Here is a 71,756-nt window from a genome sequence, read left to right on the forward strand (position 1 = left end):
GAGCTATGCAGTTTTCATGAGCACTGACTTTAACAGACAGGACAGCAGACAGTCACACTTCAGCCTAGGGTGTGTCGTGGAGATTTCCTCAACTATGAAAGGCACGCCTGTCATCCTCAGGGAAACAAGTGGCAGTATTGATTGCCAATGACAAAATGTTGACTTTCAAAGTACAATACAAATAAATTGGACTAGGGCTGGAGAGATGGCTCAGTGGGTAAGAGCGCTTGTTGCTCTTCCTGAGAACCTGGGTTTGATTTCCAGCACACAAAAGGAGGCTCACGTTGATCTGTAAATACAACCCTAGGAGAACCAGCGCCCTCTTCAGTCCCCAGGCGTGCAGTTGGTGTGCAAACATGCACGCAGGTAAGATTACCCATACATGATATAGTTATCTCAGAATGCTAGTGGTCGTCTTTGTCAACTTGGCCAATATTTTTAAATTAAATTTTTAATTAATTTAATTAATTTTCTAAATAAAAGGCTACCTACAAAGCAGGGAATTAAGTAAAGGGTTCCTTCCTGGTGATTTATGCATGCATGCCTACATGCCTTGTCCTTCCCCTTTGTTCTTCTTGCTCCTTTTGCTCCTTCCTTCCCTACTCACACAATCCCTCTCCTTCTCTCTCTTTAGAATGAGTTTTGTTGGGAATCCCAAGAACTGGGTTTTGTTTCTTGTTAGTCTGGGTGTTCTGTAAGGGAAGGTGTCTACGAGCCTCAGAGAATATTTGTCAAATCATAAAAATTCGGTGCTATGCAATCATGTCTGAAAAAAATGTCCCTTTGAAGTTTAAGATAGACTAAGTGAATTTAGTGTAATACGTGCCAATAAAATATATTGTTATGGTGTAATACAGACCAACCAGATTTTACTGAACCAGTCAATGAATTGACATAAACTAGGATCCTATTTTGAAACAATGTTTAAGATGCTGCTGTTTGCCAAATTTTGGTGCAATATGAAGCTAAACATTAATTATTGTATGAAAAAACTGTTATACTTCTGTGCCTTTTCTAACTACATGTTGTGCTTGGCTTGGCTGTGGTATGTATATGAGCCAGAACAGGTCAACACAAGAGTGTGTTTCCCAGCAGGCAGAGATCCCAGCTGTCCCTTATTACACTTCCCATTAGAGAGCTTTGTCAAAGGGGGGAGCTGAAGTCTTCTCCCAATCTGTAGCTATTACTGCTTTGAAAAACAAAACTTTTATAATATTATATTATTTGTATCAGCGTGTAATTGGCTTATGATCATTTAAGCAGAATATATTTACAGTCTTTGTTTTAATAGGGCAAGTACATTCCCATAGGAGCACAGTTTGCAAGCTGCATAAACATGCTTATCCAATAACTATTAAAATATAAATGTGTGTTGAGGCAAAAAATAAGAATAAAAACTTGACGGCCTGACATAAAAAAAAAAAGAAAAGAGAAAACCAAGCGACTGGCCTTAACAGCTTGCTCACTAGTATTGCTTTAAAATGTCTACAGGTGTTCCTTTGACCTGTCTCCCTGCCAGAGGATGTATGTCTTAAGTTCTGCCCCGGTGGCTTCCAGCCAAGAGCATAACAGACCTAGGGGCTTCTTGAGCTGGCAGCTATCCAATCCTCCTCTTTCTTCCTTGAAGATCCAGCATGCACTGTTTTGTTTAACTCTTCTTTATCTCTAGCAAGGTTGTACTGCAAAGTTCTTTACCCCAATTCTAAGACCTTCATTATCTCCATTCTCTATTTCCTCCTTTTCAAAGTTTCTGTTGGCAGTCAATATCTAAACACATAAAATTCCAAACCTCTGCAAAACCAAAGAGCAAGACAGTGTCAGAGAGTGTCGTTGCAGAAAAGAGGTGAACTAGGCAGGCCTGTTCAAGGGGGAGCCTTTGATACAGCCAAGAGCAGAGGTTAAACATTTGAATGTGACTGTGTCCAGAGAAGAGAGGACAGGATGTAGAGCCCGGGAAAACATCACACCGAAGGAACCATGGATGAAGTGGTACCAAAAGAAGATTACAGGAGAAACCAGCTCCACCCACAGGGCTCTCACCCAGGAAAAACATGATGCTAGCCTTGTCCACCTGACAAGACCTAGAAGAACCTAGGAGAAAAGCAGGAGGGACAATTTTGATTGGGAAGACCCACTTTAATTGTGGGTGGCACCATTCCTTGGTCGAGGATCCTGAACTAAATAAGAAGGAGGATGCAGGCTGAACATCCGCGTTCACCGTCTTATGCTTCTTATCTTGTGCCTCTCCTGCTACACTTCCCCCACCACGATGCACTCTAACCGTGAGCCAAAATAAACCGTTGCTTCCTTAAGTTGCTTTGGTCGGGTATAGTGTTATAACCAGGAAAGTAGCTAATATAAAGGCATTGTTTGAGACATCAAGACAAGCTGGGGGAGGTCTGAAAATTGGCACAGGTCTTTAGAGACCGCTGACAGCAGATTATATCAGGAGCGTAGGGGAGAAGTTAGATGACAAATTTAGGAGAACTCAAAGGTTGGAGATCTTTGAGAAAAGTCTGCAGTCTCACCTTCACACGGCCAGCTGTGCTTATGAGTGTCTGCTGATTTTGTTTGGATTCTATTCTGTTATTGGGCGACAGCATATGAACTGTGCAGGAAGCTGTGCAGTCCCTGGATTCCACTGCTAGAACTGCCACCAGCAAACGATGATGTGACCTACACAAATGCATCTTCTTGCGCCTCTGAAAACCAGAAGTCTAAGGCTTAGCAGTCTTGGAATCTGGCCAGGTCTCTGATTTTTGGTTTGCCAATGGCCATGATGACCTGCACCTTTGCTTAGCATTTGCTCCATGCATGCATCCCTGCCTCTTCTTTTGAGGCTCCAGTCCTACTGGATCAGAGCTTACAAACACATTTGACTTGAATCACCACCTATGGCCTTATCTCCAAATACACCTGGACATCGGGGATCCAGATGAACGCAGTTGAGAGTGCGGAGAAGGGTGCCATCCAAAAGGACACCAGGGATTAACTGGAGTGTCAGAGGTGTGCCCGTCCACTCTCTAACCACAGAAAAAGCAGATAAGAAAACCCTCAGAGGAAGTCAGAGCTTAAGTCAGAGGAAAGATGAACAGCATGAGAAGGCACCAGTGTTCCTGAGGGTCAGAGACTCTGAGGGGTGTGTGTGTGTGTGTGTGTGTGTGTGTGTGTGTGTGTGTGTGTGTGTGTGAAGCATGCTCAGGCTGAGAATGCATACAGTACAATGAAGCTCAGAAGGCACAAGGCTCTATTGCTGGTGAAAACTCCTCCTTCGTAGAGGGACTGCAGCCGGCAGCATCAGGGACAGTTACACGGAGAGTTAGAAAGCCATCCCTTTATGCATATGCATGCATGTATGAATTAATAATATGCCCCTTTATGCATATATGCATATTTTAGTGTGGGGTTCAAAAGTTCCACTCTCTGCATTTTTATGTATTTCGCATTGTCTTGAAATACACAGTTGTGGTGCTGTAAAGAAGGCCAGTCCATGCGATGAGGCACACAAGATCAAGGTGGTGCCTGCAACAGAGACACTGCCTTATGCTCTTAATTTCAAGAGAGAAGAAGAATGCCTCTTTTTTTTTCCTTTTAAGATTTAATTTTTTTATGTTTGTGTGTGGGTGTGTCTTGGTGAGTGTATGCTCTGTGTATGCAGATGCCCTTGGAGGCCACACAGAGGCAGTGGATCCCCAGAGCTACAGGACACTCTTTTCAACTGTTTTGAAACACTATAGGTGTGGCAGGTTGTTATGGGGCAATTAAAAACGGATTCACACTGGGCATGGTGGCACCCACCTATAATCCCAAAGACTGAGGCTGGAGGAACTTGGTGAGTTAGAGGCCAACCAGGGCTACATAGTGAGAGCATGTCTCCGAAAAAAGAAAAAGAAGAAGAAGAGGAGGAGGAGGAAGAGGAAAAAAGAAGAAAGAAAGAAAGAAAGAAAGAAAGAAAGAAAGAAAGAAAGAAGAAAGAGAGAGAGAGAAAGAAAGAGGCAGAGAGAGAAGGAAGGAGAGAAAGAATGAAAGAAAAAGAGAGTTGGGGAGGGAGGGAGGGAGATGAGGAGAAGGAGGAGAGGAAGTAGGGGAATAAACATTCTCATCCATCCAAAAATGGGAAACTTCAGATGGTTTTCAACCCATCTGGGAAAAGTCTGGGAACATCCTTTGTGGTTTTGGTCCTGGTCCTCTGGAATCTTCACTCTGACCCTCTTCCTCTTCCATGAAAGGTGATTTGTATCAGTAGCTGAGTGGTTCTGGTGGCCCCGGCTTCCTGAGTCTATGCTATTTTATAAAACCTCTGTTCCTTTCAGGCCCAAGTGGACGATTTCCTGGAGATTACATGTTCTCATGCACCCTTTCGACTTCCCATGGATGCCCCCATGAGACACAAAACAGATAGACACTTCCTTTATGGCCTCTGCCACTAGGGATGCTCAGGTTGGGCAGGAGGCTACCTTCGGTCTTTGGTGTTGAAACCTCCGAGGTTTTGCTCTTTCTGGGGTTTCAGCAAAGGGTCCACCAGTCTTTGTCTGTGCATGCTCAGCCTTTGTCTGCGTCCCTGTTCTGAAACTGGGGAATTCCCAAGCTGTGACCTCTCTGTTAGCGGTTCACAGTCCTTTCTTGAGCTGCTCTTGCTACTGAAACAAAGGGCAAGGCTTCACCTTTAGCCCTTAACAATCTCCTCTGCTCCTCGCCTAAGCTCACCACGACAAGGCTGCATATTATAAATAGCCTCGGGAATTCATGTCCCTAAGCCTGCCCCTACCACGAAGCAAAAATGTACCTTCTTCCTGTTCTGATAACACGTTCCTCCTCAGGCCTCTGGGCCTCCAGAACCCTCTCTTGCAACGTTGTTGTTTGCTTGTTTTTGTTTTTAATCTGTGTTTCTAGTAACCATGCCAAAGTTCTAAGCCTTGTCTATTATTCTTAAAATTCTAATGGCTTTGGCTCACTCCCAGACAAGGCCTCTCACATATCTGAGAATTTCTGGGGTGGCCTTGTGGTTCTGAGATCTATCAGTTTTCTGCAGCTAGCAAACAAGTTATCACAGACTCAGGATCTCAACTTTCGCTTATCACCTCCTCGGTTTCTGTGCAGCAGAAACGCAGCCAGACTCAGGTAACTCCATCAGGTGACCCTAGGTTTAAGGTGTCACTAAGTCCCAATCCAGGTGCTCGCTGGGGGACTTCAGTTTCTGTTCCAGACTTCCGTCTAATGACTGGGAGAGTTTAGTGTCCTACAGCTGTAGCCATTTCCTGTTGGCAGCTAGCCAGGCTCCACTTCACACAGAGCTCTCGAGGTCACTGTCCCATCCTTACCTGGGGCCATTGCTGTTTCCAAGCTCGCAGGTGTGCAGGAAAACTTCCTTGTTACCCAGAACAGTATAGAATCAGAGAGACTGCCTGAAAACCATCAGGCTACTGTGACTGAAATCCCCTTGATGGGCCCTCATTCTGGTAACTCCTGTGATGGCTGATCTTTGTCATCTTCTCCACACACCTGGGAAGAGGGAACCTCAGCTGAAGAAATGCCTGGATCAGACTGGCCTGGGGCCATGACTGTGGGGTATTTCTTGATTGCTAATTGAGAACAGTGGGGCCCAGGCCACTATGAGCAATGCCATTCCAAGGCCAGTGGACCTGTGCTATGTAAGAGAGTTAACTGAGGGCTGGAGAAGTGACTCAGAGGTTAAGAGCATTGGCTTCTCTTCTAGACGACCCAAGTACAATCGGCAGCACCCACAGTCCCAGGGGTTCCGATGCCCTCTTCTGCCTTCCTCCCAGAGTCCTGTATGCGTGTGGTGCACAGACATACACACAGGCAAAGAGTCACACACAGTTTTGTTGGTTGGGTTTTGGTTTTTTGAGGCAGGGTTTCTCTATAGTTTTGGAGCCTGTCCTGGAACTTGCGCTGTAGACCAGGCTGGTCTTGAACTCACAGAATTCTTCCTGCCTCTACCTCCTGAGTGCTGGAATTAAAGGCGTGCCCCACCATCACCTGGCTCATGTACATTTTTAAAAAGACTTGTTTGAGGAGAGAGAGAGAGAGAGAGAGAGAGAGAGAGAGAGAGAGAGAGAGAGAGAAAATAAAACTGGGGGTCAAGTTGGTAAACTGCACTCCTCCATGGTCTGCTTCAACTTCTGCCTCTAGGTTTCCCGGGCTTCCCTATGGGATGGACTGTAAACTGTAAGCTTAATAAAGCCTCCCCTCTCAATGCTGCGTTTGGTCAGTGTTTACCACAGCATCAGGAAGCAAATTAGAACAGTTCCCTGCCGTGAACTTTTGGTTTCTGCTTTGTCCTTTGGTTGCTGTGTTCTCTCACAGCTCAGGTTTGCCTTATCTAGTGGTAACACCTTGTTCTCCTGGCCGCTCAGGAACTCTGGGAGAGTTTCTGGCCAGTGCCATGTGGACTCGTGCAAAGCACAGCTGGTATCTTATCAGTCACAGAAAGTGCCAGTCGCTTGTGCAAGTGACTTTGCTAAGATCTTCCGGAAGCAAATAATGAAGGCCTCTAAAGAATAAAATACTCTTCATTCATTTCACTTGAAACTCAGCCAAATCAAACTACCACGCGCTATAATACATGCTCACAGGACCAGGATCATATCAAACAGCAAACGTCTCTGAGGAAGATACACCAGTGCCAACGATTATGTCATATAGCAAATTACCTTTGGAAAAAAAAAAAAAACCATCTTAAGATAGGTTGCGGCACACATTGTTTAATTTTTAACAACATAAATTAAGAATTTGACTTTCTTGTTTGATGGAAATCACTCCAACCAACACCCAACGTTTAAAAATTAGGTGATTTTAACCTTCTATATTTAAAATAATTGAATCTTAGGGAATGCCAAGTTGTCGACCGACTTTCTAGAATTAGCTCAGGAGATAGGACTATTTTGCTATTGTGTTCATTTGCAGAACACATGATATGTGCTCAGCTTGTGGTCTCCATTTATACAGTTCAGGGTTCCAATCAGGAAGTGCATGCCACCCGCAGTGGGCACAGCTCTCACGCCAATTAACATAATCAAAATACGGCCCCCCAGTCAAAATCGGGGGGTTCACCTCCCAGGTGCTTCTGCACGTTGATGGGAAACTTACCATCACACTTGCTAAAGCCGCTTTGGACAGCTAGTTTGTGTGGCAACAGGAAAAGTTACCAACAATGTAAACACAAAATGCAGCTGTTTCACACACGTTGTCCCGATAGCTGCGCGTGATGTCATTCGCTGTTCCCGGCGATGTTGAACTGTGGCCTTAGCCCGCCCTGTGAAGTCACGAGTGGGGTTTCTCGTTTGTGCAATTGTCAGAGCGCTTTCCACGTTTGGAGCATTTTCCATTGCAGTGTCTGGATTATTACGTTCAGCCTGCGTTTGTGGGTCACTCAGTGGCCTCTCACAGCACCCAGGCAGGGTACAGGCTTGATGCTGAGGCCATTTTGTTAGCCCTGGAGTTCCTGAGGCTTCACAGGCTCGGTTGGATAATCTTGTCACTGTCCTTGGTGCAGTTCATGGAGGTGGTGACATTGGGACCTCACTGTATCCCGGGATGTTGGACTACCTGGGCCTCTCTTTTCTTAGTGATGGCTCTTAAATGTGAGCCTTCCCACAGTGGAAAATCCTGGAGCTGATGGACTCTCAAGCTGTTACATTCTAATGTGGCCAACAAGGTACATCAAGGGGATTGCCTAAAGGCACTCACTGCAGGAGGTAGGGCACATCTTGGCATCTACCTAGGAAACCCCATAGCTAGGTGTGGGGGGGGCATTGCCAACTTTGCCTCCCTGTTGTTGAAGAATGGGAATCTTTTCCTTTACTTTGTAGGATATTTTCCAAGATTCTAGCATCGCAGCCACCACTGACTAGACAGTGCCTAACCAACTCAGTGTTGACTTGGAATTTCACTTACATTTTTCTGCCAGAAGCGTTCTTCAGATCAGAACAAGCTGAGGCAACATTCAATGAAAATTTTTAAAAAACTGAACACCCCTTAAAGGAAGGATGGTAGAATATATTGGGCTAATCAAAAGTACAGGCACCTACCCCCAGTTGACTTGCTATGAAAATTATGAATTACAGCTTTGTGGCAAGCCTTGTGGCCTAACTTCAAAGTGGAACACAGCTCTCTGGAAGACACCATGGCAGGCCTCCTGTGGTGTCGAAGGCTATCTCTGTCATCACAATTTACTGCCATGAGCTCTCAGTGCTGGGGAGAACAGAGGCTGTAGGACCCACAGGAGCCTCTGAAGCCTTAGGAAACTGTCTGCTTTCTTTACTTTTAATTTTTAATTGTGTAATTGTGTGTGTGTGTGTGTGTATGCACATGTGCACACAGTAGGTATGTGCTCGTGACTGCGGTTTCCCCAGAGACCAGAGGGGTAGGAACAACTGGAAACTGGAGGTTATGGGCCAACCAACGTGAGTGCTAGAAACTGAACTCTGGTTCTCCGCAAGCACTCTTAACCTCCGAGCCATCTCTCCAGCCCTTGGGAATGTCTAATTAGATCTGTGACTTCTGCAGTTTAGCTTTGTGCTTCCTAGCCCATGACATTAGTCTTCTGAGGGAGGGCAAGCTATCAATGTATCAATGTGAAGTTATCACATTGGCTGAAGTTAGCAGTGTGGCTCAGCAGACACAAGCAGTCTGGGGAAAGAAAAGTCAGGTGTGCTGCTGGGAGCACAGCCAGCCTGAGGACAAGTGATTAAACAGCGGCTCTCATTTCCCTGGGAACGTTCAAGTTAACAAATTTTATGCAAGCTAATGAAGTGATTAATTTAGCCAATGTTGCCATCTCACTGGAGGATGTGTAGCAGACATAATAAAGTTACAAAAGTTCACCTTGCTGGATGGCACTCAACAGTAGTTTCAAATCGGTGTAACTCCGTGGGATTATCGCTATGATTGTATATGAACATATGGCCCAGGCCATATGTAAGGACTCCTGAAGGTCATTTGTTGCTAAGTTGGTTTCCAAGGCTCTCAGATACTTACGGTGTGGTTCAGCGATTGCCTATGAGCACAGGAGACACTTTGAAAGGTAGAGGAAGACTCCAAGGCTGAAATTAGAAGATCATTAAAATTGCATGCAAGTTCAATGCCTGACATATTGTTAGAGGACCCTAACTTCCTCCTTAAAAGTTCCTTTCTGCCTCTGAAAGTTGGACAAGGGTAGACGTTTTAAATTCGTGAGACTAAGTCTGTTGTAGGTGTAACGCTGAGGTCTACTGACAATTGATGCTCTGTCTCGAAAGCTAGAGAATAAAGGCAAAACTTTGCAATCAGAGGCTGAACCATAGCTGCATTGGGCCAGCATTCTGCAAAACACAAGTTATCTGGGATTTCTCCTATCCTTTGAGGGAAAACGCCTGTACCTCTTGTATTTTCTAAGCAAAGGCTATTTCAGCTATATTTTCTAGAACAGTGCAGGCAATAAGTGCCTTTCATATGTAAAGCTCAAACAGGCATTCCTCCAACAGGCACTCAGACGGACAGCCACAAGATGTCCTATGACTAAGCTCTAGTCTCTTTGTCTTGGTCCTTTGGGGTTCAGACTGGCCTCAGACTCTCAGTTAATTCTCCTGTCTTGAGTTTTGGAGTGCTGGAATTCTAGGTGTGAGCTAGCATGTTCTTAAATGGTAAAAATCTGTTTTATGCTCTTCATTTTTGTTAAGCTCAGTCAACATAACCAACATGGCCCATGTTTGTGTAGCCATACCTGTACTGATAGCAACATTGAAGCTCATGTGGGATGGGTGTGGCACCTTCATTGCGTTCAGCTTCTGCCCTATTGAGTGATGCATGGCTTAATCTGTTTAAAGTTCTTTACATTTGTGGGGAAATGGGAGAGGCTACCGGGGACAACTTCTTCCTAGCCCTACCACATGAAAAGCTTTTTTATTTCTAGAATGGTGAGCTATCGCAATACACAAAATATAGCTTTAAGGGAGTGGCTAGTGCTCTCTCTCTCTCTCTCTCACGCACACACACACACACGTGTGTGTGTGTGTGTGCGCGCGCGCAGTGTGGCTAGATACTTGTGGATTTGTTCTGTGCTGTGGTCAGCTACCGCCTCCTACACTTGGGATCCCTGCAGCATGTGCCTTCCTGAGACTCAATGGGAGTCAAACGGAAGCTGTCTAGAACATGTGCAGTAAAGACCGTGTCATCTAGTAAGGAAGCCACAGCAAGCACAATCTTCAAAGTTGTGCATAATCTGAAGATGCCCAAGTCCTTAACTTGGCTTTGTAGCAAACCCAAGGATCTGCCTCCGTGTACTGGAAGGAGGCCTCTACATTTTCAAAGCATCTTACTTAAGCACTCTAAAATCTCAGTTATTGATGTTTTTGGCCTCTGCTGAAATGACTGAAATCAGGGTTTAGGTAGAAATTGATATTTTTCTCTGCCAAAGAGGTAGAAATAGATATTTTCCTTGGCCAAAGAAGAAAACAAACCATTTTTTTTTTTAAACATTCTAGTCTGAATTTTTATTTGTGTGTTTTAGTACTTTGTTTGTGGGGTTAATCTTTTGTTTGGAGGTGTGTTCCTAACCAGATAAAAACTTATTTTATACATAAATGACTAAAATAAAAAGAAATATAACTTTGCAGTGCATAAATCTTAAAACATTAAAATAAATATAAATTTTAAAAGTATGTATGATGAGCATGTTTTCAACCATATTTGCTGAGGTGTACAACCCTGAATATGGAACAAAAACAATCTAAGAAATGACTTGGAATGAAAAATGTGCTTTCAAATAAAGAAATTAGAAAGTGAGACTATATTTAGCCAGTTTGCTTTGAGCTTAATAGGTACCTCACCTCTAATAGGGGGAAAATAAAAGATAAAATACAAATTAATATACATGGAAATATATTTGAAAGTGTGAATAATTTCAAATTCATGCAACTGTGAAGAAGAGTTAAGTAAATTTTTAAAAGATAAGGAAAACAATTCTTTAAGTTTCTTTTCCCAGAAAGATTTTGTTAGAGAAAATATGGCGAATTAAACAATGTATGAGAACCAGCGGACTTGGTAGCACAGACTTTAATCTCAGCACCCAGTGGGTAGAGGCAGGCAGATCTCTACGAGAGTGAGGCCACCTTGGTCTGCAGAGTGAGTTCCAGGCCCTCCAGGGCTGCACAATGAAACTCTGTCTCAAACAAAGTCAAACCGATGTATATAGCAAGGGCAAATGTCTGCTAATGTTATTTCTAGTATTTAGGTAATTGATAAAAATAAATTTGATAAAATTGTATGTAACATATTGCACGTTTTTTTCTGTTAGGAGGAACACAATTATAAAAGTGACTTGATAGATACATATAAGTGAAAAATTAAAACCTAAATGGGCCTGAAGATTAAAGACTGTTAATAGCTGAAGATATTCTTTTAGCAGACATAATCCATTCCTGTAATCCTAGCACTAGTGAGGTAGAGGCAGGATAGCCACATTTAAGGCCAGCCTGTGCTACATATGAAAACTGCCTTTCAAAAACAGTATTCCACGGCCGACTACATCAGGTTCCTCCACCTTTTGGTCCAGGCCTAAACTATTCCTTTAATTAACTCAGCGACTTGTTTACTAGAAATCATACTTATAGGGTAAACTGAAACAAACGAGTCTACATACATATTAAAATCTCTGCATTTACCGTCTTGCCCTATGCTGTAGGAGACACAGGCTAAGTATTGACTAAAGTTGTTTCCCCAAACTGTGTCTTTATAAAGATTCGCCTTCAGGCAACTCTGGGGTACGTAGTCACTTCTGCAGGTTCGCTGCCGACCTGGACAAGGTGTGCAGCACTACAGGTGTAGGAGTTAAGCGTGCGCGAGATACCGCCCCGCCCCTCGGTCTGGGCGGGTCTAACTGAGCCGCCTATTTAGCAAGGCACAGAGGCCGACGACAGGCCGGTTTTCCACGGGAGAGCCCCGGGACCCAATGCACAAAGGCGGCTACTGAGCCGAGCTTGGGGACCAGGACGCCGAACCACCCCGAGTCACCCCCGTGCCACCGCCTGCTCTAGCTTCGTGCGGGTGCAGCGGACGGTGGGCGGGGTGGGGCGGGGCCGCGGCTCGTGGGGCCTGTGGGGAATGGCTGGGCATAGGAGGCGGGGCTATGAGCTGGGAGGGGCCTGTGGGGAAAGAAAGACTGGGCCGGGCCTGCGCGAGGCGGGCCAATGGAGTGGGACTTGAGTGTGAGGGGCGGGGTCTATGCAAAACGTGACCTATGGGGAGGGGCGTGGCCAGAGGAGGGCGTGGTCTGCGTGCAGCGGGGCGGGGTTGGGCGGTGTCTTTGCGGGGCGGGCCCTGTGTGGGGCGGGCCCTGCGCGGCGGGCGGGGCGGTGGCGCTGGCGGAGACAGTCTTTGCGCCGGCGGCGGTGGCGGCTGTGGGGGCTGGGCGGAGCGCCGCGGTGCGGGGCGGCCGGGCTGGCGGCGGCCGGGAGCCGCAGGCGGGAGCGAGGAGGAGTGCACCGGGCGGCTGAGGCGGTGGAACGGCTTCGGGGAAGCCGGGAGCGTGGAGCCGAAAGGACTGAGGTAACCGAGGGCAGCGGACCGGGTGGAGCGGGCCTCTGCCAGCCGAGCTCGGGCCGGGGCGGGTCAGACCCCTCTCTGGATTCCCAGGGCTGGAGGCGGCGCCCGCGGCGGGACCTGGGCCGCGCCCTGCCCGCTCCGCACCGGGCTGCACCTCGTTCCGAGCCTTTGTCTGTCAGCCGAGCCGGGGCCGGAGCTGCGGCCGGGAGCACGAAGGGAAGCGGGCGTCCGAGAGGGTCCGAGTGGGGACTGCCTGTCCGGGCTCAGCCGGCCTTCTGCAGGAGCAGGTCCGGTGCAGCAGCAGCCCCGTGCCTCCCCTAGGGTCTGCAAACTATCAACAAAGAAGCCCCGGCGGACGGGGCAAGCCCGAGCTGCCTCAGTGGCGCTCAGACACGGCTACACTGCGAGGGCTTTCGGGCTGAAATCCAGGGTGGTGCTGTAGGTGGCATAAAGTACCATTTTGTTTCCGTTTGGACGGCGAGGCTTTCAAAATCTGGGTTAATTCTGATAAAGTCTGTCTCGGAAGCATACCCACACGGGAAGAAAAAAGTGTACAAAGGAAAATGGGCTTATTTAAGGGGTAATCATGTAACTTTTTCAAAGTGCTTTATGGGGTGAGTGGTAACAAATGGGTTTGAACGCAGTGTTTTGCATTAAACATATTTTTGTTTGCTTCGTTTTAGTTTTGGGAATTGTTGACTACCTGGACATGGGAACGCCGAGAAACCTACAAACAGGTCTATTAAGGATTTGTCATCTCGAAAAGAAATATTTTATGACTGTTTTCCATTAAGAAGGTGTCAACAGAGGTTTGTGATTTTTGCCACATAAGAGACTAATTTGAAACAGTTCCCTGGCTGTGGTCAGACGTCTGAGACTGGGGAGAACTAGGCTCGGAATGCTCATCCTTCAGCGGGAGGCGCAGCGCTACCTACCTACGGTCTAAATGCAATCTCTCTGGTGCCACTTAACATAATGGATGGCTTTTCTGCATCTCGCATTCAGCTAGAGCACTGAGCCTTGCCGAGCTGTGGGGGCGTCTTCTCCGGATCCAAGCACTGGCCCTTCGCTTCTGTTTCCAGATGTGTTTTCTCAGTTGTGTACTTGAAACATCTACCGTCACATGAACTGCAGATTGAGCCACAGAGTTCTGTGACCCCCCGCCGAAAGATCCAGGAATGGTGTTGCCCGGCTTCGGGGCAAGCCAGTTTTACATCTGCTTGACAATTAAATAAATATATCCTTTGCTAATTAAGGCTATGGAACCAAATAAAGACATGCACATTCCTTTGCCAAATGAAGTCTGGGGCTGTTGAATTTCCCCGTAACTTGTTATTTCCAGTGAACTAACATATAAGTTATGTACAAATGGACGTGAAGCCTGTGGCAATGTATCCGGATTCTAGCCCACACTGAAGATTTAAAAAAAAACAACAACAACACAAAACAAAGCCTATTATGACTAATCCCTGGGAAGAGAAAGTCTGCAGAATGGCCCAAACGAGTCTACTGCAAGGGAAGCAGTTTTACTGTCGGGAGTGGGTTTTCCACAAACTTCAGCACTGCCTCCAGGAGAAATCAAGCTGCTGCACCAGTGCAGCCAACACACAGTCCCTCGTGGGGAATGCTGGGAATAACGCTAGTGCCATCTCTGGGAAGGGAGCCTCCTGGGGTGTGTTGCTGGTGGGAGGGCCTGGCAGTGGGAAGACAGCCCTGTGCACTGAGCTCCTGTGGCCCAGCTCACCAGCCAGCGTGCAGAGAGGTCTGCATCGCCAGGCTCTGGCTTTCCACTTCTGCAAAGCCCAGGACTCGGACACTCTGTGTGTCGGGGGGTTCGTCAGAGGGCTGGTAGCCCAGATCTGTCAAAGTGGACTCCTCCAAGGTTATGAGGACAAGCTAAGGGATCCAGCCGTCCAGAGTCTCCTAGAGCCTGGAGAGTGTGAGAGGAACCCGGCAGAAGCATTTAAAAGGTAACCGTGAGAAGGTAGCCATGCTGGCATATCTGTGCATCAGATACCCTGACTACACTGCCTAACTGTTGGCTGTCAGCACTGCTCCTCACTACACCTCCCTAGTTTTAACAGGAAAGAGAGCCAAACTTAAACTTTGTTTTATTGTTTTATTGCATAGTGTGCGGCTTAGAAGTGAAGCTTAATTTTGCTCATTTCATAATAGAACGTTCCTTTTTTGAATCGTGCCTGTAGATAGGTAGGGGAATTTGTTCTAAGATACAGCCAGTAGGTGCTGGGACACGGGGGTGCGATTTCACTGAAGGCAGCTTTTGTCTATAGTCGTGTTTCTAGTTTCTGTAAATACCTTCTCTAAAACAGAGTCTCAGAAACTTCGCTCAGGTTGTGGAGTTTATTCTCCTTTTAGCTAAGGGAAAAGTTGAGTGATCTATGGCGATATTTATACAATAGCGAACATTTGAAGCGTCTTAGTGCTTTGAGTGAGGAAGACACCATTGTTTTACTCATTGAGAATCTCTGATAGAAGGATTGGTGTAAGGGAACATGTTGCTTTTGAAAATGGTTTCAGATGCAAAACCGCCTTCCAGGAAAGGCCCTCCTTTGGAGTTAAGTTTTGCTTGTGGGTCCCTGCTCGTGTAGAAGCAGTCATGGGGTCCTCGATGCCTCACTTCTGCTTGTGTACTTGTTTCTCCTGTGCTCCCTGTGCATCTGTTTCTGCTCCACACTGGCCAGTTCCTCCAGGACCAAGTCTGTGTAAAGTATTCTGTGGTCCTTCTCAAGCCCGAGAGCTTTGCGTGTCTGCAGGGGGGACTTGCAGAGGATGACAGAAAGCTGTATTTTATGTTCTGAAATTTATTACTTTTGCAGGTGATACTGAAAGTAGTCAATAATGATAGCAAACACTGTGGGAATTACTATGTTAAGGGCATTACAAATATTAAGCCAGGTAATTTTCTTAGGAATTCTGTGACATGAGAACCTTTATTCCATTTTCCTGATGAGGAAACTGAGGGAGAGAAAGCAGAAGGAAGTTACCTAAGGTTGAACAGGTTGGGAAGTTGCATACTGAAACATTAATCTAAATATCTTTTATCAATAAAAATTCAGGAGTCAGATATGGGGGTAAGGACCTGAAAGATGAGAGAAGCAGAGAAACCACCAGTCCTCTCCTACCTGCTCCATTTCTTCCTCCGAAGGGGCTGAGATCCCTCTCCACCCCACCTTACTACTTCCTGTCCCATCTGTCCTCTGTCCTCCAAAACCTCTGTGATTAATTTCCAGTCAGCTAGTGGCTAGCTCCGCCCTCTCACTCGGAACAAGCTTTATTGTCAAAACACGATAAAAATATCACAGGACAGCATACCTGACACTTGAAATGTATCTCTATAGAATTGTAACTGAGGAGTTGCTTGAACTTCTGAGTAGTAGAAGCTGGGGGTGGTGAAGGTGGAGAGCTGGGAGGTGTTGGCGTGTGTTTAGTGCCATGTTCAGATGGCCCAGAGAGTGGCAGGGAGACTGGGGTTCGAATGGGTGATACCCCAATAGACTATGTTTGGAAGCTTGGACCACAGTTAGGTGCAGCCCTACAGGTGGAGCCCAATTGAAGGAAGTGGGTCCCTAGGGATGGACCTTGAAGTTCGTGGGCCCCACCCCATTTTCTGTCTGCTCTCTGCTTCCTAATCTGACGTTCTCCCGCAAGCTACTGCCACCATGCCTTTCCCAGTGCCATGGACTGTGTGCCCTCAAACTGTGCCCAAAGCCCTCTTCCCTTAAGTTGCTTCTTGCTAGGCATTTAATCACAGTACTGGGAAGCAGTCATGTTGGTAGAGTCACCATAAAGGTTAAAGGTGAATAGTGTAAACGTGTGGTCAGCTTGGGGTAGGGTTTGAGAGACATGACATTCTTCGAGACTTGTTATGTGTAAATAGAGTCCAGTAAACTGGACACATCTTCTGTTTTGTTAGCCATCCCATTCAGGACTCCTGAACGTAAGCTGATGAGGAAATCAGCACAGGCCTGTGGCACAGAATCAGGCAGGTGGGAGGTTTGGCGGAGGGTACTCTGTGTGGAAGCTCTCCACGCCTTCCACAGGGTACATAAGCACCCTTCTTCCCCCCTTACTGCCTTCTCTAAAGGTAACTTAGTAATTAAAGATCCGGGTTTTAAAAAATTCTGTAAGTTATCTGGGTGACATCATAATTACTCCTAGAATGTGTCTTCCGATATCTGAGTTCCTTTTTTGGTGTGTTCTCATCCCGAGCAACTTCTTCATAATATTGTTGATTTTCCTTTTAAAAAAAGTTCAGGAAATTCTCTCCCCTTCAGACTTTACTCTGTAACTATTTTCCTACCTAATTTGAAGTTATTAACTAATCGAAGGGAAGGAAGCCAAGTTAGGACTGTGGGTGAAAACCACACCCACACCACGCTTCTGGTTGACAGAAGTACCAGTCCGTTGGTGGTCTCACCTCTACTTCCTGTGTGTCTGCTTGCTTGGCTTTCCATTCAGTCATTTAGCAGAAAGTCCCTTAAGAGGCTCCTCCGTCTTGAGTTTCCCACTCTTCAAACTGTAAGAAGCCCGGTCAGCCCATTGTTACCCTTCCTGCTCATATTTTGTTATAACAGTACAAAGTGGACATGCACAACTCACTTGGAGTGAACTCTTCAGAAAAGTTTATTAGGAGTGTGTTTGATTTGGACATTCAACAGGTCACCCAGGAAAGGGCTATTGTTTCCAAATAACTACTTTATTTGGGGAGACATTGTAGTAGACAGTTAAGGGGGTGTGTCCTTGTTAAGGTTACTAGTTAGGGTTTCTGTGATGAAACACCATGACCAACAGCAATCCCGGAAAAAAAGGATTTATTTGGGTATGCTTCTACATCACTTCATCATCAATGGAAATCAGGACAGGAACTCAAGCAGTGCAGGAACCTGGAGGCAGGAACTGATACAGAGGCCATGGAGGAGTGCTGCTTACTGGCTCATTCAGCCTGCTTTCTTATAGAACCCAGAACCACCAACCCAGGTATGGCACCACCCACAATGAGCTGGGGCCCATCAATCATCAATAATGAGAATGTGCTACAGGCTTGCTTATAGCCCAATCTTACAGAGACACTTTCTTAATTGAAGCTCCTTCCTCTCAGATAGCTGTAGCTTGTGTCGAGTTGACAGAAAACTAGCCAGCACAGTGTGAAATTAGATAATAGGATTAAATAAAATATAAATGTAAGCCTAGAAAAATAGAAGCATCCATTTTCCTTTTGATAAAAATTTCAAAGCCAGCTTTTGTAGCATACTTTAACACATAAATCTTGATAATTAATGACTCTATGAATACACAGGAAACATTAGGGCAGCACTCTACCCTTGATGAAGAAAAATCTTAGCTAGGGAACTGGCAGAGGGAGATCCAGTCATACCTTTTTCATCCACTTGACTTTCTCCCTTAGTTTTGCTTTTCAACTTCTTCCTTGTATTTTGCTCTTAGTCCATGGTAGACTGTGTAGTATCACTGGTTACATTCTTCCGTGACATGATGCATGGCTGAGTTTATTGGAGTGACTTTTAATCTAGCTACACATGGCAGCACCTTATCCCTCACACATGCCATGCTGCTTCTCAGTAGAGTTGTTAAAAGTTCCCCTCTCATTCATTTGTTCATTCATTCATTCCTGAGCAGACAGTGAGAGTTATTCTGAGTTCTGGAAGAGTTGAGCTGAGCTGGAGATAAAGCAGTGTGGAGCAGCTGCAACCCTGCTGTCAGAGAGACTAGATTCTCAGTAGCACCAGGCCTGCTTCTGACCACCTGTGAGTGTTCCTGTGACACATGAGCACTGTGCCATGCACAGTGTTGCTTCACTTACTGAAGAGACACAGAACCACATGATTGCTTCTTTTCATTTTCTTTTAGTTTTCAATTAGTTGTATATTTTAACAGAGTTTAAAAAAATTATTTCTGTTGCTCAAAGGACCTAGGTTTATAATGCTTTCATTTTTATGTGTGCTGAGAACTGATGGCTGTTATCTTTCTTTGGCCCCTCCCTCCTCCATGACCCCCAGGTTTTCATTACAAAGAGCTGTGTGTTTTGCTTTCAACATGCCTTCTTCTCTAGTATTGGAACAATTGAGGCAGGGCTTCCTGTCAGCCCTGTAACTGTTAGCAAATCCCAGCTATGTCTGAGCAAATGGTAACTATCTCTGTGGTGTTGGGGACAGTAGCTTCAGGTCTCCGGACAGATGTCATTTTACTAGGCTACAAACTCCCAGTGAGGCCTTTCTGGTCCTTTAGATTCAGGTGGAGACAGTGCCCAGAAGCCTTCATCTCTATCCCTGCCTTTATTTATGGATGGTACTTGCAGGTGTCCCTTTCCCTCTGGTATTAAGTGTTAAGGAGTAGAATTGTGAGGAAATATTAAAGATGGGTGAATGGTTCTAGGTGCTGAGAGTTTACCAGGGAAGTGTGTTAGTCAGTGGTCAAGGGCAGTGGACTTGGAAAGAAGATCTCAAGCTGAGTGATCAGTCCCTATCCCGACCCAACAGAACAGGAATCCTGGAAGATCTGAATCTCTCTGGTGATAGATTTCACCCGCCATCCCCATGCTCTTACCTGGGATCTCTTACTCACGCAGGCTTCCTTTGTTCCCACCTCTTCACCATCTTCATGATGTCATTCATGCCTGAGGACCTTTACCTGCCTACTCAAGTGCTTAGTTAGCACTCTGCATGATGTCAGCAGCTGCTAAGTAATTATCATTTAATGAATGCATAATGCTGCTTGCCTATCTAAAATTTCCCCTAACATAACTGAAAGGCTGAAACCTTTGAATGAGTTAAAAAACAGAAACAAAAATGTTATATTGTTAAAGCTAGTTTTAAATGCAGAACAGGCTAATATAGTGATTTTTATTTTATTAGTCTTCTGTGTGAATTGACGTTAGGTAATTTCATAGCCAGATACCCATCTTTCATCTCACCTCTCTTCAACAGTGGACTCAGGGCAGAAGGCCTGCTTTCTTGTTCTCTGGTGTGTGCTCATGGCAAAATACTCTGTTTCCATCACTTGTTTTTTATAACTAATATTATGTAAGATAACTGTCATTTTCCATTCTTTTTAAAAAGTATTTTTGAAAATTAAAAAATAACATACATGTATATGTGCATTGGAATAAGTTAGGGCTCCCGGAGCTAGAGTTATAGGTGGTTAAAATGTTTATTTATTTTTGAAAGAATTTTTAGTTGCATATGTTTGTGTGTGGGTTTGTGCACATGAGTTCAGGTGTCTGCGGAGGCCAGAAGAGGGAGTTGGATCCCAGGGAGCTGGAGTGACAGGTGGTTGTGAGCTGCCATGTGGGTGCTGGGAACTGAACTCAGGTCCTCTGGAAGATAGTCAGCACCCTTAATCCCAGTGCCACTTCTTCAGCTCCACTCTGCATTCTTTCAAGCCTCTCACTTTCTCGCCCTCAGATCTGTTCTCTTGCCCCGAGGTGGACTCAGAGCTGAGCACCTCAAGTGCTGTCTGTAACTCCTCCCATCCTTGGCATCCCAGCACTCAGATAACACTGGCACAGCGTGTTGCTCACGTGTCCATATTTTTAGTTCGCTTTGTATAACTTTGATTTTCTTTCAGACCAGAGAGAAGAAAGTTGTGCCTACAGGTTGGGATATTTTTACCCAATTCCAGAATTTAACATTTACATTCAGATTTTTGTTCATTCCTAGGGAAGGTTCTCTGACAGTATGTGGAGTCTGAGCCAGCTGCTGTCTGCACGTGGGGCTGACATGCTCTGATTGACTGTCTACACTGTTCACAGGCAGACAGTTTCATTTGTTTGCATACGTCAGTAACACCCAGAGTGTCCGCTATAGGCTTGCACTCAGGTAGTCTGGAACTTGTGCCTGTAAATGCCTCTTCTTCCTCCTCTCTGTCACAGTTCTTATTGGAAAGTGACTTCTATCGGGGATACTCACAGGGAGATCTGGGTGTATGAATGGCAGCCTCTGAGCTCGCAGCTCAGCCTGCTTTTTGCATAGCTGATGTCATTGAACAGTTTTCATTGTTCTTTCTCGTGGAGTCCCCTTTGACTGTTCTTTGGTGGCTCTTTCTCTGGTTTCTCTCAGGTTTGCCTTACAAAGCACCCTCACATGTTCTTGATGTACATGGTTCTATCTTATCTAGTGACATGGTCAACAGTCAGCTGTCTTACGTGTCGCCAGATCTCGCTGTCCTGACCTATACCTGTCATTCGCTTGGCCATCCCTCGATGACTTTGTTCAAAATCACTTCTCTTCCAAGGCATCTTTCCTTTTTCTTTTTTCTAACACTGTGTCTCTGTATGTGTGTGTGTGTCTGTCTGTCTGTGTCTGTGTTTGTTTGTTTGTCTGTGTATGTGTCTGTGTGTTTGTGTATGTGTGTGTCTGTGTGTCTGTCTGTGTCTGTGTTTGTGTGTCTGTGTATGTGTCTGTGTGTCTGTCTGTGTGTGTGCACATGTATCACATACTTGTCACACATTTATTAAATGAATACAAAAAAAACAACAACATGTTGCAAGTACAATCCAGAGATATCCTGATTTTCTGCTTACATGCCAAGGAATGAAGTAGAAAAGCACGGAAAGACTGTGTTTTCCGCAATTAGTCACCATGTTTCTGTAAGAGCAGAAGGCTTTGTCTGTGCAATAAGCAAAGTGATTCATAGTGCAGGTCCCGAATCCACGCCGAAGTGTTTCAGACCTCCGGTCTAACAGCGTGTGCAGTGTGGAGTTTCCGTGTCCCATGTTCAGAGCCAAGGCTGTAGTGAAGTCCTGGGACACAGCATAGACGAGCTGCCAGACACACCCTGGATTCCTTCCACATTTTATGTCGATCTAATTTTGGATCATGGTGTATTCAGAAATCTTTACTGTTAAACAGTATTTTTTGAGAATTATGGGACCCCTTATGGAGTTGCAGCCTACAGTTGAAGCAACTGAGGTCTAGAGCCAAGTCTGCCTCTGATTTTCTCGGGATTGAGGCTTGGGCCATCGTGGTAGATGTGGCCTTAACAGAGGCTTCAGTGCGGCTTTCCCTCTGGTACTTCTTGCCATCACCATAGCAACGAAACTGTGGTGAGAATGTGCTGTAGTTGGCCTGCTGATCCAGAGATGATAACAGTTATGGAGAGACAGGCCATCTGCAACCTGACCCCAAGCCTGGAGTAGATAAAACACATACATAGACACAAAGGGGAGTATGCGTAATTGTTACTGGGGGCAGGGTGTGTGATGCAGACAAAGATTGTGAAAATAACTGCAAAACTAAGAAGAAAGGAATATTTCAAATGGGAAGTCATTGCTTTCATTAGAAATCTGGGAGTCGTGGGTTAATCATTTTCACTCAGTCAGCAACTTGTTTTACCTGCAAGATTAAGGCAGCACCTCCTGTTTCCACTTCCCACCATGGCTAAATCCTTCTGTGTTGCCAGAGCCATGGCAGCCTTCCCTGCACCATGAGAGAAAGTGTCTGGTCAGGTCATGTTACCTCCCCACTTACACCTTGAGAAGAAAACCAGAGCTCTCAATGTTCTCCTGCTGACCTTGTCCTTTGACCTTGCCCCAAAATGCTTTGACCCCCTTCTTTGCTTTTGAGTCACACTGCCTTCATCCCATCCCTGAGATAGGTTATGTTACAGCCGAGACATTTTTGCATGGCCATTCCTCCTAGAGGCACTTTAGTGTCTGTGTCTTTACCGCCTTTGGAAGCCTTCCTGCTCAGTTCTCCTCTTCTTGTTTCCTGTGGTGCTGGGGCCCATACTTCGGGCATCACACAAATTAGTAAACCCTCCCACCAAGCCACACTCCCACCCTCAGCTGTCCTGTGCATCTTACCCCCCCCACTCTTCTCTCTCTCTCTTAATGATCAACATCTGGAGTCATTCTATATATTTTTAACTGACTTTTTGCCTACCTTTTTGAGCAAGTGCGGTATGTGGTTTTTCAGGATAGATATAAGAGCAATCACTATTAAACTAATAGCCAACTACTTGTTTTAATATAAAGCATTCTAATATTGGCCACAACAATATAATTTTTATTGTCTCAACCACATTTGATTCTTAAATACTCCATTTTCTTGTGTGAAACCGTTTACACATATAGTTATATGAATTACAGAGTTGTAGATGAACAAATTACATCATCTTCCTGCTGTAGCCAGATACTCCCAAATTCAGAGAGAGTAAAAGTGAGAACAGCTAAGGAGGTCCTTCTTCACCTCACTGGTCCTCTCTGGGAGGTCCGAGACCTGGGATATCTGGAGTCCCAGAGATGCACTGTGCAGATGGTGTTGTGCAGCCAGCACCGTTAGGCAGCATTTTTCTGTGTGACTTTTTGTTTTAAGGATTTACTTTATTTTTTATGCATATGTGCTTGTGTGTGTATATGCCACATGAGTGTAGATGTCCTGAGAGGCCAGAAGAACAAGTCGGGTCCCTTGGAGCTGGAGTCACAGTGGTGAGCCAGCTGATTGGGATGTTGGGAACTACACTCTGGTCTTGAGAGTAGCCTGAGGTGTGCAGTGTGGCTGAGGCCACTGTTGTACTTATGCGTAGTGGGGGTGAGGAACGCATCGAGTCTTGTCCTAGGATATGCGGTAAGCAGGTGCGGCAAACGTCCTGTGTGATTATTGGCTCTGTTTTTGATAACTAGAGGAGGTGGTTCAAATAGAAGTTATAATGACAAGTAGCAAATTAGGGCAGGAGCCAGGGCTGGGAGAGTAGAGAGGGCTGCTCTTTCTTAAGATGTTTAGAAGGAAATTTGACAGGAGCCCTTTAGACCCAGGAGATACCAAGTACAAGGTCATGGCCTGGATAGGAGAGTTTTTTTTAAAAGAAAAAAAAAATTTATTTATTTATTATGTATACAATATTCTGTCTGTGTGTATGCCTGAAGGCCAGAAGAGGGCACCAGACCCCATTACAGATGGTTGTGAGCCACAATGTGGTTGCTGGGAATTGAACTCAGGACCTTTGGAAGAGCATGCAATTCTCTTAACCACTGAGCCATCTCTCCAGCCCTAGGAGAGTTGGTTTATGTCTAGAACAGAGGTGTGGTTGTGGCTGGGGAGAGCTCACAGTGGGAAGCAGAGTAGCCAGGAGCCTGAAAGCTCCTGGACATTTATTTCTCTCTTGAACAGATTGGAAGCATTGGAAGCTCTTTCGGCAAAAATAATCTGACATCTGGCTTCATAAGGTCACGGTGACTGATGAGTTCAAACAAGGAAAGCAGTAAATGGCCAGTGTGGTCGCATGCAGGTGCTTGGACCTGGGAGAAGTGAAGGGCCCAGTAGAAGTGTGTTCTGGGTTTGTTTTCAGGTCGACCTGAGAGCTTGTTGGACGTGAGTTATATCAGAAATAAACCACGGTCTGGCTCTTGGGATCTCGATTAGAAAACTGGAAGGCTGGAAGTTTGAGTTACTGCAGAATAGAAGCTGAAGGGAGGAGCCCAGCAAGGGCTGGACACTGGAGAATGAGTTCTGAAAAGCTGAGCCCTAACGTGTAAGCACAGAAGGTGAGCAAGCAGTTCAGATCCAGCTGAGGCTTGTGTGGGACGTTGCTGGCATCTAAGGCCACAAACAAGCAGGCAGAGTAGAAGCATGGGGCTCAGAACCTGGTGGGCTTTCTGATTAAGTGGTTATTAAGACATGAAGAAGGAATCGCTGCAATAGGAGGAGAGGAACATGCACAAAGGTGTCAGTTGTAAAGCATTCCTGCAAGTTGAGGATCTTGTATGGCAGTGAGTGCCAAGCAAGTCTTAGGAATAGCCACAGTGTGAGAAAGCTCCAACCGCTGGCATCGTGAATGAACCCTAGGGGCAAGGACTTGGGAGACCGAAGCCTGTACTGTGATGCAGGAGCAACTCTAGCAGAACCTGGAGGAGCCGTGGGCTTGTGTGCTGTTGGCAGAAGACAGAGAAGACTGGGTAGAAGGGGAGGAGCAATGAAGAGATGTGCTGTCTGTTTCAAGGGAGACGAAGGAGTCGTGGAAATTGTTGTTGAGGTGGGTGGAGTCTGATGAACAAGCTGCCAGGATAAAAGAGCAAAGGGAGCCTCGCCCCCCATGGCCACAGTTAGAGGAGAACTGTGGAGCTGTGAGCCAGGGTGGGCTAGTTTGCAGCCTCTAATGGAGTTGTCTTCTGACATGTGCCGTGTTTATATGGTTGATATGCTGTGAAGGGTGGCATGGAAGGCGACCAGGAACTGAGTGCTGGAAATAACCTGGAGTATCTGGCTATCTGTTGTTTCTTTTGCCAGTAGGCTACCAATCCATATTCCTAATTTTTAAGCATGTATTTATTTATGTGTGTGTGCATATGTGTGTGGCCATGCCATGACACATGTGTGGAGGTCAGTTCCCTTCTTCTATCATGTAGCAACAGGGATTGGAGTCAGGCCTTCAGATTTGGCAGTAGATGCATTTACCCACCAGGCCATCTTGCCAGCTCCCACAGTTACTTTAAATATTTTATCAGACTAAAGAGATGACTTAGCAGTTGCTCTTCTAGAGGACCCTGGTTCCGTTCCCAGCGTCCACATGGCAGCTCACAGCCATCTGTAACTCCATTTCCAGAGAGCCGACACCCAAGACATGGTGCATATACGTACGTGCAGGCAAAATACACTTATACATAAAATAAAAAGGAAAAAGAGGTTTGTTTTTATTCTTTCATTTTGTGCCTGTGTGTGTGCCTGAAGTGGATTTGTGAGTGTGAGTGCACTGCCTGCAGAGGTGAGAAGATGGTGTTGAACCTCCCAGAGCTGGAGTAACAGGGAGTTGTGAGCCATCCAACATGAGTGCTGGATCTGAACTCAGGTTCTCTGCAAGAGCAACAAACACTCTTAACCACTGAGCCATCCCTCTACCCCCACCACCCAATAAATTTTTAAGTATGTGTCAGTGTGTTGGATGATAGCAATGTCCTAATGGTGTCTCTTTTCAGTGAGGACCTTTCCCTCCTTGGGCCAGCAGTGCCAATGGAAGGCTATCATCAGGACTCTTTGTGGTCTTGCCAAAGCCTTATATAGTTTGCCACACTTCTGACCAGGTCCTGGAGGCATGTCAGCTCCATGGGGGTCTAAGGTTCAGGTCTTCCTCGGTGATGCTTAGATTAGCTCTGTAGCGTCCTGCCCTTTTCAACTTCAGACTTCTCCAGCTCTCTAGAGTTTTGTTTGTGTTTAAAGTAAGCAGACTTCTCTTTCCAGCAGGCAGGCTGAGAGCTGGCCTGCTGGCCTGCAGACACACTTGGCCTACTTTCCTCAGCCTTGTAAACACTGACCGGGACTTAGCAAACGTGCTGTGGGGAAAACCCATCTGTGTGCAGACACTTCAGACTTGCTGCCCTCTGAAGTGGACCTGACTGACCTCCACCGGCCCCATGCGCAGTTCCTGGCAGAGGCCCTTAGTGGGCCCAGCTGCTTCCTGCTTTGCACCTGTGACCACTCACACCGCCCATCCTCAGATATCCCGAAACCAGCAGGCCAGTCCCCATCTTGGAAAATGTCCCTGTTGCCTGGAGTTGTGGTTCACCTAGCCTTCTTGTAGCCTCTATCTCTCTCTCTCGCTCTCTCGCTCTCTCTCGCTCTCTCTCTCTCTAGATGCAGGTGTTATAATCTGGCCTTTGCTTTTCTGGTGGCCCAGGCAGCCCTGTGCTGTTGGCACTCTCCATGTTCACTCTGCAGAGTCACCACGGATGGAATGCCATGGAACTTTCCCATTGTATGGATTTGTGCCTTGTGTTGTTTCTTTAAAATGAGTTCATCCCTGCTTTTTTTTTTTCCCCTGTGAATATTAATTTGGCTTTTCTAAGTCCTTGGGCTGTGTTGTAAATTACTTCTCTTTGGACATCAGTGTCATTAGGTCTGGTCTGCTCTGGGTGACCACTCTGGCCATCCTGTCTTTTACACCCCTCTTCTGTCTGGATCCCCAGACTCTCCATTCTGCTTGCTGTCGCCCCCTCCCCCCACTTGAAATTCCTTGCCCTCGTTGTTGCCTTTGAATGAGGGTAGCAATGCGAAACTACAAGTCACCACCCTGAGTTGATCCAACATTAACACAGATGTTTTCCCACTTAGCTCCTGCTTCACGGGACTGCGTGTGTGTGCTCGCCACAGGTCTAGCAGGTCTCTGGCCGTCGCCGTCGTTGCACACCTCTGGGCAGAGTGGGTCCAGTTCTCTCAAAGCTAAGCTTCTGGAGCTGCTTTTGACTGCTGCACATTTTTCTTCGTGCTATCGTATTTCATGTTTGCTCTGGTCAAGATTTCAGAAACAGGTTTCCCCCTTTAGGTTAATCACTGACCTTGTCTTAATCGACAGATGGCTGTTGTTACTGTTGATTGTAGCACGGTTAATAAAAACCCAGAGACAAATATTGGGGTTCAACTTGAAGGTCAGTAAAGCAAAACAGCCAGCCATTGGCTCTTACCTTGACCTCAGTCTGAAATGGCGATCCTGCCTCCAGGAATCTCAGAATGAGACTGTGTGTGAGAGCTGTCTCCTCCATTTTATGTCCATTCCTCTCTAGTGCTGGAATTAAAAGTGAGCACCACTACCGCCCGGTTTCTGTGGCAACCAGTGTGGCCACTGGGATTAAAGGTGTGTGTCACCACTGCCTGGTCTGTAAGGCCGATCAGTGCAGCTGTTTTACTCTCTGAACTTCGGGCAGGCTTTATTTATTAAAAATACAAGTGACATATTACCACAGTTGGTTAGGTGAATGAATAATGGTGTTTTATCCCCAACTGATTAAAGGACAGATGAAATATCACTACAGTTGGTTAGGAGAATAAATATAGAGTGTTTTATCCCTGAATGATTGAACATACCAGCTACCATCATCCCCACACACACCTTACAAATGTTTTCATTTATTGGGTGGTGATTCACTTTTTAAGAAGAGAAAACACAATCTAAATTTGTTTTCCAAAGAGAAGACAAGATAAAAGTTATTCGTATTTTTAATCTTCTGTAAAAAGCAAATAAAACCTCCCAGAGAAAAAAATTTTTATTAAAGGCTGTTTTTTTGTTTTGTTTTGTTGTTTGTTTTGCTTTCAGAATTGAGTGATTATTAATTAAACGTTTGGTAGAAATGTCAATATGTCCTCTAAGGTAATTTAGAACGTGCTAGATTTAGCATTAAACTTCTAGGTAAATGACCCTCACGCATGCTACATGGGGGTGCCTCACCACTGAGCTAGATCATAAGCTCTTATGTGGTTAATACTCAGATACTGAACTTTACAGGGAGGAGAGAGACTTGAGACTCTAGGATTCAAAGTGCATAATCTGGTAATGTCACACTCTGACATTCTGTGGGGAAAGCAGCTCAGAGACAAAGGCCTTTGAACTTGGGCTCAGGCTTTCCAGGCTCTGGTCTCTGGTCAGGTGAGCCCGTTATCCCTAGGTCTCTGTTGGGGATGCTAGCCAGCAGTGGGAGAGCATGCTCAAAAGCCCAATATCCCTAGGCCTCTTTGGGGGTGCTAGCCCACAGTGGGGGAGCATGCTCAAAGCACAGCTGCTGTTCTTACGGCTGGGTATTGAAAGAGAAAAGGAGGCCTGAGTCCCAGTGACCTCTTCAAGGGCATGCCTTCGTGACCTGAAGACCTTTCAGCCCCAAATTCAGTGTCTTGTGTGGAATTCTGAGTGCTAAACACTTGAGGATCTTGGTTCTTCACACTCCCCTGGAATCAGAACAGCTTAGCTTAGTGCCCACTTATAAGTTACATACACCATGGTGTGCATGTGGAGGGGGCAGTGGGCACCCTTGGTGTCTGTTTCCTTTTTCTCTCGTTTGCCTTTGAACTTAATCTTCTATCTTTAGGCCCATTTCTCATTCGGAGTTTGCGTTTCAAGATAAACGCTTTACCTGGTTTCCGAGGTTTCTAACTGATGTCCTCAACCTGGGCAACAAGGACTTTACCCATTGAGCTATCCCCTCAAACCCCTCAAGTCAGAATTTCTGATTGTACCATTTAAAACAGAAGTGGACAGTCTTCCTGCACAAGCCCAGTCATGCACCACTCATCACTGACAGAGTGCTGTGCAGAAGCCCGGAGAAAGGATGGCTCAGATGTGAGTGTTCAGAGAGACGGATGTGCACATCCTCGCTGGGAAACAGCAAGTAACAAAGCAGAGCCACGATGTCTGGAGTCCACAGGACTTCGCTGGCTCTTCCCATCCTTGTCCCTTTTCCTTTTCATGTTCTCTCACAGACCTGAGCCTCCGGCAGAAGTGCATATTCATGTAGTAGAACCCAGTAGTACTGTTACATAGGAAACAGTAAATGCTGACACAGCTTGCTTTTAGATGCATGGGCTCCAAAGTTTTGTGGCTGCCCCGCTTTCCGCGCTCTCTCATAGACAGATCAGTGGCCTTAATGTCTGTCCACCCCGGTTTAATAGAGGATTCTGGTACTCTATTGTGAATAAAGATACCAGGAATTGTTTAGCAGCACTAGGGTTGTGGGGATGGGGAGTGCCCTAGTCAGTGTTACTGTTGGCCAAATATGATAATACGATGACCAAAACCACTTGGGGAGGAAAGGGTTTATTTCAGCTTACACTTCCAGGAAACAGTCCATCACTGAGGAAAGTCAGGGTAGGAGCCTGGAGGCAGGAGCTGATGCAGAGGCCGTGAAGAGTACTGCTCATTGGCTTGTTCACCATGGCTTGCTCAGCCTGCTCTCTTATAGAACTCAGAACCACCACCCGGAATTGCAGCACCCACAATGGGTTCAGCCCTCCCTCAATTACTAAGAAAATACTCTGCAGGTTTGCCTACAGCCCAATCTTATGGAGGCTTTTTTTTTTTCTTAATTGAGGTTCCTTCCTTTCAGGTGACATTAGCTTGTGTCAGGTTGACATAAACTGTCCTGTAGTAGGTCACTATAGGACCTGACCTTTTAAAATGTATTTACAAAGTTAATGCAACCTACTTGAAATAATTGTATCGTTTGATTTAGGTTTGGTTTTTTGTTTGGTTGGTTTTTTGGTTTTTGTCTTGTCCCAGTTTTAGCTGCTGGTATCTGTTGTTTTTTTTCACTTACTAGTTCTGAGTATGTATCTTTGTAAATGCCCTTTAAACTAAGCACTTAAATATGCTTATGCATTCTCTTTTCCAGAATTTGTATTTCCCTCCTCAGCATTGGGGCAGCAGGACCATTCAAAAATCATGTTGGCTGAGGTTTGCACTAGCAGCCGTGTCCTAAAGTGTCCTAACAATGTGAATAAATATTTATTTGTCAGAAATGGAGGGATCAGGTCACTCTGCTTCTGCTTTATTGAAACTGAACTCCCAGAGTTGGCCTCAGGTATTTCTTAGGATACTTCTAATGTCTGAGAAAGTCAAGTCCCCACTGTTACATGGGCTGTAACAGCCCTGCTGGATTTATGCATCACAGGTGCCCTGCAGCTGAGTTACCTTCTTACAGTATATGACATTGCTTATCTTTGTAGGTCCAGTGTGTTCTCTGGGAATAGTTTCAATTGTTTATTCCAAGAACTAAACCTAAAATATATCACAAAATGAGTCTTTTCTCCAGTACTATGGAGTATTGTAACCTCACAGCTCCCTGTAGAAAGGGGAGGGTGGTAGAAACATGCTGTATAGGTCAAATTAAGGATTCCACATAGAAATCCTCAGAGTGCATAGAACATACTCAGAACTAGTAAGGTAAATGGCTTTAGAGTAAGCTCTCAAAAGCCTCCACAGAAGTTGTAATGCATGGATTAATTATAAGGAATTCACCTCCATGGTGATGTATGCTGAAAACTGCAAGGTCTGAAACTAGCCAGCTGGAGACCTAGAAAGCTGACCTGAATCGGGGCAGTGGTGGAGCAATTTCTCGTTGCAAAGCTCATGTTCTCAAGACCCAAACAGCTGATTTTTCTTTTGAGCCTGAAGAAAGGAATAAACTGATGTCCCAACTCAGGCAGTCATGCAGTTAGCTTTTGGCTGATTGGGTAAGAGCCACTATTTTGAACCTTAGAAACATCCAGAAGAAGAGAAGACCACATGTGGGCATCGTGTGGTCCAGTCAAGTTGTCACATAAAGCCAACTTCCACAAGCCCACAGTAGCCAGCCGAGAGTCGTTTGTTTACATTTGGGGATGAAGAACACTGTTCTGTCAGTACTGGAGTTGTAGGTATCGTATTCTTGAGTGTTGTGAACTTTTTATGTTTTGGGGATAAAAATCTTTATAAACAAATGTTTTATAAATATATCAGTCCACTCATCCATTCACCCAGCAAACATAAGTAAGTCTTCATGAGGCCCTGGGTGAGAGCTCTTGGTGGAGAAAAGGTGAGTTCTCCTGGTAATCCCTTCTCTTCCCTAGAGATCAGGAAGGTAGATGCTACACTACCGCTTCCTTGGGCTACCTGGTTTGTCCCAGTTGTTGAGGGCATTTGAGCAGTGTGTGTTTACAGGGTGCAGAGTGAGCAGTGTAATCCCAAGGCTTCTCTGAGTGTATCTGAGCTGAGCTCTGGAGCGAGGAGGAGAGCATGCATGGTAGTAGGCCTACAGGGAGGGCTCTGGCACGAGAGGGCCTGTTCATAGGCCCACAGGCAGGCCCGCAGAGTTGGAGGGAATGGGTAAGCAGCAATTATTGGTCAGAGCCTGGAAACAGAAACCCATAGTTGGACTCAGCATGCTGCCAGGGCAGGGTGGACCTTGGTATCTTGAGGAGTAATGATGGGATTGGAGGTTCTGGCCAGGCTAGCCCTTGAACAAAGACTTTCTGTGTACTGACTTGCTCAGCATTCGTGTGTGAAGAGCAGAGTCAGCCGACTACTGAGAATCCAGACTCCCACACCGAGGGACACATTACCAGGAGAGACTTGTTATATTTTTCTCACATATTTTATATCATATAAATGTTTTTTAGTTTTCATGTGGTAATAGTGGCTCTTGTACAGTTCTGTGATTTTGACAGATGTAGAGTCAGTGATGGTATATAGTAGCACTTTCTTGTGTTGGGCTTTTTCTGGGAACCACCAGCTCCCAAATAATGACAAATGACACGGAGACATTATTAATTATGAAAGTTTGTTCTTTAGCTTAGACTTGTTCCCAGCTGCCTCTTATAACTTAATTAACCTGTCTTTATTAATCTGTGTTTGGCCCAGGGAGTATCACTGAGGGAAATCAGGGCTGGGACTGAAGGCAGGAACATGGAGGCAGGAACTGACTCAGAGACTATGGAGGACTGCTGCCTATTGGCTTACTCAGCATGGCTTTCTCTGCCCACTTTCTTATACTTCCCAGGACCACCTGCCAGGGTGGCGTCATTCACACTGGGATGGATGCTCCCACATCAGTGATTGTCAGGAAAGTGCAGTCCAGACTTGCCCACAGACCAGTCTAACGGAGTCTTTTTCTCAGCTGAGGCTTATTCTTCCCAGGTGACCCTAGCTTGTGTCAAGTTGACCAAAAATCAAACCAGAACAATAGGTTTCTGCCTGCTCCTCGGAGTTGTCTCTCTTCAGCACACGGACAATCTAAGCATTTTAAAACTGACTCAAAACACTGTTTCATCCAGTTCCTACCACCCTTAATTACCCTGAGTCAGAGCATATGCACAGGCTAGTGCACAGCACACACTGTACTAGAAGCTGATCGTATTGGGAAGAGAACTACTTAGAGGATGCATTTTATCTGAAATCTCTATCTTAGGACATTCTAACCAATAATGCCAACATGCATACTATGAATGCCAGTGCCCTGTCAGTGACATTGCCCTGCTCTCTGGCTGTCTTACAGGTGTGTGCTGCTCCCGCTCCTGGGGATGAAGCCGCCCTCACAGAGCCTCTACCTGCTGGTTGACTCCGTGGACGAAGGCTGCAATGTGATGGAAGGGGAGCAGACATCACCCAGCCTCTCCGGGACTGTGGCAGAGCTCTTGGCTGGTCACCATGAGTTCTTCCCCCCATGGCTACTGCTCCTCTGCTCCGCCCGGAAACAAAGCAGAGCGGTCACTAAAATGTTCACTGGTGAGCAAGACTGCGTGACGCCCAGAGCTGTGTGCTCTAGGACCGAGCCCAGGCTGCGTTTCTTCTAGGGACAGAGTAGGCAGATGGAGGCCTAACTGCTGCGTACACCCTCTCAGCCTCTCACCACCATACCTTAGGATGGTGTGTTTTAGAGTCACTTACATTAGCTTTTCTCAAAATTCTTTCCCTGGGCTGAGGGGATAATTCAGTGAGTAAAGTGCTTGTCATACATGCATGAAAATCCCATACACAAAGCAACAGCAGAATTAGCCAGGCGTGCTTGCACAAGCTTCTAATCCAGTACTGGGGGGACAGGCAGTCAGACCCCTACAGCTCACTGTCCCACCAGCCTAGCCTAGACTGTGTCTCAGAAAAAAGATGGCTGACTCCTGGGGATGAGTAACACCCAAAGTTATTCCTTGGCCTCCACATGCGTGTACACACACAAATATGTGTGAACATACGAAAAAAACGCTCTTTCCCTACTTCCCATGTAAGACCTAACGTAGCGATGAGCTGTGCTATTTTTCAGTAGGTCTCTGTACTTCCAGCTCATCGGTCATTGATCAGTATCTTCCCTGTGGCCCCTGAAGTCCTGCGTTCCTTTGTCATGACAGGGTTAAGCCCAGCGTTTCACTGCTGTGGCCTTGGATTCTATGAAGCGCTCGACTTAGCCCGTCGTGACTAAAGGAGTGCACATGATAAGGCCACAGCAGTGACCACAGCCAGCGCTATGGCGCAGCTCCTGTGTATGGCTGAGGGCATGGCCTCTTCTCTCCCTGTCCAAGTCACTCAGTATCATCAGGTCATTTTGTGTTCTATATACCTTATGAACTTTAAGTTTCATTTTGAAGTGTATATGCATGTGGATGAACTTGAGTTCCTCTAAGTAGAGTTACAGACATTTGTGAGTGGCCCAGTGGAGATGCTGGGAACCAAACTCAGCTCCCCTGCAAAAGCTGTGCATGCCATTACCCCTGAGCAATACTCCAGCCCCAAGCTATATTGCCTTCTGTTTGCACAAATGACTCACTACAATGTGTACATGTTAGTGCTCCCTGCTGACTGTGTGACCTCAGCCGCTTGCCTGACCTCCCATTTCCTGTCTGTAATGTGGGGTCCTCTTAGGTTAGATGTGCCTGAGGCATGGTAAGGACTTCCTACACATTCTCTTATTCTAGTCATCTCAATTTAATTTGTTAATAAAATTCAGTTTTGACCTGAAATCTTTGGGTCGTTGACCTCAACTGCTGGGTGTTCTTGGCTGTGAACAAGTGTGCTGACTAGAGACCTTTGGAGAGATGGAACCTCACCTGGTACCTGAGACAAGATTGGCAGGTATGCAGGCAACTGGAGGGCAGTTTCTTGATGGATGATTGATATTAGAGGGCTCAGTCCTCTGTGGCTGGTGTCACCCCGAGGCAGATGGTCCCAGATTGTATAAAGGAAACAGGCTGAGCAAGTCAGGGTAACAAGACAGTAAGTAGTGTTGTTTGGCGGTCTCTTGGGTCAGCTCCTGCCTCCAGGTTCCAGCCCTGAGTTCTCTGGATGATGGTGGACAAGCTATGAGATGAAATAACCCTTCCTTCCCAGGTTGTTTTTGGTCATAGTGTTTCGTCACAGACGACAGGCTCCTCTTCATCCCTTTTGTCCTCTCTTCCTTGGCATCTGATTTTCCTTGTGCTTTCACTGCGGGCTGATCCTCTCATCTGACCCCTAAAGTCCACAGTGCTCCAAAATCCAAAAACTGAGTGCGTCCAAGGAGAATTCCAGGTCGAGATTGTGTTTTGTGTGGTACTTAAAATATCACCTGCACTTCGGGATGTGTGGATAATGTTCATGTGACACAGATGGGTTCTGTGCTGGGCGGTGGGTTCTGTTCTCCTTATGTATAAGCAGATATTCCAAATCTGAGAAGATGTAACTACTTCCCATCCCAGCCATTTTGAATGAGATACCCAACTTCAGTTGCAGAACGGCTTGGTCAATGACCATCTGTCCTCCAGTCTGTTTGGACTTGCTGAGTTAGGAAGTGTGACCTTCATGGTCCTGCGTTACTTCTACTGTATTACAGTCTTTCATGCACGCAGTGATTCCCATGCCTGCCTCAGCATGAGGGCTCCCTCCGCATTGTCTTCAGCCAGCGTTTGCAAAGTCAGGTTGCCTCTTCCGCATTACTGTTTGCATATGATGTTCTGCTAAATGCTCATCCCTTGAACTTCTTGCCGTCTTCCCACTTAGGTAACCACCCAGTTCTCCATTCTTGTTTATATGTGGCTCCCTCCTTCACAGTCACTCTGTCTGGTTTCATTTCTTTCATGAATGCAGTATCACTGAAAATTTGTCTGTATCGCATGTGTGTATTTACTAGCCATCCTCTCAGGAGGACGTAGTCTCCGTGAAAACAGGGTGCTGACTGTGTGAGCACAGACTGGGGTCCCAGAAGGGTTCTGACCATGTGAACTCCTGTTTTTAAGCATGGGGGCAGGCCCTATCAGAGTACCGACTGTGCACTGACTGTAGAAGAGACTCAAGCCCATTTGTTTAGCCAATGCCAAGCAGTGTCATACCCACTGAAATATTTTACCAAAGATAGGAAAGTGTTTTAGTGGGCCTGTAGATGGTTCATTGGTGGAGCACCTGCTGTAGGACCCACATAAAAAAGCAGGGTGTGATAAGCTCCCTACTGGAGAGGCAGAGATAGGAGGGCCTTTGAGGCTCACTGACCAGGCAGCCTAGCATACATGGTGAGTTCCAGGCCAGTGAGAGACTCTCACTCAAAAGAGAAGGCGTTTGCTCTGGGAATGTCCCCTACATGAATGTCCCCAATAAATAAGTGAAGTCATTTTCAGTTCTCAAGGTTGGTGGTCAGCGAACAGACTAAGTTCTGTGTGTGCGCGCGTGCGTGCGTGTACACTGCAGCTCAGCCCAGAGCTTTGCACATGCCGGCCCAGCTTGCACTACTGAGCACTACTAAACCTCTGCTCTTGTTTCCCTTCTGTTTTTGCCGCTAAGTCTCACCCTGACTACAGTGGGCCTTCCCGTGTGGACCTTGAATCGGCGGCAGTCTTCCTGCTTCTGCCCCCCCGGTGCTAGGATTGTTGGCACAAGCTTCCTGCCCTGTGCTCTTAATCATGTCTTAATTGAACATAACTGTTGCTGGGGGCAAATATAAATTCTTAAATCCACATCACTCCTTAAATTTAGGAAAGGTCATGCTTCAAGTGTAAGCATTTTGATTCCCTCTGTGAGCATCCGGTCCGTGCTCCACCACTTCCCTCTTCTAGCTCTGTCAGCATCACACAAAGCCCTGATGCTGACCCTTTGGTCACCGTGTACAGGACAGCTGTGTGAATGGAGACTTAAAGTGCATGTAGCTCAAAGGGAAAGGCCCTTGCCCAGCACTCAGTCCCCAGTTCTGCCACACACAAAGAGAGCTGACTCAGTGCATTTTCTTTAGCCCACTTTGAACACATCAGGCCTGGCACTGTGGAGGCTTTGCTATCTCAAATTTCCATCAGATGATCTTAGTTAATTAGCTTAAATTACAGATATTTATGCATAATGGGTTATATAATCTTCAACATAGATCAGCCTGTGTGCACATCACTTTGGAAACTTTAAGGCATTATTACATACCACTTTAGTAATGTTTTATTTATTAGCCATAGGCCTAGAACTTACTGTGTACCCCAGACTGGCCTCAAATTCATAATCCTCCAGCCTCAGCTTCCCAGTCCTGGGATCATAGGCATAAACCACCTTCCCAGGTGGGTTCCTTTTTCCCCTAAACTGTTGTAATGACTTTATAAACAACAAGGAAGTGAACATACAAGAGGTTTGGAGACCAGTCATATCAAACAGTTAGGGTATGTGGGGTGCCAGACATTCCTGGCCATGTGCTCAGCCTTCCTTTAGGTTGGAAGGGTTTATTTTATGTTATGTTATCAAATTAAAATAATTATGCTTACAAAACTCTGACACTTAAAATACAGCCACTAAATGAAAGCAAAATAAAGTGTGGGGGTTTTTGATTTGTTTGTTTGTTTGTTTCTGGTTTTCAAGGTAAGAGTTTCTCGGTGTAGCCTTGACTGCCCTGGAACTCACTTTGTAGACCAGGCTGGCCTTGAACTCACAGAGTTCCACCTGCCTCTGCTTCCCAAGTGCTAGGATCAAAGATGTGTGCCACCACTGTCTGGCCCTTTTCTTTTTTCTTTCAAATGTACTTTGGTCGAAGTGTGTTTTGTAAAGGGTTACAGCATGAGGCACACACATGAGGTTATTAGGCACCTTATGAAAGAAAAGCTCAAGGGAATACGCACTAGGCAGTAACATGGCCAAGACTTTACTGTGAAGTACATACTAACATGGCCGGGAATGTGGGAAAAGTCAGAGTCAGGCCAAACTTAATTCTAAACCTTCCTTGTTGTTCAGCCTCTTTCAGAGTTTGTCTTTTGATATGGAGGGTTTAGGTAGTGTGTATGTGGTGTGTGTTATAGGTCCCACTCTATAAATATAGGGCACTGCACATGTGTTATTTTATCTTGTCTGTTGTTGGCAGATTGTACTTTTCAAAAAAAAAAAATGCCCTCAGGTATTTCAGCCTTGGGTTCAGGTAGTTGAAGTGATCAGTCTTCTTTCCAGACCTGTGATAGTGGCTTAGTCCTGTTGGTCAAGGCAGATGTGGGGCTTACTTTTGAATTATCCACACTCATCCAGCCCTGTGTAGACCCCCTTTTGCTCTTAATCCCCAGCACAGCATGGATCTATGTCCCTGAGGCTGCTGCTGCTATCAGACATGCCATGGTCCCTTCTGGAGTGTCTTTTATCTCAAAGGGTCTGCAGCCTTGCCTGCTCTGCTCTTGAGTGGTTTGGGAATGGCCATTCCTAACACACGCAAACCTTGATCAGTTTATCTGTAGCCTTTACTTTCATGAGACAAACAGCTAACAAATCCAGGTCTGTACACTGATGTCCGTTTAGAGCAGTGGTCCTCAACCTTCCTAACGCTGAGACCCTTTAATGCAGTTCCTCATGTTGCAATCCCCCAACTATAAAATTATTTCATTGCTACTTCATAACTAATTTTGTTACTGTTACGAATTGTTGTGTAGATATCTGATCTGCAAGATATCTGATATGTGACCTCCAAAGGGGTCACAACCCACAGGTTGCGAACTGTTGCTTTAGAAGCTGTTGTCCTAGTCTGCTTTGAAGATATTAGAGTAGCCACCCACCATGTGCTTTTAGCTTTGTTTGACTTTCAGTGTCTTTTTTTACAGTGCTAGAATTTTACAAATGTAATTTGGAAATTTGCATCTTAATTAGTTCCAGCTATTTCTTGACAGCTGAGATTTAATTATTTTAATTTAATATCATAAAGCAATGTAGTATAAAGAGAGTGACTAGTGTTACTGTTTTGATATAAACCGTTCACATCAAGGCTGATACATAGTCAAACAGATGGGCAGAAATAGCTATTATTTGTGTGAAAAAGATCATCCCATAAAAACAGACCTATTTGGCTCTCACATCTCTGATATTCAGAGTGTCTTCACGAGGTACTTCTGTAGCTGTGTGTGTGTGTGTCTGTTTCCACTTGGTGCTTCTTGCAAAGGGGTTGAAATAGGCGTCGAGCTGCAGGACAGCTCCTCATTGCTTTGTTGTTTATGTGTTTCCACATGATATACAAGCAGTAGTGGCAGATCCTCTTATTAGTATTAAGCCATGAGTCAGGTTATTTGCCTTGGTCCACTCTCTTCACACACGCGCCCACCTCTGTATTCTACTTACTCAGCCTGGCCGTCTTCTGCAGGTTTCCGGAAGATCAGTTTGGACGACCTTCGGAAGGCATACATCGTCAAGGATGTGCAGCAGTACATCCTCCACCGCCTGGATCAAGAGGAGGCTCTTCGGCAGCACCTCACCAAGGAGACGGCTGAGACTCTGAACCAGCTGCACATCAAGAGCAGCGGGTGCTTCCTGTATCTAGAACGCGTGCTGGACGGGGTTGTGGAGAATTTCATCATGCTCCGAGAGATCCGCGACATCCCAGGAACTCTGAACGGTCTCTATCTCTGGCTCTGCCAGAGACTTTTTGTCCGAAAACAGTTTGCCAAAGTTCAGCCCATCCTGAACGTGATCCTTGCGGCCTGCCGGCCCCTGACCATGACAGAATTATACCATGCCGTGTGGACCAAAAATATGTCTCTAACCTTGGAAGACTTCCAGCGCAAGCTGGATGTCCTCTCCAAGCTCTTGGTGGATGGGTTGGGCAGCACCAAGATCCTGTTTCACCACAGCTTTGCTGAGTGGCTTCTGGATGTGAAGCACTGCACCCAGAAGTACCTGTGTAATGCGGCAGAAGGGCACAGGATGCTGGCCATGAGCTACACCTGCCAGGCCCGGAATCTGACCCCACTGGAAGCACAAGAGTTTGCCTTGCACTTGATTAATTCAAACTTACAGTTGGAGCCAGCCGAACTGGCCCTGTGGATGATCTGGAATGGTACCCCAGTCAAAGACTCTCTGTCCACCTTGATACCCAAGGAACAAGAGGTGCTGCAGCTGCTGATCCGAGCCGGCGCTCATGTCAACAGCGAGGACGATCGCACTTCCTGCATCGTCCGGCAAGCCCTCGAGAGAGAGGACTCCATTCGGACATTGCTGGATAATGGGGCTTCTGTCAACCAGTGTGATTCCAACGGGAGAACTCTGCTGGCCAATGCCGCATATAGTGGCAGTCTGGATGTTGTGAATTTGCTGGTCTCCAGAGGAGCTGATTTGGAGATCGAAGACTCCCATGGACACACTCCACTCACGCTAGCTGCTAGACAAGGGCACACAAAGGTGGTTAACTGTTTGATTGGGTGTGGAGCCAACATTAATCATACTGATCAGGACGGTTGGACAGCGCTGAGGTCTGCTGCTTGGGGGGGCCACACTGAGGTGGTGTCTGCCCTGCTTTACGCTGGCGTAAAGGTGGACTGCGCAGATGCGGACAGCCGGACGGCTCTGCGGGCAGCAGCCTGGGGTGGCCATGAGGACATCGTCCTGAACCTGCTACAGCATGGTGCCGAGGTCAACAAGGCTGACAACGAGGGGCGGACTGCGCTGATAGCTGCAGCATACATGGGTCACAGAGAGATCGTCGAGCACCTGCTGGACCACGGTGCGGAGGTCAACCACGAGGACGTGGATGGCAGAACAGCTCTCTCAGTGGCCGCACTCTGTGTGCCTGCAAGCAAAGGGCACGCGTCAGTTGTGAGCCTCTTGATTGACCGAGGGGCTGAGGTCGATCACTGTGACAAGGACGGAATGACGCCCCTGCTGGTGGCAGCCTACGAAGGCCATGTGGATGTGGTAGACCTGCTTCTCGAAGGAGGAGCAGATGTGGATCACACAGATAACAACGGGCGGACACCCCTGCTGGCTGCAGCTTCCATGGGGCACGCTTCTGTGGTCAACACCCTTCTGTTCTGGGGCGCAGCCGTGGACAGCATCGACAGTGAAGGCCGGACCGTCCTCAGCATAGCTTCGGCACAGGGCAATGTGGAGGTGGTGCGCACTCTCCTGGACAGAGGCTTGGACGAGAGCCACCGAGATGATGCTGGCTGGACGCCTCTCCACATGGCAGCTTTTGAGGGTCACAGGTTAATATGTGAAGCTCTAATCGAACAAGGTGCTAGAACAAATGAGATTGACAACGACGGGCGCATCCCCTTCATTTTGGCCTCACAGGAAGGCCATTATGACTGTGTCCAGATCCTGCTGGAGAACAAATCCAACATAGACCAGAGAGGCTATGATGGCAGGAATGCATTGCGTGTTGCTGCTCTGGAAGGGCACCGGGACATCGTGGAATTACTCTTTAGCCATGGGGCTGATGTGAACTACAAAGATGCCGATGGGCGGCCCACACTTTACATACTGGCCTTAGAGAACCAGCTTACCATGGCTGAGTATTTTTTGGAGAACGGTGCAAATGTGGAGGCCAGTGATGCAGAGGGAAGGACAGCACTGCACGTCTCCTGCTGGCAGGGTCACGTGGAGATGGTCCGGGTGCTGATCGCCTGCCACGCCGACGTCAATGCAGCAGACAATGAGAAGCGCTCTGCTCTGCAGTCTGCAGCCTGGCAGGGCCACGTCAAAGTGGTCCAGCTTCTGATAGAGCATGGCGCCGTGGTGGACCACACGTGCAACCAAGGCGCCACGGCCCTGTGCATCGCGGCCCAGGAGGGACATGTGGATGTGGTGCAGGTGTTGCTGGAGCACGGCGCTGACCCCAATCACGCCGACCAGTTTGGACGTACTGCCATGAGAGTAGCAGCCAAAAACGGGCATTCTCAGATCATTAAGTTGTTAGAAAAATACGGTGCTTCCAGTCTGAATGGCTGCTCCCCTTCCCCTGTCCACACAATGGAGCAGAAGCCTCCGCAGTCGGCACCCACCAAGATGCAGTCTCTGACCATCAGGTCCAACAGCTCTGGAGGGACTGGTGGAGGTGACTTGCAGCCTTCCCTCCGGGGCCTGCCTAATGGGCCAGCTCATGCCTTCAGCTCTCCATCAGAGTCTCCAGACTCGACTGTGGATCGGCAGAAATCGTCCCTGTCCAACAATTCCCTGAAAAGCTCCAAAAATTCCTCCCTGAGAACAACGTCCTCCACAGCCACAGCTCAAACGGTGCCCATTGACAGCTTCCACAGCCTGTCATTCACGGAGCAGATCCAGCAGCACTCGCTGCCGCGCAGCCGCAGCAGGCAGTCAGTCGTGTCCCCTTCTTCCACAACCCAGTCCTTAGGACACAGCCATAATTCCCCCAGTAGTGAGTTTGAGTGGAGCCAAGTCAAACCAAGTCTGAAGTCAACAAAATCAAATAAAGGAGGCAAATCAGAAAACTCCAGCAAATCTGGGTCAGCTGGGAAGAAAGCTAAACAAAATAATTCCTCACAGCCAAAGGTTCTAGAATATGAAATGACCCAGTTTGACAAAAGAGGACCTGTTGCTAAGTCTGGGAGTAGCCCACCTAAACAGACGCCGGGGGAATCTCCATGTAAAATTGTAGCTCAGGATGGCAGCCGCACCCAGCCGCAGTTTCTCATCCACCAGCAGAGCGGGGAGCAGAAGAAGAGGAATGGGATAATGACGAACCCCAATTACCATCTGCAAAGCAACCAGGTGTTCCTGGGCAGGGTCTCCGTCCCGCGAACAGTGCAGGAGCGAGGGCATCCGGAGGTGCTGGAGGGCTTCCCTCCCTCGGAGACAGAGCTGAACCTTAAACAAGCCCTGAAGCTCCAGATTGAGGGCTCTGATCCCAGCTTCAACTACAAGAAGGAAACGCCCTTGTGAGAGGTAAGAATGCAGTGGGGAGAATGAAGGAACCATAAGTTAAAATCCCGTCTTCCTGGTGCTCTTACGGTCTTTCAGGCTCCTCCCCTGGGCATGCATTCAGGGATCTCATCCCAGCCAGTCTGCTCAGTTTGAGGTCTCCAAACGCTAGCACCTGTCCAAAGCACCTATGTAACATAGGATTGATAGATCCATGTACAGATGCGAAGACCGAGGATAGGATAGCTAATAGGTAATAGACAGGGGATAGATATGCTGATATGTAGATAGGTAATAGACATTGGTTGGTAATGGATGTGTTGATACATGGCTCAGATGATAGGTAATAGTCATAGATCGATAGGTAGAAGATGACAGGTAATAGCGATAGACAGAGACAGTGGGTGACAGATAATATATAGTTGGTGATACATACATAGATGTTTAATCTATTTACTCTCCCTTTTCCCCCTCAAAATGTTAGACTGAAGGGATGTGTGTAGTCGATGCTGAGTTCATGTGTTTAATCCTATTTGAACCTGTGGCAGTCTTTTTGTATTGGATAAGTAGATGAACAGATGAATATATCATCTATCAATTCCAGACTAGGAATTTTTTCCTGTATTATCATTTCCCTCTCCCAGGAGATTTCTGATGGAAAACAGGACTGATTTCTAAGTATTCACTATTTGGTTTGGAAACAGTAGGCTGTGCCTAGTGGATGGGTGGCAAATGTTAGTTTCCCTGTTTCACCCAGAAACAGACCATGGATTTAAATTGGTAATCAAGTTTTATTATAATAACTGATAGAAGTCTAGTAGTTTTGAATGTATCATGAACAGATGTGGACCTTGGTGAAGGGTTTAGGCTATCATTTACTTAGTTCCATATTTAGGGACAGGATATAGAGACCATATATTATGTTCAGATCACTAGTATTTTTTTATTAAATAGCTCTTTTTATCCTCCATCTCAAAGGAGGCTTCACTGCATAGGAAAAAGTGGGTAGAGAAATAGAAGGAGCTCATGTGTACGCCTTGGGTGCCCCTCAGAGGCACTTGTCCATGTCTAAATAAACTGAAGATTTCATTAAGCAGCTTGTCTAATGTCCAGTGACTTTGTAGAAGGCCTGACTTCTGGTGACGGTCGCACTCAGGCAAGCTGGCATCTCCATCTCTGCTCCTCTTGTCTTCATTGATTGTCTTAGGGATTTGACAAATTAACCATCATTACAAGTATCTTCTAACACTAATCATCTTTCTGTGAGGTCGGATGAATGGTCAATCCAAAGTCATTCAGAAATACTCCTCCAAATACTTGGTTGTGATGGTGCAACACCCCCACACACAAGCAAGCTCATAATATCTCTTAGGAAAACGAAGTATTACATCTGTGTCAGTAAAAATGTAATAGAAGGTAAGTGTTTGGTAGAATAATTTTCTTTTATAAGGTCTTAAAACTGTCATTACAAGAAAAAAAAATTTTTTTTTTCAGTTTCCCCTCTGTGAAACAGAAGGCATTGTGATAAGAATGGCTGTTCAGCTGCCAGATGGAAGCAGGACACCGGAGGATGTGCTGGCCAGACTGTGACTCCCTCAGTACTGTGTCCTGACGTACTGTCATGTGCCTACCCAGTAAGGCTGCCCTTCTCAGCGTAACCCCATGCTGAAGCAGTCTCCGCCACACCGAATAAATGCAGATGTGAACTGCAGCTCCTCGATACAACCAAACCCGGTTTTGAGTATTTTCCCATTCTGTAAATGTGCATGTGCCACAGTCAGGTGTCTCCGCAAAGGCAGTGTTCCGTATTTATTGTTTCCTGCGTTGTGATGTGTACTCAGTCCCATCGCATTGTCTGGTGTGCCTGGTTCTTGTGTATTTAAAGATGTTACTCAATAAAGCAATTCTTGCAACTGTTTTTTGTCTGCTAACCTTCAGCGTTAGATAAAAATAAGTTTCTGTGTTGATGCCACATGGAGGTGAACAAATGACTTGGTAACAAGTTTTCCATGGTGTAAGAGTCACTCTTGCAGTTTAAATCCAGGCAAGCACCATCTGTGTAAGGTCTAACGACAGAGCAGGCAAACGCTGGCCACTCTGACTACAGGCGGAAGAGCTCTACGTCCACAGAGGCTCTGAGCCATCCTTTACCCGCCTGTCATCCCACCCGCAAGTAGATGGACCACCATTCCTGAAGCTTGGACATTCTCAGGGACAGAGCAGTTAGTGCCCAGGGCACATGTGCAGACAGAGGCTCCAGGTCCAGCTAAGGATGACTCTGGTCCCTGAATCATTCACCGGCTGCCTTCGCCTCCTTCAGCTGAATGAAATGTAATCTCTCATTGTAATTGAATGTTCGCTGCCCTGAGCTATTTCCACTTGCCAGTTACTGCGTAACCAAATTAGCCCTGGTCAGAACCAATTGGGTACATTTGATGACTTGCTGGGATGGATGTTCTTGAATGTCCAGTGTGCTGTCCATCACAGGTGACACCACTGACCGTTAGTCACAGCACATTGATAGAACTGGTGGCCTTGCACTTTCCCAGCCACATTCTTTTTCCTGTTTTCATCTGCGCACAATTGCACATAGGATGGCTGGGGCCAAGGTATGGGAGGCATCGGCATCAGGAACGTGGAGCAGTTTAGATGGATTGTGCAAATGTCTGGCAGGATGGTATAGAAGCCAAGGGCGGTTTGATCCTTGAGCACTGTAGTCCTGTTCATCTCCCTGGTCTTGGAGATTCTGTGCTCTCCTCGTACTGTTGCTAAGGAGGGATGGGGAAAGAGAATTTGGAAATTGAGCACAAAACCATTGCTACTACTGACAACTTTGGAATGTTTTAATGAGAGGCCAGTAATGGTCATCACGTGTGAAAGGCACGAGTAGTGTCGTTCGTGGAAGCTCAGATGTGTAACTGCTTGTGCTGTGTGTTTCTCTCTCCAGTCTTTGTGAAAGCCTTTCCTTGCTTTGTTTTTCAATGTCAGCCAAACTCATTTCCTGTGTGTCGCCCGCCAGTCATAACCAGGAAGGAGGAATAGCTGATGAAGTCACTCAAAGTTAAGGTGATGGCATGGTTGATACTGACAAGTCAAATGTGAATGCCTCAAGGATTGAATTCTTGTCCCTATGGGACATTGATTAATGACACTTAACAGGACTCCTGCAAGGCAGCCTAAGAAGTGTTTCTGAATCTGTCGATAGTACCCTGTTATTAGGACCAGTGTGACTCCATCTCACTCACACACACTACATTTGCCATAGAAGAGGAACCTCTGACTTCTTATTAGGTGTACCTTTTTTTTTCTTTCTAAGGAAGAGAACCACGAAAGCTGCCAGTTTGTCTATTACTCTTGAATTATTGAAATTGTATTTATTTAATTTTATTGCTTTTACAAAATTGCACCTTGTGACCAAAGGGCAAAGGGCTCATCGCAGTGGGGATCTGTATTCTCCAAGTGTTTTTGTATCCATCTTTACACACCTGGAAAAGTTGGTGGGAGGGGAGCCTGTTGGAAAACTAGGGTTCTCATAAGTATTCCTCAAGGAGTTTTGAGAGAACAAAAATGGCTTCTGGTGTGAGGATTGGGCTGACCAGAGTGATGCAGCCACCCCCCTGTGCTTGTCCAGTTTGGGATGGGGGAGGTTAGTGCCACACTGGGGAAAAGCAATGGCTTTTGCTCTATTACAAAGCTAAGAAACAGTCCCACAAATAAATAATAAATAGCTATTTTTGAAATTCAAATGTTTAAATTTTGTAAATCAGCAGTTTGGGATGTCGCGTGTTTGTAATGCTTTTGTATCGTTTCCTTCACACCCCGTGTTGAAGGTCAGTGCCACTGGCAGGAGAAGTGGTAAAAATGTCAGAAAAGTGAACATCTGGAGGGGGTCCAGGAAAATGTGGGGAGAAAGAGGACCAGAAGTCAGCGCCCTGCGGTGTACAGCGAATATCTTTTGTTCCTTCCGCTCCCACCCCTACCAGATTCCTCAACCAAAAACAGCCCCTTACTTCAGAGACAGGAGCAAGTCGTCGTGCTGTTTGACAATGCAACTGTTTGTTTTGCTTCATGCCCTCCGTCAACACGTTCCACAAATACAGTGGCAGACAAATGCTTTCCTTCTATTGTTCGCTCTGTGTGGGGTGTATAAATAACCTAAAATGTACATTGATTTCACAGTGTAAAGTTTATTTTATCCTTTGTGTTATATTATGCGAGAACATCCCAATGTACATGAAGTGCATAATAAATCTATTTGCTTTACAAAAGATGCCTTGTTTTAATTTTATTCTTTAAGGTGCAACACGTGCATGATGTAAGCTTATAAAGTGTATAAGTTAAAAAAAAAACTGGGGGTGAGATATAACACTGGCCGAAGGAGGCAGGAGACCAAGATGGTAGCCTTTATCTCTTACACAGCTTTGATAAGTGTTCACTTCTGTTTCTCCTCCTCTGACAGAGTGTGACTGTCAGTCAGACCTCTCTGTCAGTTCTCTGCTATCCTAAATGAGATGTGTACATGCATGTCTCTTGGTTTTACTACAGTCTTACCCTGGATAGTTGGTTTTTTTGTTTTTTTTAATTCTCTGGAAAAATGGATTGTTTTCTAAATAAAGTTGTATGCTCTTCCCCAGAAGAAGCCAGCACTAACCTGGACATGGAGCCGTGAGTTTATGTACGTTCTTTTCTTTCCAGGGAAGGCTTCTAAGAAGGCCAACAGTTCTTTGTCCTTCATGACTTTATGATGTAATGTAGTTCCCTAGAACTCATCATTTCCTGCAATCATTCGCTTACTCATACGCTGTGGAACAGGCCTTGTACACTGTAAATATGTATTGCCATCATTGTTAATAAAAAACTGACTGGCCGGTAGCCAGGCAGGAAGTATAAGCAGGACAACCAATCTAAGGAGGATGCAGGGATGAAGAAGGGTGTACTCAGGGAGTCACCAGCCAGATAGAGAGCTAGTCAAACACACAGAATGGGACAGAGGTAAAAGCTACAAGCCTTGGGGCAGCACATAGATTAATAGAAACAGGTTAAGAGCTAGTTAGTAACAAGACTGAGCTACTGGCCGAGCATTTGTAACTAATATTAAGCCTCTTAGTGATTATTTGAGAGTGGCTGCAGGACCAGAAAACTTTTCCTACACTCGTATTTTTGTGCACTTGATGGATTAATAAAATAATATTCTAAGCAATTTTAATGTAGGCGATGTTTGAGCAAAATAAGTGATACTTACAGGGTTTTAAAAACACTTCTTGGCCAAGTAGAATTCAGCTGATGGAGGAAAGAGACAGGGCAGGACTCTGCAGTTGGAAAGAGGCCGGCTAATGGTGAGATACACTCAAGAATGCACTGCATTTCTAGGAAATTTTCATCATACAACATATGTGTTAATGTTACTGTGAAGATATGAGATCTGCCTGCCAGGCTTTCCATTACAGAATAAATAAAACAACCCAATATACAATAAAATAATTTGAAATTTATACCATGTTTAGATTTCCATTTTTCAAGATTTTCTTATGGGTAGGTATTTGTGTATATTTGTCTGTGTCTGTGCAGTTGTGTTTGCATGTGTGTCTGTATGGTCTTGTGTATCTGTGGAGGAGGCCCAGGGCTGACAATCAGGAGTCTTCATTGCTCTTTACTTTATTCTCTGAGTCAGGGTCTCCTGAATTGAATCCAGAGCTCAGCAATGCTAGCCAGCTTGCCCATGGGAATCCCATCCCTGGCTTCTGAGTCCTGGAGTAACAGATGGGCGGGCAGCAACACCCACCCAGCATTTCTGTGGCTTCTGGGGATTTGAACTGGCCTTCACCCCTCAGTAGCAGGTGCCTTAGCTGCTCAGCCATGTCCCTGTGTAAACGTTAGAGTAGCCCACTGTTGGCTGAATGTACCACTTGACAGTGGATACTCAATTCTGTTTGGAGTCTCTTAAGGTACTGCAGCTGACATAGGTTTTATATCGTAAGTGTGTGCATCTGTTTTTAATAAAGTAGTATTTTTATTAGCTATTATCACTCTTCTGCAGTGGTGCTACCACTTCCATTCCATCAACTGTATACAGGACTCTCGACATGTTTGCCAGCAGTTACTTAATTTTCTTTTTTTCCCCTCTAGTCATGTATTAATAGTGCATTGATATTTGAATTTGTATCTGTCAGGCAACTAATGATACTAAGCATTGCATAAAAGTATACTTAAAATATTCTAACTTGGAGAGAACTCACCCATGACCTCTCCCCCTTAGGTTTCTTGGTTTGCAGGCTCCCTTGCCATTGTCACTACATTCTTTGGGTAATAATATATGCAAGTGTCTTCTCAGACTCTGCCCTCTTCCTCTAATTGACATATGTTAACAAAAAGAGATTCTTATTTGTTTTTTCCATCCCAAGGTCCTGATGGCATTGTCCTCTGTTTTCCTCTAATATCTTAGTTGTTCTGAGTCAGTGATGTAACCAGCATCGCCTGTTAAAGTGGCCACTTTCCTCATTGTATTTTGACGAGTAACCTTTGACCAGCATCATCTGTTGGGAGTTACCACCATCAGTAGCTCCTTACGTTTCCATAGGGTGTTGAGAGTCCTCACATCTCCTCCTGGAATCTTGCCTTAGTTTCTGTTGGTGTAGCTCATCTACCAAGAGCTTTAGAGAGGCTTGAGCTCTGTTAAAACATCTGGTTCAAGACTGGCAAGATGGTTCAGAGAGTATCGGTACATACGCCAAGTCTGAGGTGTGTCTCTGGAACCTACAGGGTGAAGAAGGAAAGGATCCCACAGTGGCCGTGACCTCAATATATATGAACTATGCACACACACGTAAACAAAATGTAATTTTTAAGATTCTGGTTTTGTTTCAGATAATGACTCCACAGGTGAGCTGTTGCTAACCAAATTGTTTATATATTTTAGTCTCTTCATTTCCTTCATTATTTATATCTTTACTTGGGTGATGTGTCTTTCACACAAAGCTATGGACAATGATTAGCGGGGCTCCCTGGTGCTTTGTTGGTTACTGATAGTGATATAAATGACATCTTAAGTTCCATTTCCCCTATTAACACAAGGATATACAATTTGCTTTGGCACAAGTCCTGTTAAATGCATTTTAAAGCAAGATCTACCAGTATTCACTCTTATGTGTTATTTAATAAATTTCAATTTTGTTATTCTTTTAGATGGGTTCATATAGCCCAGTCTAGCCTGAACTCACTTTGTAGCAGACAATGACCTTGATTCTCCTGCCTCAGCCTCTCAAATGCTGGGATTCTAGGTATATGCCACTGTGCCCAGCAAGCTTGTGGTGCTTTGATGAGTCTGATAAACTCACTAGCATAATTGAGTTGGGGAATATTTTCTGAGCCTCTCAAGGCTCATTGCCTAGTCTCAATCAGTTTTCTCCTCTCGCCCACCCCCCAAGAACCACTGACTAGATTTCTTAGTAGTTTTCCCTTTCTAAGCTTGCCAATGAGTCGAATAGTAATACAAGTACCTGGCTCTATATTTTGTTTGGTTTGGATTGGTTTGGTTTTGAGGCAGCCTTGCTATGTACCCCAGGACAGACTGTCAATCCTCCTGTCTCAGCCTGGTGACTAAGGTTTGTTGTATAGCTCACAGAGTCATGTATGAAATTCTCAAAGAATTTTCTCAGTATCTTATCTGCGGGTTCCCTTAACATTGTAAAAACAAGAGTTCACATTTTGCTGGGAGTGTGGCTCTGGGGTGAGTGTGCATTTAGCATGTGCCCTGGGTTCTGTCCTCAGCACCCCAAATCAAAAGCAGAAAAAGACAAATGTGCTGACAGCTAAGACTTATATTGTTGGGTACCCATGCTTCAGCCCCTACAATGTGTACGGCAGAGCCATGTGCCATTGTTGGCATGGTACCTGCTTATGCTTCTCGGCACACCCAGATTTAATGCAGCCCAGTCTTTTCCAACGTAATCCTCCTTATGTCTTAAGAAAGCAATATTCTTGTGAAAAGAAAGACTGTGATAAGATAACCATATGATTTTCCACATATGATGGTGCTTTAATAATTTGGCTACGATGTTTCATAAAAGACAGTCAGGCAGTTCCAGTTCCATAGGGCTTATCAGCTGGCCTAACCTCATTCAGGAGCTCTTTGACAGTGAGAGACCCTGTCTCAAAACACAGGAAGAACATCTGAGGAATGACACTCCAGTTTTCACACACTGACACACATCTGTGCACCTAAACCCACACACGTGTGCCAGCACACACATGAACACATATACTCACACACACACACATACATATCCCTACTATCATACCTCAGCAATATAAGCACTTTTACAGGCGCACACATAAACTTTAACAAAATGTTATCTTGTCATTGTTTCTCATAAAGTTGAAATTTTCCTATGTGTGTCTTCTAAGGACACTGCAAAGACTGTATATCCATGCCTGTGAGAAGGCCACGTTGGTCATTCTACTGAATTGATGTGAAAGATCCCATCTGGGTGACTGATGCCCAGAAGAGCCAAGGAACTGTTCTATTTTTCTCGGAGAACCAATTACCCCTTCTGGTTGGGTTGGCCAGCGTTTCCTCTGTGCAGTGCATTCTAGCAGATGCACGAGCTTCGAGCCCACCATCTACCTTCACTGGACTTCGTTTCCACATTGGGTTGGTAAGTGTAAAATAGATATCCATCACTCTGCGACTACTAATATACAGCTGGCTTCTCTTTTGAAGGATCATACTGCTGCATGTTGACATATTAAGTTCTATCATGGTTACTTCAGAGAAAAAGTTTAGGACTTAACTATGAAGGGGGCTAAGGAGCTCTCATTTCTAAGGCAATGTCAAAGTACCCAGGGCCCCTCTCAGACTCACCCGCCTTTCCAGTTACTTCTTCCAATTCATTCCCTCTAGCTAACCCCACAAGATTTAGTGAGCCCCATCCTGTCCCTCCCCTTTCTAAAATAAGTTCCTCCTCTCTGGCTGGGTCTCCATCTTCAACGACCTGCGTCTGCCTCTCCCAGCCTTTTCTTTCTCATATTGAGGTGGTGTATTTTGTCTTTGCTGGTCCCTTTTCTGAGTTAACTGGAGTAGATGCTCCTTGCGGACACTGCAATCTGCTGGGGGATAGAAATCGAGCCTATCTTATCCCCGTGTGTCTGAATTATCTTCACAGAGTAAGTGTTCAATTACTTTCCGTAGTGTTTTCTTTCCATTCAAAAACAGCTGTGTGCTGTGAGACCCGTGTAAATCCTGCTATGTCAGGCCACCTGTCAGAACATAGTCTCGGCTTAGCCGTGCTCAAACAGGAACCCAAGCGAGGGTATGTTTTCTCTCCCTGCCTTCCCATCTGCTGTTTTCAGATAGTGCTGAGTGCGGCTAGGTAGTCACACATCCCTTATTCATCTGCACATCCACGCCTGGCTGCTTGATTGCTTTTCAGCAGATACCAGATCCCAAACTCTTTGAACTGGCTGGCAACCATTAAGTTGACTTCAGCTGACTTTTCAATAGAGAAGAATTTAGAAGCCAGTTACGATGTTGAGGAAAATGATTCATTTGCTCTTTATCCTCCAAGCACAGAGGACAAACACTGTCACGAGCGCAGTAAGATGGAGTCTAAGCACTCAGACCCCTCCCGATCAAAGGCAAGCGCTTCCTGGTGAACCTACCCTGTCTCTACATGTCTATCAGCAACTCTGTTAGCCGGTAATCTAGGCGTGTATCCGAGACCAGGTGACCTTTGACAGGCAGACATCTGAATCGAAACTGAAATGGAAACAGTTGGGTCTAATGACACATTAGAAATGAAATAACATCAGTGAAGCAAGAGAAGAGAAGATGTACCAGGATGGAAAACAAAAGAAAGTGCAATCTTTAAAAAATAAAATAAACTAGAACCTTTTAAAAGGCGAGATGAGATGGTGAAGCCCGATCAGGGAAGGCTGACCTGACCTTCAGGTCTGGGCCCTGTGCCATCTACTCTGCGTAAGACCACGCTTTACATTTTCTTTATGCATTGCTTCTATTGCTTATTTTCATTTGTGTTTCTGACACTTTGACTTTTTCTGATTAGCTGTCATATTTACCATCTAGTAAAATTCTTCATTCACAGAGTGATTTTTGTGACCCGTGGGGCACTGAGAATTTGACAAATAAGTAGTGGAAACTGTTAGATTGGCCTTACTTACCCCTGAGAACGTCTCAGCTTCTCCCCTCCTGCATTCTTATGCTCCAATCTTAAGTCTGGACACAGTTTGTGGCCAACAATGCATTTATTGCCATGTCAGCACCTTTCCCTGGAAGGTAGATTCATTTACTCCCTCCAGAAATACCGACTGAACACTTAAAGCTGCTCGATATGATGATAGAAGGTGACAAACCAGAACACTGTCATTTCTTGGCTGGCAAAATGTCTCAGTGTGTAAAGGGGCTTGCTGCTAAGGTTGGATCCTTGAGTTCAATCCCTGGTATTCACATGGTGGGAGGAAAGAACTGGTTCCTCCTAAGCTGTCCTCTGACTTACACATGTGCACCTTGGCACATTCAGCTCCACGTATACTTCTCTACATAAGATAAATCAATAAATCTAAGAAGTAAACATGTAATCCTGGCTGTAGCAGGATTACATTTGGTATATTGCCCTTAATTTTAGTTATGTCTATTAGAACAGAATCGTCAAGGTTACATGTCTTTTCTGTTTTATTCTCTATCATCTTTCCAGTAGTTGTTAGCATAAAGGAAGTGTTCATTAAATATCAGTCAGTGAATGAATGAACGCTCTCACTAAGATTTTTCATCAGAAAGGAGACACACAATGTCTACAAATGAAAAGTGTTTTATTGTCGTGTCTACACCTTCAGCGGTGTCTTGTTCCTAATCCCTAAATTGGAGAGGGGATAACCGTGCTACAGGAAGAGACCGTTCACACCACCCAAAACCTACATTCTGACAATGGGAAGTAGGCTTCAGATGGCTTAGAATACTGTCCATTGTGTTATAATTCTTTGGGTGAAGGAAACAGAAACCAACTTAGGCCAAAAGGAATGTATTTGAGGCTATAGGAACTCACACAATTCATACCGAATGGGAAAATCTGTCTGGACACGAGCTAAATTCAGGTTATCTATAGATTCAGAGACAGGACACACAGAAAAAGCAGGATGAGCTTGTGTAGGGAGTCACTGCACCATGAATGGGAACCCATTGTCTCCTTATCCTGGCTACTTTGTTAGTTCCATTGAGGTTAGGTGAGGTCATACCTCTGTCCCTTAACTAGCAGAGGACAGAACACCTAATAATTAAATCACTGAAGATAGCACTCAAGGCCAAATACATAATACTTAAGAGGGAATCAAGGTGCTATGAGTAACAAAAAAAAAAATGAATGCTAAGAAAATTCCAACTAGAAAAAGCTAACTATATTGTTGAAGCAAAGTAACATATCTGAAGAAATATGAATGGTCTGAACTTACATCCTCCACCTGAAGACTATGAAATAGCCTGCTACATCCTCACAGATGCCAGAAGACCCACAGCTAGTTTGGAGATGAGGGACGTTACTGTTCACAGCCTACCAGGCCTTGCCACCTTGAACCAGTCAGTCCTCTGGAATCAAGAAGGATGCTGTAGCCATTGTTCAGAGAGGCTATGGACCACACCTCCAGAACCTGGAATGGGAGGGGGCGGGGGAGCTCAGTCTTGTGAAGCAGCTACTAGTGAGCTTACTGTAACTGGGCCGGAAAGGAAGAATGCTACTGTAGAAATAGCTGCTTTGTCTCCAACACATCATTTCCCACACAATCGTCTTCCAAAGGAAGGTTCAGGATAAACAGTGATACGGGCAGAAACATGAGGGAAGAGTTATTTCCCAACCAAGGTGAGGGATCCTTAGGATGAATATCAAGACAATGGCTCATGACCATCTGATTTACCCAAAAGATGAGAGAGAATGCCAATGTCAAAAATGTAACTGAACAAAGCTCAAAGGATAAGTGTAATATCGGGGCACACAGCGAAGAGATCTGGGGTGAGCGGACACAGAGAGAAGCAGGTGCTGATGCAGTGAGTTATTCTCCAATGCCAATTGCCAGGCTGGCTTAGACTAGCAAGAAAAGAGCAGGAAATCACAAGTCCATCTGTGTGTCTGAACATGAAGAAGCACAAGGCCATATCTCTGAGGTGCGGGTGGGGGATCACATGAGGACCAGTGGAACTTTACCGGGACTGCTCTCTGAGGTCAGCTTCACTCTGTTGCCTAGTGACAGAACACTTACTTCTGAGGTTGCTGCTGATTGCGGCAGCCCTGACCTCTGAGACTGTTCTCAGTGAGTTTCCCTGAGGTGTTCACCCCGAGCCCAACAGCAGGGAGTTTCGTAGGATTCGGAGGTGGGAGGAAAATGTCACTGCCATACTTTGAAATATTTTCTACATGGAGCCTTCCTGTGGATGGGAATTGTCTGCCTTCACGTTCCCAGATACTTCCTGGGAGAACAGAAGCTGCGTTCTACCTTTGCGAATCCCAGCCCTTCCCCCAGGCTAGTAATGATCTTACTAATGCCGGCTGTGAACCAAGAGTGACACCCCGGAGCCCTAATGGGAGAGGAAGGGCAAGTGTGGGCAAGGTCCCCGGCTCCCCTGCCTGCAGCTATTTCTCATGCAACCTGTTTCTCAGGGAAACTTGGAGAAACAGCTCTTGGTCTCTGCTTGAAAAGGGGAGCAGTCATTCAAGGGTAAATCATCAGAACTGAAGAGAAAGCTCTTACTGTGAGTGCGCTCTAAAACTTAATCCCGAGGTTATGTGGGACGGCGTATGAGGCAGAGCTGTGGGTCCCTGTGTGGGTGGATGACTCTATCGAAACACCTTTTAGATATTTTTAACTGAAGAGAAAACTGCTAAACCTTTGTGAAATTTAAGCCCTGCAGAGCTGGTGGGAATATAAAAATAAAGCTTATATCAAATAAGAGAGAGGTTATTGCCTATAAAGGCATACTACAAACCGTATCCGAAATGTCTCCTTTGCATGCACCCCTCGCCGTTCAAATCTTGAATGACAAATGAGGATGGCACCTTTTAATATCTAAGAGGAAGGCTCGACATTGTTGCACATGAAGCTGACCTGTAGAACATATTACATAAAATACTTTCTTCTACAAGGAAGCCTGGGAGTGAATGAAGCCTTGGAGTGGATTCAGAAGTCTCAGGATGAAAAGCGATTGGCCACTAAGAATGCTCACATAAGAATGCAGAAAGCAGGTATGGGGGAAAAAAGCCAGTTTAGGCCCACATGTGCTTTTGAGTAAGAAAGGTAACAGAAACATCTGCAGTCACTAACCACCAGGCTTCCCTGATGGAGGAAGAGGCATGGAAGCTGAGCTGGCCAAGATGGACAACAGGTTTCTCGGTCAACATCTCATCTCTATTTGCTTCCTAAATTGGCTCTCAGCTTAAAAAGCAGCTGATGGGCTCTCTGGACTGGCATCAGTTCCCATCTGTTGAAGTGCTGTTGGCTGATCGCTAGCCTTCTTCATCTTACTCCAAATAGTGAACTGGTCTACCTGCCTTCTTGACCACCAGCTGGAGCGGTTCTTCTGTGACTTGGGAGTCAGCTCAGGGTGAGAAAGCTCATCCCTGCCCTGGCTGCTTGGGAGGCATGAACCCTTTCAGTCAGACCTAAAGTTAAATCTAGTTTGCACTGCTTTTCAGTCACGTGACCTGTGAGAAATGATTTAGCTTCTCCTAGCTTCCTTTTTGCAAAATGAAGATCAGATATTTACTAGAAAGCCTAACTGAACCACAGGAATTAAATGTACAGACACCTGCTGTGGCCCTAAACACGTGTTCCCACTGTTCCTGTCACCTCGTTTCCCGCATCATTTCCTACCTTTTCCAGTGATTAGGAGGAATGGCCTTCTTGGAGTAGGTGTGATCTTGTTGGGGGAAGTGTGTCACTGGGGGTGGACCTTGGGAATTTTAAATGCTCAAGCCAAGCCCAGTGTCTCTCTCTTCTTTCTGTATGTAGCTCCAGATATAGAACGCTTAGCTCCTTCTCTAATACCATGTCTGCCTGTGTGTGCCATGCTTCCCACCATGCTGACTAAACTTCTGAACTGTAAGCAAGCCCCCAAACTAAATGTTTTTCTTTATAAGAATTGCCATCTCTTTTTTTTGGTTTTTCGAGACAGGGTTTCTCTGTGGTTTTGGAGCCTGTTCTAGAACTAGCTCTTGTAGACCAGGCTGGCCTCGAACTCACAGAGATCCGCCTGCCTCTGCCTCCCGAGTGCTGGGATTAAAGGCGTGCGCCACCACCGCCCGGCTCATGGCATCTCTTTATAGCAATAGAATACTAAGACAACAGATTTCATGAAAAAAGGTCATTCCATGGAAATGCTAAAGTTTTTCCATTGCTAGTTAGGATTGCTTTTAGGATACATTGTGGCATGATGTATGATTTAGAATTAGAGGGAGAAGATTGTATGCCTAAAGAACACCATGCAGGTTAGCTTAGGGTCACTCCTGCTGTGATGAAACACCATGGCAAGCTGGGGAGGAATGGGTTTGTTTTATATTTCCCTCTCACAGTCTATCACTGAAGGAAGTCAGGACATGAACTCAAACAGGGCAAGACCCTGGAGAACCATGGAAGGGTGCTACTTACTGGCTTGCTCACCACGATTTGTTCAGCCTGCTTTCTTACAGAACTCAGGTCCACAGCCTGGGATGGTACCACCTACAAGGGCTGCCCTCCCCCATCAGCCACTATCAAGGAAATGCCCCACAGCCTCACCTACAGCTTGATGTTACAGAGGTATTTTCTCAGTTGAGGTTCCTTCCTCCTTGGTGACTCTAGCTTCTGTCAAGCTAGAGTGTTCTGACGTAAAACCAGTCAGCTCCCTGTCGAAGTCAACCCGGATGAAAGCAGAATGGAATAAAGGTAAATTAAAAAATACAGTAACTTTGATCTTAAGCTTTCTTTTAAGGAATTTTGCTGGGGAAAATGAAGCCACAGGTAGCCCTTGGGTGGTGAGTTGGGAGGTCTCTTCAGTCCATCGCCCAGGCTTGGAAAACTTAAAGAATGAACTGTTGAAGAAAGGAGCAGACATCTGCCGTGTAGTTCGGTGGCGCAGCAATTGCTTGGGGTATGTGAGCCCTGGATCTGTCCCCAGCAGCACCCTTGTTAGGAGGGTAAAAAGACCTCTTTGGGGCTAGAGAGATGGCTCCACAGTTAAGAGCACCAGCTGCTCTTCCACAGGTCCTGAGTTCAATTCCCAGCAACCACATGGTGGCTCACAGCCATCTGTAGTTGGATCTAATGCCCTCTTCTGACATGTTGTTGTACATGAAGATTGAGCGTTCATATACACAAAATAAATAAATAAATCTTAAAAAGAAAAAGACCTTTTTGCTACTGTTTCAGGAGGTACCAAGGTTTGAGACTCTCAAAATGGGAAGACATTGTGTTATCCTCAGAGTATGAGAACAGCTGACAGCCAAGTAGGGGCAAGCATACTGGAGATTCAAGATGGTGGATAAGAAGTGACTAAGCCAGGTGGTGGTTGTTAGGAACTGGGGGAGACTGGGGGAGTAGTCAAGATTTTGGCAGGCTGTCTTGACCCTCCTCTGGGGAGGGGTCAAGGTTTGGCAGGCACAGGGATAGGGCCTCCAAAGATGGAGGCCAGAGACTGGGATTTACAGTGGTGGCACACGCCTTTAATCCAAGCATTCAGGAGGCAGGAGGCAGAGACAGGCAGATCTCTGTGAGTTCAAGACCAGCCTAGTCTACAGAGTGAGTTCCAGGACAGGCTCTAAAGCTACAGAAAAACCCTGTCTCAATAAACAAGAAAAACAAACAAAAAACCAAACAATAACAAAAGTGTCTAATATAAAAAAGGTCGAGGATGAGAGAACCCGGATTAATTTAAGTCTTGCTGCAGGCAGGCCAGGGTGATCAGGTATGAGGAGCCAGATTTATATTATATTTGATGAGGTCCTTTTAATTAGATCCCTTGTTTAGATTCCAGGGATAGGAGATTATCTCTGTAGTACCTTGGATCTGAATTGCCCCCCACCCACACCCTAAGACTCTGTGGAAGAGGTTCAGTCCCTTTGTTTGACACAGAGAGGAGGTGGTGGCAGCCTAAAGTGGTGGATCCTAAGGAGAGGCTTCCTGTCATTGAGGGCAGAGCCTTAAAGGGATCCAGAGCCACATCCCTTTCTCCTGGACTTCCTAACTGTAGTGAGGTCGCAGCATCGGGCTACCCATGCTCCCTGTCGTGGATCTCCGCCTCTTCTCTAGCCCAGGAGCAGACGAGCCAGCTGTCCCAGTTACATCTCTGTTGCTGCAGTGAAACATCACGACTGAGGCAATGTATAAAAGAAGCATTTAATTTGGCCTCGGAGTGTTAAAGTCCATGGCGGAAGAGTGAAGGAATGGCTCCCATCTTGATCCACAACCGCAAAGCAGACAGTGCAAAAGGCCTGATGGCTTTTGAAACTTCAAGTTCCACCCCCAGTGACATACGTCCTCAAACAAGGCCACACCTCCTAATCCTTCCCAAATGGTCCTACCAACTAAGGGACCAAGCACTCACATATGTGAGCCCATGGGGGCCATTTTCCTTCAGACACAACACCAAACAAATGAAACCTCCAAAACTGGACCAAAGAAAACCTGTTCTCCATTCAAGTTCGTCCCCTTGGGCACTGTTGACAGAATGAGAAAGCTTACTAGGAGACCACCAGGAATTCAAGGTCACCCTAGGAAAGTGAGGAACTTAGGTTTACCCTGTAGGAGGTGGGAGGAGTAAAATTAGTCTTTCAGCGAGACGTAATGCATGCTTCCTTCCCAGCATTCCCTCTCCTAGTGCGGTCCCTACAAACCACCACAAGGCTCGGCTGGGCCGACTGCTTTTCTGCACCCTAAGGAGTAACTTTTCCCTTTTCTTCTTTTGTCTTTCCGGTGTTGGCCAGAGCTGATGTAGGGCCTTTTATGGTACTTTGGATTTCCTTGTTTCTGTTAAAACGCCTCTTCCCTGCCAAGTGGCTGCTTGCTGCCTAACCTCCGTGGCAGGTAAACTCGGAGGACACGGCCTTTTCCCTCTCTCTTCCATTTTCTCCATCTGGGAAGCTGCTGAGGTTTTCAGCTTGTCTGCCCTGGGAGTTTTCTCTTAAACTCCTCAAGCTTCTGCTTGAGTTTGTTCTTCGATTATTTTGCTAACGACACCACGAGCCCTGGTATCACCTGACAATCATGAAAGATTTTCAGTAGTGGAAACAAGCGTTTAGAACTGTATTGGCCAATAACCACCCCACCCCATCATTGTTCCTAAAGACAAACCAGAGTAGAAGAAAAGGGACAGAGTTATTTTCTGTTTCCTTTCCAAGGGAGCTGCCAGAGCACATCATGTAAGCATTGGGAAGCACACGCAGACTCTGTTTGCCTCATCAGGGACGTGGCAGCCCTGCCGCAGGATTCTTAAGGGAAGACAGAAGAGCTTGGGCAGAGAGCTGAGCACCGACGGGAGCAACTGGCAGGCGAGCTGTGGAAATGGAGCCTACCACACTTTCTCTTCTGACTCCCAGCACAGTCTTCCGTCAACCTTCCCAGACCTAAGCATCAATTCTTCAGGATTATGGGGGAAGAAAACCAGAAAATGTCCAGTTTTTATAACCAGGAACCGCGATTAGTCCCTTCGCCGATCGTCTTCATACATTTTAATATTTCTCCCTAGAGGGAAACGTCTCTTAAGACAGAGAGGTGGTGGTGCACGGGGGTGGGATGCGGGTACCAAGAGGGAGGTGCCACCCTGGGGCTCCAGGCTGAGGGACATTAACCCCACAGTGGTGTGAACTGCTGAACCATCTGCTTTTCAGATCCATTTCCCTTTGCTCTCAGCAGCAGTACTTTCTGGAAGGAGCTGCTCCCCCCACTCGCCAAGCAGTTTAGAATGCAAACGAATGACAACAGGATTAATTTCATTCTGCCTCCCTGCGGGTTTCCATCCTCAGGGTGCCCTGGATTTGAAGAAGGAGAACATTGACTCCGGAATTGGGAAAATGTGAACAGCAGGCAGAAGGCAGGGGTGTGAGGCAATCAGAGGCTCTGTCTGCCAGGAGTGGGCCTCCTTAGGAGGAGGCCTGAGGCGGCACCAGACCCAGGCAATACAGCCAGGGCACCCAAAAAGAGCTAAGTCCCGACAACCTGCCAAGGTGTCCAGAAATGCCTTCCTTAGAGAATCCTGAGTTCTGGTAAAAAGCTAACCTGGTGATCTTGCCATTTTTCTACCCTTCCCCCATTTTGTAAAGGAGAAATCTCTTGTCTGCGCTTGTGTGTGCCTAGGAGAAAGGGACAGAAAGTAATTTACCAAAGCTGTGTTCCAGGCATCATGCAGAGGGGGCACTGTACAACCCTCATGCATTTAACCTTAACAAAAGTCCATCAAAGGGGCTGTTAGCAACGGTCTAGAACAAATTAAAGAGTCGGGCATGGTGGTGCATGCCTTTAATCCCAACGCTTGGAAGCCAGTGGCAGGTGGACTGTGTGACTTTAAGGCTAGCTGGTCTACAGAGTGAGTTCCAGGACATCTAGAGAAACCCTGTCTCAGGGGGGAAAAAGGAATTAAAGGAATTTAGCAATGAGGTAGTTTGTTCACTACAGATAATTCTATGTCCACTTGTAATTCTTAAATACTATATTGGAGGACATGCAGAACAGAGCTCTGGAATTTTAACCAAGGGTCCCACCGAGGCCTGGTTTCTGTCACTGGCACTATGCTAACCTGACATGGCTGCAAACCCCTAATCTCATCCCTAGAGAGGTGGAGATAGCTACGTAGTAAATTTAAGGCCAGCCTGGGCTACATGAGCCCTGCCTCAAGAAACAGTTCAGTAAAACGTGAGAAGCAAAGACGAAAGGAATTAGTATTCATTCCTTCTGAGTGCATGAAAGCAACTGAAAGGCTAGAGCTCTTCTGAATCTTATGCATGAAAGGAAGAAATGGGCACAGCTAATTCTTTTGGTAAGTTTTGACACAGTAAGAAACTAGTGTAATGGCTTTGTGAATAAGGACAGCTGGTGTCAGGCTTGATAGCCTGAACTCAGTCCTGGGGGTCCACATGGCAGAAGGTCCTCTGACCTCCAAGTGTGTGTGGGAGAGGGCACAGGAACACACAATTGTTGCAAGGAGGCCGCTAGTTAGTTCCTGGCTGCTCAGTCCCAAAATATTCACATAGAAACTGTATTAATTAAATCACTGTCTGGCCCATTAGCTCTAACTTCTTATTGGCTAACTCTTAGATTAATTTAACTCATCTCCATTAATCTGTGGCTTAGTAGCAAAGTTTTGGCATGTCTGACTCTGGCGGTGGCTCCATGGCTTCTCCCTGACTCTACCCTCTTTCTCCCAGCATATAGCCTAGCTTTTCCTGCCTAGTTCTGTTCTTCCCTGCCATAGGCTCAAAGCAGTTCTTTATTCATTAACCAATAAAAGCAACACACAGCCAGAAGAACACACAATAAATAAATAAATGTGATAAATTTTTAACAAGCCTTGTTATAATCAATTTCAAAAATTTAAGAGTAGTACTTCTCAGAAACTTTTCTTTTCCTATTCGTTCTTTGTGTCTCTCACATCATGCATCTCCATCCCATTCATTTCCCTAGAAACTTTTTTTAAAGAAGAAAAACGCATTTAATCTTGGTGAGAAGCACCATGGGAAGAGCCATGGCAAGACAGGAATAAGTCAGTGAGTCAAACATCCCATGACAAGGGCTCAATGACAATGGTCCATCACTGGAACTTCCTGTCTTCTGCTCTTTGCTGGTAGACGTCTGGTAGTCAGAAAAGCTTGGGAGCAGGGGGTGGAGTTTTGGCAGTTCTAGAAACTGAGACCGTACCCTGGTTTTGTTGATCCAGAACAAAGTCCCACATTCATAGAAATAAGAGTTTGCCATAGCCAGAGAACACAGATTCTTTTTGTCTTAACGCCACACTCCAGTGCGAGGGGAGTCCCTGAATCTTAGGGTCACAGAACAGAAGAAAGCCATAAATCACAGCTTTTACTAAAAAGTGATAAAACTCCACTATGTCTCAGATGTCGGCCTGGGATGTTCTTAGCTTTGGGGCTAGAAGATCCAGGTGGTTGCTAAGTTACTGATGATGGATTCCACAGGTTTTGACAGAAAGCAAAGGATGGGAGGTCACTCTGAGGTGGGCAATTAATGAACACTGAGGGGCTAAAGACCCCTCAGATTGCTCGTCTCTGGATTGGCAATGCTCCAGCTCTCCAGATGACGTTCAGAGTCAGACTTTAACACAGGTATGACATTCCCCGAGGGCCGTCAGTGTCCCATGGCTCTGAATGCACAGGGGGAAGAGAGGTCGCCACAGACATTCGGTTATCTTTGAGTACAGAAGAAAAGAAGTGGAAATGTGAAAAATATTCTTATTTTCTTAAGAACGAAATCCAGGTACTGGATTGTTTGGTTTTGTTTGTTTTTTTCAAGACAGGGTATCCCTCTGTAGCTCTGGATGTCCCGGAACCTACTCTGTAGATCAGGCTAGCCTGGAACACACAAAGATCCACCTGCCTCTGCCTCCTGAGTGCTGGGATCGAAGGCATGCACCACCACTGTCCAGCCAAGGTACTGTTTTGATTAGCAACTGACACACGCTTCTGGAACATATATCTCCCAAAGAAAGTTACGATGACACTTCCCAGTTATGAACAAAAGGTGGAGAGAAAGGTGGGGTTTTTAGAGCCACGTAACCTTGACTTTAACCCCCCCCCCACTCCCTTTCATACCTACACACCTTTCCCTAAGGTTCATACATTGAAGGCATCTCGGGAGAGTACATGAAGGCGGAGGCTGAGGTCCTCCAGGGCTCTTTAATGGATGTGAACAAAGACTGAGCTCGGGGCCCATGTGTTAGTGGAGATCAGAAGATACAGCTGATGGCAAACAAGCAGGCTTTGAGAGTTTGCAGGATGGAGGCTGCTCCCGGAAAAGTCTTTGCATTACGCTTGTGATTGCTGAGGAATTGGAGCATTTTGCATTCTGGCAGGGCTCCTCTGGGAAAAAGGCACTCTGAGGAGTAAGGTAGCCATCAGTTCGTGACTAGAGCTGGTAGCTGGGATGTTCTGTGCGTTTTGGGTTACCATTAGCATCAGAAGCACACAACACAGAGGATTCTCTGAACATGCACAGAGAGTCTTTTGTAGAGAATATTTGAGATGTCTCCATAAGTCAGAAGGAGGCTGTTACAAGTTTTGTGAAGTGAGCCCTCAAAGTTCCCAAATGAGAGAGAGAGAGAGAGAGAGAGAGAGAGAGAGAGAGAGAGAGAGAGAGAGAGAGAGAACTACAATCTCCACACTGCGACTTACCCCTCACACACCCATCCACAGAATGGACAGCTGCTGCTCCATCCCACCACCCACAGGGGTGTGTTCACGGAACCACAGTGGCTCTGGTGGCCCTGCTGCTCCTACAGTGCTGAAACCTCCATGGGAAAGCCGTGGAGATACCGTCCCATCTTCTTCCATAAAGCCTGGTGCCCTGACTGAGCATCTAAGAACGGAACATATTTTTGATGGATAACTAAATCCGGATCAGTTCTCTAGCACCTGGAAGAAGACGCAGGTCCCCTTCACACCACACCCCACAGACTCACTCTCTGCCTCTTGGGATGGAGAAGTGGGGTGCCATGCATTCACTCTTCTTTGAAAACTGTGGGTGCAGATTGGGAGTGGGAACTGCTACAGCGGGTGATAAAGCGGCCGTGTTGGCTACAAGATTCTCTTTTGCCTACCTGAGACCGAACTCAGGGCACTGTGTGAGTGAGGCAAGTGTTCTTCCATTGAAATTTCCTTCCGAACCCTGAAAGGAAAGCGTATTGAGTCTTCAGATAACTTAAAGAAATTACTCCCTGCCTTAAGTCCCCACAGGACTGGACCAATGATGTATTTGGCTCCCTTGCTTTCTGTAAATCTTGTCCAACAGACATGTTAACTAGTCAGAAAGAAGCAAGGGCCTAATCAGCCCCAGATTTGGGCTGGGGATCTGGCTCAGTGGGGCGAGCGTTCGCTGTACAAACAAGAGGCTCCGAGTTCAGGTCCTTAGCAGCGTTGTTAAAAGCTGGCTCTGGTGATGGCTGTGCCCTAGAATGGCAAGCGCTGGAGACAGATGAACGTTACAGCAATGTGTATCTAGTCAGACTGTGCTTTCTTGAACTTCAGACTAACATGGGAAACTGCTCATTTAGAAAAAAAAAAGTTTTCATTGAGACAGGGTTTTTAGAAAATGGGGGAAATGCATTTTAAGTGGGGTATAAATAAATCATAATTGATTATGTTTCCAGATGCATCAAATAGGCTGGGCCTCACAATTAGGGAGCTAATTAAATTGGAAATTCAATTTTGCTTTCCCCCTTAGGCTTGTTCACTATTTCTCAGCTCTACCTGAGACATGCAAGGGTTTTCTTGCCGCTAGGCAGCACCTGAAGAAAATATTTAAGCACATGCAAGGATAATTGTAGAACTGTGAAGGAATGTGCAGAACGGCTTTCTGTGAAAGAGATGGCTATCTGCTTGAAAAATTAGATCATTTCTTCATTTTGATGTATTTCTACTATACACAGGTGATACAGTTCTTACCAGACGATAGGGTGCCCAAACAAGAGATTTGGAGGAGAGGAGGAGGGGGTCTCAAGTGTGCATGTGGAGGCCCAGAGCAGGGCCAGGTTGCCACAGGTTCATCAGATAGCATGCCCCGTACCCCCCAACACCAAAGGCAGCCTGCAGGCAGCTTTCTATAGTGAGACCATGCCTGACTGATAGTGTGGAGGTGGGTTTTAAGTATCCATCACTTAGAGAAAAAGTATCTTTCTAGCTGAGAAGGCAGCAAGCTTCCTTAGGTACAGTGTCTTCAGGCACCAAACAGTTGGTGCCTTCTTGATGTTCTTAGGACACAAACAGTGCCGACCACAGAATAAAACTCATTGAGATATTTCACTCAGAAGAAGAGAGTTTATTGTTTGGGTAGAAGCATCCATCCAGCCCTTGGCATCCCCATACCCAAAGAGTCTGAGATGTTTGGGTAGAAACCTCACTCCAGCCCCTGGCATCCATATTTTCAAAGAGTCTGAAAAGTTCAGGTGGGAGGGAGTTCCCACTCCCTTGGGAGTTGCCTTAGTCCAGACTCCACTCCCAAGAAAGCCCTCCAGATGGTGACTCCTCCCAGATATGCTCAATGCCCACGGGGTATTTAAACTGCCCCCCAGAGAACAAACACATGGTTTTCTGGTCTTCTTTTCCCATCTGCTCTCTGGGGGGCTGGAAAATCATACGGGAGCGTTTGTATCCATTAAACCTGGGCAATTTCTAATTTGGTTTGATTTGGTCTGACTTGGATTATTGCGTCAGTGGAGAGGTTTATTGGGGTGCAGAAATTTCTTTTGGGGGGGCAAGGTCTCACCAGAAGTCCACTGTGCAACTAACTGAACCTAGCCTCGAACTGCTGATCCTTCTATCCCTGTCTCTCCTGAGTGCCGCGATTGCAGGCATGCACCACCAGCCTGACTTGAGAGTAACACATTGAATGCCAGGCAAGGATGGAAGGAACTGAGCTCTTCGTGGTACCCAGGAGGCAGATGGTGCCCGTCTACAGTAGAAGAGAATAGCGTCCTTGCCCTGGGGGAGCTGACTTTCTGGTTGTTACACTGCTGTAGGTGAGACCCTCTCACCTTGAAACAGCTCTAACGGAACATCCTTACAGCAGGTACAGCAAAGTGATGCCTGGGCTTAGGCCTGGGAACTCCTATGTAAACCTGAGGCCTTCGTCTCTCTGTTTTCAAATATTAGACCGCAGAAATTGGTTAAGAGAAATGGATGTATTTATGGTTTGGCCAAGGCCGAGAGAGAAACACTCCATTGCTCCCTCTGCCTTCACCCCTTCCTGAAGGGCACTACAGTTTTACAGAAGATGGCCTGAAAACCAGGAGGTAGGCAGATTTAGCTGCTGGAACTGTGTGGAGTCTCTTCCTGGGAGGCAACTTCCTCTTCTGGCCCCAGGGTTGCAGCTCCCTTCCCCCACATGGGATCAGGATAAGTGGGGGGTGCGGATGAGAATTCTTTGGGGTCCATTGTTTTCCAGATTTTGTTCCACATAAAGATGATCAAAACAAAACAAAGTATGTGTGTGTATATGTGAATATGTATGTTCATGTATGTCTGTGTGTATGTGTGTGTATGTATATCTGTGTGTCAGTGTGTGTGTATATGTGTGTATGTCTATCTGTGTATGTATGTCTGTGTGTATGTTTCTGTATGTCTGTGTGTATGTGTGTGTATGTATATCTGTGTGTCAGTGTGTGTGTATATTGTGTATGTCTATCTGTGTGTGTATGTCTGTGTGTATGTTTCTGTATGTGTCTGTATGTCTGTGTGTATGTGTGTGTATGTATGTCTGTGTGTATGTGTGTGTATGTATATCTGTGTGTATGTGTGTGTCTGTATGCATGTTTGTGTTTATATGTGTATGCATGTTTGTGTTTATATGTGTATGCATGTCATGGGTGTGTGCATGTTTGTGTGTATATGTGTATGCATGTCATGTATGTGTATGTGTGGCAATGATTGAATTTCTGTGACAAGCACTCTACATTCTAGGGCATTGTTTGGACCCGTATCCCTGGTGTCCCCTTGCATGGTCACTGTGGGATTGTTTGGTCCACATCGGCTGGTAGTTTTGAACACCATATTCCAGACAAACAAAGCTATTAGACCAATAGGATGGTCTGTAGTTTTTCTAATTCCTTTGAAATTATTATTAATTTGATCAAAAGGTCTGGATATTAAAATATATTAATTTATTAGGTTACAAAAGTCATTGTTTAGACTTGGAATAAAGCCATGTAAACATTATGGACAATTTAATGAATTTATTCACTTCTCATTACTTAGTTCTGCTCTCTCAATGCCAGGAACATTAGGAATAGGCTCTGGGCATGTTAATAGCTAGATATTTTGAAAGACTAGATCTTTAATTATTTAGGTTCTTATACGAAACACAGCCTTCTCCAGTTCTCTGATTAAAGATGATTTCTCTTTCCGCACATCTGCTCAGGGACTATTTTCATTTTGTAGACAGGAACCTTCTCTTGCCTGCCTATGGTGAAGGAATATGGAAGGTAATGTCTGCCATTGGCTTCTGTTATTTGTTACCAAGTAACAGACTACTGCCTCCTCAGATGTTTACGGAGTTTTTGTCTTTCTCTTCGGACATGCTGCACTGAACCCAGATCTGTTCCTGTCCTCTGTGGGTGATTTGTCAGGCCTGGAGAGCAACTGAAAGTCACGACGGAACCCAGACTCATCCCCGATGACCATGAATTCTACTGTGTGGGGCTGGATTCCTCAGCATCAGCAGGGCAGGAAGCCAAGATGGAGGGAGGTGTAGCTGAGTGTCGGAGAATGTGCAGGGAGTGACCTCCTGTGTAGGAGAACTCCTCCGTGGTTTGAAACAGCTTTTCATTGGTCTGGCCTCAAAACCCTGACTCCAGAGATCTTCTTGCCTCAGCCTCCTAAGTAACTAGGATTATAAAAGTCTGAGCTTGAAACAGAGACCACGTAAGAACGCTGCTTGCTGGCTTGCTCAGCTGCTTTTCTTACACGGCCCAGGATTACAGATCCCGATTTGGACTATTCTTCAGCTGAGGTTGCGTCTTCTAGCTGATTCTTGGTTCCTTTCGAGTTGAACGAGAGGCCGCTTTGCCGTCACACTTGAGTCAGTCCGTTCTCTGCTCCAGAAGGTGTACCTTGTTCTGCTTATTCTCCTGCAAAAAGCAAACTTCGCTTGCCTGTTCCATCCACACCCTGGTGTAAATTCTTCTCCTCTGGGAACACAAGAAGAGACATCTGACTTCAGAGCTTGGGAACCTATGGTATGTGGGAGGAGATATTGCCCCGTGACGATATGGAATGGTATGTCAGCCTCTGATTAAACTGTCCCTTGATCTCTTCCTGACTCCAGCTCAAGGGCCGTCTGGCTGTTCTCATCTGTAGGGCCCTCTGCCCTCTCCATCCAATACTGTGCTTAGTCACCGCTTCCTGCCCTAGCTCAGCATGACGAACTGACCTGGCAAGATGATGACTGCTGTCGCTACAGTGGCTTCCTACTGTGTAGGAACTACTTGATCTTGGTCTGTCTGTAGTGCAGTGAGGAAACGCCTGAGCCTGTGCGGATTATAAAGAACATCTCTGAAGGCTGAAGTCCAGCCTCAGAGGTGTTCAGTACATGGTGGGGGCTTGGTTCCCCTGGTCTTCTTGTGGTGTCAGACTCACATGCAAAGGCTGGAAAGGCACAAGGGGTCTCACTTTGTAGAAGACCAATTGCTTGCAAAAGGGCTTTGTAAACCAACCACTTCCTACAGGCCTCACATTGGCAATGGTTTCAAACTTGAATTTGGGGGAGAAATGATCATAGTCTCCTTCACAATGCAATGGCTTCAAACGACTTATTTTTTTAAGTGAAAAAAAATTTAAAATGAATTATGTGTTTGAGAGTGGAAGGGTGTGTGCACATTAGTGTGGGTACCCTCAAAAGCCAGAAGAGGGTGCTGGACCCTCTGGAGCTGAAGTTCCAGCTGGTTTTAAGCTGCCAGACTTGTATGCTGGGAACCCAGCTCCAAGAGCAGGCTCTTAACTACTGAGCTCTCTCTCCAGCCCCGGGGAAGTTTATTCTTCATATCTGGAGGTTCTCTAGGTTGCCCAGGCTCAATGGAACAGTGTTCCCCTTGAACCTTACTGATGACATATCCCTCAGAGGCTGCCCATGTGACTGAGCCTATGACAGAATGGAAGGTTCTCTGCTGTAGGCAGGGAGCTGCCCCCAGACTGGTACAGTGTCACTTCTGTGACATTTTGTTAGTCAAGTGAGGATTTAAGGGATATATGAATGTCCTCTAGGCCTTGAAAGGCATGTAAAAACAGACCAGAAGCATGTGGGAATTATTGTTACTCTTGGAAAATATGAAGCAAAATAAAAGTGAAAATATTAACACTGAAGGTTTAGATCAGCAATTCTCAACCTGTGGGTCATGACCTCTTTAGGGGTGGGGGAAAACAACGACCTGTTCACAGGGGTCACCTCAGACCATCGGAAAACACAGATATTTACATTACAATTCATAACAGAAGCAAAATTACAGTTATGAAGTAGCAACAAAAATAATTTTATGATTTGGGGTCACCATAACATGTGGAACTTTATTAAAGGGTCGCAACATCAGGAAGGTTGAGAACCACTGGCTTAGATGACCTGGTGACACACTATATAAGCAGCTGTTCGGGGATAAGAAGGTTTATAAACGATAGAAAGGAGCCAGTGTGGCAGCTCACACCTGCAATCCCGGTACTTCAGAGCTGAAGAAGGAGGATTGTGAGTTGTAGGATAGCCTGGGCTACCTAGCAAGACCTTGTCTATAGATAAACATACAAAAGAAAGGCATTCTGGTGAACGTTTTAGCACAAAGTGAAGTTTGCCATTTAGAACCAAACAGGAAGTCACAAAGTGCAGTCCAGGCTCAGCTGAGAGTAGATTAAAATGTCTTTATTAAGAATCTCAGCACCCAATGGCGTGCTTTAATGGGTGATGGGAATCAAGCCCTTGTTCTTGCTATTTCCAGGACTACAACAACTCAAGTGAGCTTCCTCCAGCCGCCTGACCCTTCCTGTTTACTCAAGGTAGGGACAGTCCTCCAGTGCTAGGCCAAGGAACTTCTGGAAGAATCCTGGTGATGTTTTGAAACCATGTATACTCTGAGGAGTTTGCTTTCCTTTGTCTCTTCCAGGAAACAGAAGGCAAACATTCTCTCTGCACTTGTTTTCAAGAATAGACCTGAGTCCTCTTCTCAGCCGCCGTCAAGACTGTTCTCAGCAGAGTATAAATGGTCACAAGTCGTTCCCACAGACAGTCCTTCTCCCAATGTGCGGGGCTACTTTTCCCCTTGAGGTGCGGAGAGAGACAAGCAGAGGGCCGATGCAGTAGAATTCCACTTGAGTCATCGAGTGCCTGTGCCAGGCTTTCCCTGTGGGCAGTATTTTTTCAGTAAAGAAATTGAGACTCGACTCTCAGAGACTATCTTCTGACTCCATAAGCATACGTCCCCCAGAAGTCAAGAGATGCTGTATGGTTCAGCTGTTCTAATGCCAAAGGACCACAGGGCAGCATAAACACAGAGACCGGGGTGGTGGGTACCATCCTAAGATGCTGTTCTACCACAGCGCCGCATACTCCAGCCCATGGAAAACCCAATGTTTTACCTTAATGTAATAAAGGGAAGTGTTGGGGTGAGTCACGGGGACCGCTGATGCTCGGCTACTAGAAGAGACGATGCTAATGCAGAAGTGAGGCCTTCCGTGCATTTTACACAGTGTCTGCTCTTCATCCCTCTGCTGTAGAATTCTGTGGGGACAGAGCATCAAGGAAGGAGTAAGAAGCCAAGAAACGTGACGCTCCATCTCTCGACTTGCCAGCAGCTCCAGAGGGGAGGTGTGAGAGGTGACAGCCCCCGGGAGTTGGTGAACGTTCAACTAGAATCAGCAGCAAATTAGAAAAGGGATCTCACCCACGGCCTCACCATTCCGTGACGAGCTCGAAACCCTCTATCGTACACATGGACTAAGACTTAAACTGTGTTCTCCTGTCGTTGTATGGCAGTGGCTAAGCATCGCTTATGGAGAGGGACAAAACCATTCTTCCTCAGTAAAGCCGATTTTACTTTATTTTTTATGATTTATAATTTTTATTTTATTCATTTATTTTGTACGAATGCCTATGCTTTTTTGCACGCCACAGCGTGTGTGTGACAATCAGAGAACAACTGGCAGGAATCCAGTCCCTCTTTCCACCTCATGGATCCCAGGGAACAAATTTGGTTCTTGACGGCGGGCACTTTTACCGCCTGGTCCATCTTGCTTGCCCTGTAGAGCATATTTTATGCCAAAGCAATGCAGAAGGCATTGAAGAAACTGGGATGCGACCACTGTTTGTTTAGATGACTAGAGATTTGTCTACATTTAGCAAAGAGAGGCAAAAGGAAAACATTGGAAAGTGTAAGTTGTATTTATGTAAAATAATTCTAGGATTGGGATTCTTGTCCCGAAAGCAAAAATTGCTTTGAAGGCAACAAAATGAAAAACACAGCTATTTATAAAAAGATCTGGGTTTACATGAAATGTCCTCGGATGGATTTGACTTTTCAGAAGTAGGTCACTGATCCAACTTTTTAAATCTAATATTGAAAACTTTAGAAAAATAAGCATAGGGAGTTTTATAAATTTCACTACTAATTAGGAGTGAAGGGAATTATGGTAAAGAAGGGTAGGCTGCCTGCTGTTTGGAATATCTGACCGAGATGTTGGGTAAGCCAGCCAGATATCAGCACCCAAGATGAGGCAGAAACTGGACCTTAGAATTACAATCACGTTGACGTAAGAGAACTGTCATTTTTCCATGGACTGGCCATATAATTGCTGACTTTAATATCATATACAACTTCCAAAGGGGGGGAACACTTCGAGTTTGTGTGTCATTTTTAAGAATTGTAGTTCCACTGGCCTCTCTCCTGATTAAACTTAACCCAGAAGACCAGAACCCTAAATTAACATCCTCCCCCTCAAAGAAGCAGAAAGAGTGAGGCAGCAAAGATAAGGTTACACTGAGGTTTTCTTTTATAAAATTCTACCAAAGCCTTCAGAGCATAGTCTGGTGTCGGCACCTACTCAGCTACAAAGCGAAAACCCCAGACACAAATTCAGCTTTTGCTCCCGCACCATTTTCTGTGTTGTAGAATGATACACGCATGGTAAACATTGTAAGAGGGTTGCATTTTAGATGTTCCTCGAAAGCCC

At 45.8% G+C, this 71,756-nt stretch overlaps 1 protein-coding gene across 1 annotated transcript; it reads left to right on the forward strand.

Moving 5' to 3' along the window:
* Positions 1–12,372: 12,372 nt before the first annotated feature.
* On the forward strand, positions 12,373–46,098 carry Ankrd50 (ankyrin repeat domain containing 50). Its single transcript, XM_057756960.1, has 5 exons — positions 12,373–12,546; positions 13,227–14,513; positions 32,306–32,535; positions 38,351–41,886; positions 43,357–46,098. Exons 2-4 carry the CDS (start codon positions 14,002–14,004, stop codon positions 41,881–41,883), a joined length of 4,275 nt encoding a protein of 1,424 aa, XP_057612943.1. The 5' UTR covers positions 12,373–12,546; positions 13,227–14,001; the 3' UTR covers positions 41,884–41,886; positions 43,357–46,098.
* Positions 46,099–71,756: the final 25,658 nt, after the last annotated feature.

Source organism: Chionomys nivalis, chromosome 24 (genome assembly GCF_950005125.1).
Source record: "Chionomys nivalis chromosome 24, mChiNiv1.1, whole genome shotgun sequence".
Lineage (NCBI taxonomy): Eukaryota > Metazoa > Chordata > Mammalia > Rodentia > Cricetidae > Chionomys > Chionomys nivalis.

Coding starts and splice junctions, on each gene's coding strand:
- Ankrd50 (XM_057756960.1), top strand. CDS start 14,002: ATGACTAATCCCTGGGAAGAGAAAGTCTGCAGAATGGCCCAAACGAGT. Junction 14,514..32,305: donor CCGGCAGAAGCATTTAAAAG/GTAACCGTGAGA, acceptor GCTGTCTTACAG/GTGTGTGCTGCTCCCGCTCC. Junction 32,536..38,350: donor GGTCACTAAAATGTTCACTG/GTGAGCAAGACT, acceptor CGTCTTCTGCAG/GTTTCCGGAAGATCAGTTTG.